We start from the raw sequence: 72,089 nt of genomic DNA, 5'->3' as shown, positions 1-72,089 counted from the left end.
AAGAAAAGATAAGCAAAAAAAAATTTACAATTTTTAAATAATAGGTGAACACTTTAAGCGAGATTGAGTATTTTCAGGTCCAGCTGAGAGCAGGCTAAATACGGTGAAGGAACAATGTGTTAAATGGTGTTGATCAGTCAGGATGTCACTACCTTCACTTTCACAGCTGAAGGCAAAATGGAATAAAATAGAAGACACCACAGGGGTCCTCAATGAATGTAGTATCACACTGAGATCCACGTGATGCCCTATTTGTACAATCTAAAAACTGGAAATTATCAGGCCTCTCATTGTGCTAAAGCTTTCTATCCTGTTAAGAAAGTTATTTAAAATAAGTGGCTTATTTACAGGGTAAAGACAGAGCACACCCTTCAGAATTTGGTGATGGGGCCTAATGTGTGGCTGTTGCTATGGACATGTTTCTATGGTTCAATAGACCTGACCCCTACTTCCATTGTATGCCACCTGTATTAGGTAATGGGGCCTTTTGGCAAGTGTGAAAGGCCCACTAAAAATTTATAATAAGAGTTTCAGGTATGAGTAGAGACACCTTGACCATTGTCTACAGTGGCCTTCTCATTTTTTTGTCCCAGGGAATCTTAAAGGTGGCTTGTAGATTTTTTTTCCTTTTTGCTCTTCAGTCTCTAGATCGCCACCCTGAGAAAAGCAGCTGAGAACCTATTGCTGTATCATACAGTCGATGTGTAAGAGTGATTGGGGGTGGATAGTTGTGGACGGTGGGGGAATGGGATAATACTTTCTCTTCCTTTGTATCCGAAAGTTCTTGACCTGTGCTGTCATTCATGGTGCAGGAATTATGGTTGTATTTAGTGTGTCATGTACCTTTAAGAATAATACATGATAGGAAGGATCACATGATCTGTAGTAACCAATAGGAGAGTAGTGTGGGCTAGCTCAGCAGTCAGTGTAGAGATAGAGTTGGAGTTGAAAGCACACATGTAGTTGCTGCTGAGTATCCTGTAAATAAACTTAATGTCTCCATTCAAGAAGTGTCTGCAGATCAACTCTATTACTAATAGCATAACTCAGCCACCCTACAACAAACTGGTGATGAGGATAAAACAGGATTGAACAGAAGAAATCAAGTTAAAAAGAATTCAGCACTATACCTCACCCAGTGATTGTAAGTAGCAAGCTCCGTTAGAATTGAAGAAGCTATCCTCTCTCAAAATGCCACAATTTGGGAGAATTGATCTTTTTGAACCAGCCACAGACGATTGATCTCAATTCAGAGAACACCTCACGTACTTGTTTCAAGCAAACGAGATTACCAGGGAAAAGAGGCAAGCGATCCTCTTAAGTACTTGTGGGAGCAAAATCTACGGTTTTATTTGAAGTTTGAGGGCACCCAGTGCCCCAGATTCAAAGAATTGCAATGAATTGGTGGACCTCATGAAGGATCACTTTCAACCTAAGCCCTCAGTCACGATGCAGGGGTTCAGGTTTAATTTGCGAAATAGAGCCCCGGGTGAGACAATTGCATGCTACATGGCAAATTTGAAGCAGCTAATGTAACATTATGAGTTCGATATGACTCTGAACGACATGCTCAGAGATCGTTTAGTGTGTGGTGTGAATGAGGACACTATTCAGAGAAGATTATTGTCCAAAGTGAATCTGGATTTCAAGAAGGTGCTGAAGATAACACTGGTATGGAAATCGCAGTAAGAGATTCACACGCAATACAGGGCACTCAAAATGGCACCGTCCTCCACATTGGGCGGGAAACTTCAGCCAAAAAGGGTGTGAAAAAGTGAGACTCTGCCGAGAAGCGGGGAACAGCCCCCGCTAACCGAAGCATAAAGAAAAATAACTTAGCAGAGAAATGGAAGGATAATTTTAATAGATGTGAAAACAATCAGTCTTCTAACGATTGGCAGTTTAAAAAAATCGAATGGTATTGACACGGAAATGGACATATGATGAGGCAATGCAAGGAAAGATTTAAGCAGGCTTGTAAACAAAAGAAGAAGCCCAATGAAATCTTCAATGTAGAAGAGCCTGAAACAACAAATGCAGACATTTACTCATTGTCTAATCTGAAAGTTGGAAAGACAGAACCAATCTTTGTCACAGTGAAAGTAAATGACTGTTAGAATGGAAGTGGACACGAGAGCTTCCACTACAGTAACTGGGGAACATACCTTCGGGTATTTGAATAATGGTGAACATCAATTAAGTTTAGAAGAAACAGCCGCCAAGCTAAAAACATATACAGGTGCAGACCTTCAACTAAAAGGCATAAGCAGAGTAACTGTCCATTATGGAAGCTAATTGGCAAAGCTACCCTTGATGGTGGTAGCAGGTGAAGTGCCAAGCCTCCTGGGGCGAAATTGGTTAAAGGAGATTAAGTTAGAATGGGCTGAAACTTTCCAGTTGAGAGTAATTGGGCTACCAGAGCTACTTAGAAAGTACGCCATCATCTTCAAGGACGAACTGGGGAAAATCCAGGGCCTGCAGGCCAAGATTCATGTGGATCCAGATACAACTCCTCGCTCCATGAAGGTGAGACCGGTGCCACATGCCCTGTGAAAAAAAGTCAATACTGAACTGAACAGACTAGAGAAACTGGGTGTTATACAACCTGTTCAGTTCTCAGGATGGGCAGCACCCATAGTCCCCGTTCTTAAACCCAACCAAAGCGTCTGAATTTGTGGAGACTACAAACTGGCGGTTAATAAAGTAGCTAAGTTAGATAGGCACCCCATTCCAAAAATTGAAGACCTGTATGCCAAGCTGGCAGGAGGGACAATGTACACAGAGCTTGACATGAGTCATGCTTATCAACAGTTAGAGTTGGATAATGCCTCCCAGGAATTTGTCACAATTAATACCCACAAAGGGTTGTACCAACATACACGATCGCCCTTCGGTGTCTCCTCAGCTTGTGCCATCTCTCAGAGAACAATGGAAAGCTTATTGTAGGGAGTGCCCCAGGTTGTAGTCTATATAAATGATGTAATGGTGACAGGATTCACTGAAAAAGAGCAATTGGCAAACATAGAAGAAGTCTTAAATTGTTTCTTGCAAACTGGAGTGCATTTAAAAAAAGAGAAGTGCACATTCCAAGTGAGGGAGGTAATCTATTTGGGTCACTGGGTAGATTCAAAGGGCCTCCACCCAGTTGAGGAGAAAGTGAGAGCCATAAGAGAGGCACCTGCGCTAAAAAACACCTCAGAGCTCAAATCATTCCTAGGAATCATCAACTATTATGGGCAGTTCTTACCCAATTTCTCTACAGTGCTGGCCTCCCCTGCATTCTCTACTCAAAAAGAACCAACGCTGGTCTTGGAAGGCTCCCCAGAAAGAAGTTTTCATAAAGGTGAAACAATTGTTGCACTTGTCCAATCTATTAGTGCAATATGTCCAGATGAGAAAATTGGTGCTGACATGTGACACATCTCCCTAAGGAGTGGGAGCAGTGCTCTCTCATTGGATGGACAATGGCATGGAGCGGCCAATACGTTATGTATCAAGAATGCTCACCATAGCAGAAAAGGGATACTCGCAGATAGAAAAAGAAGGCCTGACCATCATCTTTGGTGTCAAGAAATTTCACCAGTATGTACACGGCTGCCATTTTACAATTGTTTCAGGCCACAAACCATTGCTAGGATTGTTTAGTAAGGGCAAGGCTGTACCACCCATAGCCTCAGCAAGAATATAACAATGGGCTTTAATTCTGGCAACATACAAATACACTTTCATACATAGGCCTGGCAATCAAATCACAAACACTGATGCCCTTAGCCGTTTGCCTTTACAAGAAAATGATGAGCACATCCTAGTTCCACAGGAACTTGTTTTACTGTTAAATTTCTTAGATTCCTCGCTGGTATGTGCTCAACAGATCAGAGACTGGACAAATCAGGACCCAGTCCTATCCCAAGTACGAGAACAAGTGCTACATGGTTGGTCACAGGTGCCCATATCTGATGAAATGAAACCGTACTTCAACAGAAGACATGAAATAACCAGCCAGGATGGCATCTTATTGTGGGGAGCACGAGTGATAGTTCCTCCAAAGGGAAGGGAGCCACTTTTCATTGAACTGCACAGTGCCTATCCAGGAATTTCCTGAATGAAGACCATAGCACGCAGCTACCTATGATGGCCTGGGATGGATGGCGGAATAGAGAGGTTAGTAAAGCACTGTGTGCAATGTCAGCAACTGCAAAAGTTGCCAGTGACAGCTCCATTACACCCATGGGAGGGGCCAGGTAGACCCTGGGTGCGGTTACACATTGACTACATTGGACCATTCCTGGGAACAATGTTTCTGCTCATTGTTGATGCCCATTCAAAATGATTGGACACATATAAGGTGAAGTCACCAATGTCGGCCACTGCAATTAAGAAACTACATCAGAGTTTTGCAATTCAAGGACTACCAGAAGTAATCATTTCCGATAACGGCACGGCATTTACGAGTGCTGAGTTTCAAAGGTTTATCAGCCTCAACAGCATCACTCATGTGAAAACTTCACCGTACCACCCTTCCTCAAACAGACTGGCCAAAAGGGCAGTTCAAACGTTCAAGACAGGCATGAAAAAGTTAACTGGTGATTCCTTAGCAACAAAGCTAGCACGCTTTCTTCTTCATTACAGGACTACCCCTCATACAACAACAGGTGTTGACACACCATCTCAGTACGAGCTTAATAATGCCGAATTTAGAGGGGAGGGTGCAAAGAGGTCAGGGAAGCCATAAAACTAGACATGGCTGGCATAGCTGTGAGAGGAAATTCACCGTGGGAGAGTCGGGATCCATGAAGAACTTCAGGGAAGGACCAAAGTGGTTTGGTGGGTGAAATAAGTGCAGTGACTGGACCTTTATCTTACCAAGTGGAGGTGAAAGGCCGGATCATCCTTAAACACGTAGACTATTTAAGGAAGAGAGAGAGAAGTCATCAAGAAGTATGGTTCCACCGGTGATCATGACCGGGTCTGTGTTTCCTGTTGAGGATACTCAACCCAGGACAGACATGTCTGATGTTCCTGTAAGAGTTGAGGATATAGAACTGCAAGTGCCCACCGAGGCACCTAATGTTCAGGCAACTCTGGAAAAGAAGGTTCCTGGCAAATAATCTGAAGTTGTGGAGCTGAGATGTTCCGCACGTACCAAGAAACCACCTGAGAGACTGAACTTGTAAATTCCTTACCCAGTGTAAATATTATGTTGTCTTGAAAAATATGTGTTTGTAAATATAATGTGTATAGCCGAGTTAAAGGCAAGGAATGTAGTAATTATGGTTTTATTTAGTGTCTAATGTATCTTTAAGAATAATACTTGTTAGGAAAGATCACATGATCTGTAGTAACCAATAGGAGAGTAGCATGGCTCCCTCAGCAGTCAGTGTAGAGCTAGAGTTGGAGTTGAAAGCACAGGTGTAGCTGCTGCTGAGTATATTGTAAATAAACTAAATGTTTCCACTCGAGAAATGTCTGCAGATCAACTCAATCATTAATAGCACAACTCAGCCACCCTACAACACATGGTCACAAAGTACTGTCTTCCCCTCTGACCCAATCCATTGCCTCTCAACAATCTTTCTTCAATGATTTATTACAATAATGCTTCAACACACTTATGGCCATGATTGTCCAGTTCTTCAGTAGTTTTATCTTGAGTACCCCACACTGAATCTTTTTGTTTGATGGGTGAAGAGTCTTCTGGATTTCCTGTCTCTTCATGATGTGACTCAGATCTGTTTGTCATCGTATGGTTAGAAAGGTTTTACCGAATCTTCAAAAGCTTAACCAAGGGTACAGTTGGCACTTAGGCACTGGCCAGTCATTGAACCATCATGCAGATCAGGAACAAATTTCACATTGCCCATGTGGGTGCCTGGAACTCCTGACATCATGTTAACTAGTGCGTGATGACGTTGGGAGGGGCTTCTGACTTCATTGTGCCACACCGCGATATTACCTAAGATGGGCGTGCCCGGATGTCGGAAGCCCACCTGATGCCAATTTAAGGGCCTATTGAGGCAATTAAAGGGCCTCTCGGCTGCAATTTTGAGAGGTCCGTTCATTTTTACAGTCGGCACACATTAAAATGGGCAGGCGGGGACTGCACATTTTGAACTTTCTACATCCAGGGCTGGATATAAGGCTCAGGAGGAATGGAGAAGTGAGGAGGTAGGAGTTCAAAAGTTATTTGAAAGCCTGGGCAGTACTGATTCAATTAGTGAAGAATCCTGATCATTTCCTATGTAGGTTAGGAGGCTTAGATCCTTTCAGAGGCTTTTACAGGCAGACCTCATCATAAAAAAGTTTAAACTTCCACTAAGGAGAAGGTTAAAAAATAGGCCTTGTTTACTCAGCTGGAGGCACTTCCTCAGATGAGGGGGAGAGGGCAAGAAGGGAGAGGAGGCCAGCCGGCCACAGACATTGTCATGGAATCTACCCACAAGGCCAAGCAGTGCAACGTGAAAGGGTTGAAGACCAACATGCCTTGCAAGGGAGAAGGGGCAGGAGAAGGCGCCAATACCCTGCCAGAAGACTCTACAGGGTTAGATCCAGCTACCTTGAGATGATCGAGGTGCAGTGCCAAAGAAAGATCCACCTCTCAAGGGAGACGGTAACCTCAATCTGTGAGATGATAGGCCCTGAGATGGCTTCCAACTGTGTAGGTGGGCACCCAATGCCAGTGGCACTAAAAGTAACTGTTGCCCTCAATTTTAATGCTTTGGGTTCCTTCCAGGGTTCTGTTGGTGATCTGTGTGGAGTGTCACAATCCACAGTACACAGCTGCATAAAGCTTGTGACAGATGCGCTGTTCAGAAGGGTCAACACCTTTTATATATTTCAAGACAGACAGAGGACAGCCAGGCAGAGCATTCCAGAGGATTTGCAGCTATTGCAGATTTCCCCAAGGATTGAAGGAGCTATTGATTGCCCCCATGTGCCCCGCAAAGCACCAAGCTGCAGGCCTTTGTGAATCACAAGGGCTCCTATTCTCTGAATGTCCAGCTGGTGTGTGATCACCAACAGCAGATCCTATTTGTGCCAGATATCCTGGGAGTTGCCATGATTCATATATTCTTCATCACTCCCAAGTTCCAAGGCTGTTCACTGCTCCTGCACGCTCGTATGGCTGGCTGCTGGGGGACAAAGGATATGCTGTGAAAAGGTGGCTAATGACACCTCTCAGACATCCAAAAACACCCGCAGAGGAGACGAGTAACAGGAGCCATGCCTCCATGAGGGCCATAATTGAGAGGACAATAGGCTCTTGAAAATGAGGTTTTGATGTCTGGACTGCTCCAGAGAATCTCTCCAATATCCTCCAGAACATGTGTCACTCATTGTGGTTGTGTGCTGTGCCCTTCACAAGCTGGCTCTTTCACGGGGAGATCAGATGGAGGGTGAAGAATGCAATGTGCTTCCACAATCCGCTAAGGAAGATTCCAGCACTGACTCGGAGGAAGAATCTGTTCAGTCACAGAGTCATGATGATGACCCAGCAATAAGGCAGCTTTTGGGAGCCAGGGAGACCCAGGAGGCTTTGATTGAAAGGAGCTTCCAGTAGGCCTCCAAAGTCAAGACTCCAAATCATTGCAAAGAACTAGTCACTTCATTGCTCGGAGCTCATGAAGCCCTCCTAGCACACTCTTTCTCTTGCGCCTTCTTCTGAAATAAACTCTCCTGCCTAATCAATGTCTTGCTCTGAGCTGCAGGCCTCCTATCTTACTATCACAGAAAGCACAATAGGGGGATTTGACATGAGGTTACATTTTAATACAGTCATGTGCAACTGCAAGATACAACGTGAGACAAGTGACAATGATAAAGATTACATCCGTGTTAGCCCTTCTGTGATTCTCTAGATTTAATGATCCGCTTACGAGTGCCACGTCTTGGTGCTCCCGCGTGGCTGGCAGCTGCTTTGGAGGCAGGCTGCTGACTCTGATGCCCCTTTGGCCTGGATGACTTTGGCGGCCGTCCTCTAGTTGCCAGTGGGTCCACTGAGCAGGAGAGTCCTGCACAATGGCTGGACACTGCTCAATCGTCGTGGTTTCCTCAGATGTAATGGTCACTGGCAGAGGAACAGAGGAGCTGCTGTTATCATCAGGAATACCCTGAGAGGAGCCCCCAGATGCATGGAGCTACAGGTCATCTGCCAACATGAGGTTTGCTTCGATTTCCCTGCTCACCATCAATGGACGAGCAGCTAGCAGAATCACAAAGTGTCTCATCCATCTCTCGCGTTGGCAGTGCCCTGCCGAGGTCACTGCCAGTGTGTGGGCTTTCAGGTCTGAACGCAACTCCAAAAACCCTTGATTGAACTCCTGGAGCTGCCTCTCCATGAGGATTGCCAATCTCTCAATGGAGGATGCTGTGTGTTCAGAGCTGAGGGCCATTGCAGTGCTCATACCTCGCATGCACTCTTCCATTATACAGACCATGGCACACAAACCCTCTGGAATCTCCTCCAGATCACCACGTGCATTCAGCGGCTCATCATCTGCCTGGGGCTCAGCATTGTCCTAGTCTCCAACACTCCACCGATTGTCAGAGGCCTTGGACTTTCTGTCTCCGGCAGCTCCTCAAGCGAGTGTGACTTGCCTTCCCCAGTGTGTTCAACCATCTGTGCCAGAGCGACCAAACCCACCAAAGTGCCTGACCTGAGGTGGGTGCAAGGTGCAGTGCAAGATGCAGAGCGAGGAAGTGACACAAGTCCATCTGGCTGGTGGGTGCAGCCAAATCCCGTCAAGGGATTTCCCACCCAATCCTCCCACCCACTGTGGCGGCCTGGTGGCTATATCTGTTTTTTATTTAACCTTTCAAAAAGTTGGTGAGAGGGCAGCTCCATGTTGAAGCACCTTATCCTGTACTGCAGGCTGCTCCTCTCGACCTGGAAGGACTCTGATTGGCCCTCCATCTTTGAGAGCTGGCCCACTGCCCTTAATTGGGCAGAGAACCTGTCACAATGAGTGACTGTTTCCCTGGTGGTGGTGGGGGGTTGGGGGGGGAGGGGGGAATATCATGACCTGGAAACAGTCCCGACTCCTGCTTCCTGCCCCAACACGAAAGTCCAAACAACAGTAACCGACCATTTATCTCATTGACGTTTGTGGGATTCTCCTCTGTGTTTAGTGGCTCCTGCATCACGTAACACAAGTTACTGCTTTTCAAAGTGATCCATTTCGTGCAAACTGCTTAGAGATATTTGTCAGAGTCATGTTAACTTTTGTGTAAAATGCATTCTCTCAAAAAGCCCAGTGTTGTGATCGGTTACTTTTCGTATCTGTTTCTCCATCGTTCAGGGTTTGTGATCTGATTTGCTCCTTTTGGTTCTGAACTACACCCCTCAAATTTCCATAATGTTGACGCTTTTAATTTTCAAATTCTGAAGTTTGCTTTGCTGCTGATAAAAAAGTCACTGAAGACTTTAACTTCCATGCCACGAATCAAAGAAGTGAAAAAATTGGACTTTAAAATCTATGTTTTCCTGCCCTGTATGGTTATATATTTTTAAAAACTTTCTGTGAACCTCACTCAAACCTCAGGCCCAGATTTTTGGGATGACGGAGAGGCTCTCCATCATGGTGAAAATCCTGGAAATGGCTGAAATTTTTAAGTCTCGCCCCGAACCCAGCATTTCCCATCTTCGCGGGGACAGGACAGGAGTCGAGCAGGGGTTCACTGTCACAACAGCGGATATTTACGGGCATATTGAACTTTTTAAGGAAGGTGTGTTTTTTTTTAAAAAAGACATACAAGTAAAGACACTGAGCAAAAGATGGCTGAGAATGTAAAGTAACCACTTTCTGGAAAATTCCTACGTGGATTATACTTGATCGACTAGTCCCAAGAGAACATGGAATGTCGCACCTAAAAAGGTGTCAAGGCCTACTTCAGAGAGAGAAAGAGGCACTTGAAAGGAAGAGATGGAATACAAAAGACTGAACTTTAATCTCCCGTGGTTGTGAAGACAATGGAGACTGATTGCCAGATCCCAGCAGACATCCAAAACCATCTCCTGTTGAGTTATATCTCAGAATGCGGAAATGGTCTGACTTGAAAGAAAATGGACTCTGGGCAACAGACATGTTTTTCCCTTCCGGGGCTACACAAGGAAATGGGTTATAAAGCTAGCTGCAGACCTGATCTGTGTGTGCTGATGTGCTGTGAGAGTGACAGCAGAAGAAGATTAGCTAGGCACCCCTGCAGCTTGCAGGTAGTCTCTCCTTCTCTCTGTTGCTGGAAGCAAGTCAGCAAAGCCACAATCAAAAAGGAAATAGGACAGCTTCTTCATCCAACCTGCAGAACCAAGTGTCTCCAAACCAACTGCTAAACTGCCAAATTCAGCTATACTGGAATCACCCAACTTAACGGCTACAACATTTTGCTATCTACTCCTCACAGACAAGCCAAAGGCTGATTTGTAGATATTTTTAAAACTTTTATTTGTACTCAACTTTTCATTTCTGATCTGTGTGTATGTATGTTGTGTTTTTATTATTTCTTCTTGGGTTTTTAGTAACTAATAAACTTATTGGGCTAAATCTTCTGGCTGACGTGAGGGTGGCAGAGCCCACACATCAGCGCTTAAAATGTTGCGCGCTGATATCACGTGAGCGTCCCGACACCAGCGCGCGACATCGCGATGTTTAGGTTGGCGGGCGCGCTATGCAGCGCGATGTGCGCCCGCCATTAATTAAAGGCCTTGTTAAAGCCATTAAGTCAGCAATTTTGAGGAGCCTGTGCGAACTTCGGCTTGGCGCATGGGCCCAACGGGCAGGCGGGTAAGTGATTTTTTAACAAACCTCATCCAGTGGCGGGATGAGGTTTGAGGTCGGATTTTAAAAAGTTTAATAAAGTTTTTGTGCAGTTTATTAACACGTCCCATCTCGTGTGACATTTTCACACAAGAGTACATGGTGTTAGCATGGATAAAGGATTGGTTAACTAACAGGAAGCTGAGAGTAGGGATTAATGGGTCTTTTTCAGATTGACAAGCTGTAACTGGTGGAGTATCACAGGGATCAGTGTTGGATCATTAACTATTTACAATCTACATCAATGACTTGGATTAAGAGACCGAATATATTGTATTTGCTGATGACACCAAGATAGGTAGGAAAGTAAGTTGTCAAGAGGAGGTAAAGAATCTGCAAAGAGATATAGACAGGTTAAGTGAGTGGACAAAAAATTAGTAGGGTATAATGTGGGTAAATGTGAACGTGTCCATTTTGGCAGGAAGAATAGAAAAGCAGTATACTATTTAAATGGAGAGAGATTGTAGAGCCCTGTGATACAGAGGGATCTGGGTGTCCTGGTACATGAATTGCATAAAGTTAGTATACGGCAAATGATAAGGAAGGAAAATAGAATTTTGGTATTTATGGCAAGGGGAATGGAATCTAAAAGTAGGCAAGTTTTACAGCAGCTATACAGGGCCTTGGTGAAACCACATCTGGAATGTGTGCACAGTTTTGGTCTACTTATTTTTTAAAAATATATAGTTGCTCTAGAAGCAGTTCAGAGGAGGTTCACTTGGCTCATTCCTGGGATGAGGGGCTTATCGTATGAGGGAAGGTTGAGCAGGTTAGGCCTACACCCACTGGAGTTTCAAAGAATGAGAGGCGATCTTAATGAAACATATAAGACCCTGAGAGGGCTTGGTAGGCTGGATATCAGGTGGATGTTACCTCTTGTGGGGGAGACTAGAACTCGGGGGCATAGTTTAAGAATAAGAAGTCTCCCTTTTAAGACAGAGATGAGGAGAATTTTTTTCTGTCAGAGGGTCTTTAGAGTGTGGAATTCTCTTTCCAGAAAGTAGTGGAGGCTGGGTCATTGAATTTATTCAAGGATGAGTTAGACAGATTTTTGACAGACAAGGGAGTCAAGAGTCATGGGGCGCAGATAGGAAAGTGGAGCTGAGACCACAACCAGCTCAGCTTTGATTTTATTGAATGGTGGAGCAGTCTCAAAGGGCTGAAAGGCCTGCTCCTGCTTCTAAGTCCTATGTTTCTATGTAAGGCACCCTTTGGTATTGTTAGAATTAAACATGATTATATAGTTTTTATGCACGAACTCATTGGAGTTGTTCAGTTGTCAAGGAACTGTCAATCTGTCAACTGTTAAGGCACTATCCAGCTGTTCAGAAAGTGTGGAAGCTTTCCAGGAAGTGTCCAAGGTTACTAGGTGAGTTGGTATGGAGGGGTTAAGGGCAAAGGGTGGCGTGTTAGGGTGACATGAGTTGGTACTAAATTGGCATAGTGTATTGAGGGGCCATGGGTTGGCAGAGGTTGGCATGGATGGTGCATAGCGAGTGTGTGGGGGGTGAGGGGTTGAGGGGTGAGGGCTGGAGAGATGTTTTTTGTTGTAGTATTATTATTTTTTATTTGTTTAAACGCAGTGCCGGAGCACAGAGCGAGGCCATGCGCCCAGCCCACCTCTGCATCCGTATTCATTCCAGGGTCACCTGCCTTGACTCCGATTTCAACCCGCAACCCCCCACCCCGCCCCCCGACCAAATATCCGAGCTGCAGGCGGACATTTCTAAAGGTCGGGTTCGCTGAGCTGGGAAATCTCCCGACTCTGAGCATCTGACCCGGGGACGAAAATCTGAGCAACTTTAACCAGTTAGCTTCAACCTCCAAGCCATGGCAGTCTGTGTTTATCTATAAGGTACAAATCTTTTAATGATCCAAAATTAATGAAACTAGCATTGACTACATGTAAGAAAGCTATGAAAATCAATTTAATTTAATTGACAGAGAGACTCCTGTTTGGGTTTTGTCAAGTAAATTGATTTACAGGGAATCACTGCTGCTGAGAGCTGGTTTCAGTTCAAACAGCACCCTCTGGTGATAAACTTCCATATCTACAGCAACAGACAAAGACTTGTTGACTTGGGTTGCTAAGAGGAACCAAGTTTTAAACCTTTTCCTCCAAGCTGCAGTAGGCCTCTTGCGACATTGGTATAGAACCAGGTAATGCCTCCGAAGAAGAAAAGTTTTGTAAAGAAAAAGAAGAAAAAGGTCACCAAAACAGAACCTCAAAAAACTTCAGAGAGTAACAAGAATCCTCCAGACCCTCTTAAAGCTGATTTTGTACCCCCACCCTCTATGCTGAGGGAGAAGGTAAGGCTGCACTTTATCCTCGTTATGTTAAATCAAGACTTGTTGTCAAGAGTTGATCAGAAAATTATCAGGGCTGCTCAATGAAGTTTGTCATGGAAGTTTCTATTTTCCAAGTGCTCTTCCAATCTTCTCTATTGTGTATGTTGCTTGGAGACTAAAAGGCATCGCTTGCAATTGTGTGGCTGAAAACCTGCTGAGTTTTTCCAGGTGTTTTTGTTTTGGATTTCCAGCATCCGCAGTTTTTTGCTTTTATTTAAGCCTTTATATGTTTATCATCTTTCAATTCCTCAACATTTTCCCTTAAAGCTATTGGATTATTTTATTTTCCTGTCTAAATAATTTCCCTCCCTCTCCAAACGAAGTTACTTCCTTAAGATAAAAGCAAAATACTGCGGATGCTGGAAATCTGAAGTTGCTTCCTAACTGGGTTACGGATCTATAGATACCAATCTCCCCACTACCGTTCAACCTGCACCACCACGGGCACCCCACCGAGTGACTATTGTTCAGATGTAAACCTGATCCTCAGGGGAAGGTGAAAAGAAAGAAAATTATATAAGGATTAATATTGAAAGTTGAAAACAAAAATAAAAATACCTGGGAAAAACTCAGCAGATCTGACAGCATCTGCGGAGAGGAAGACAGTTAACGTTTCGAGTCCGTATGACTCTTCATCAGAACATATTGAAAGTTGGTTGTGTTAATTTGATTGTTTTTAAAGATAAATATCTGTGTGTGTGTGTCTCTCTCTCTGAGTGTTTGAATGAGTGTGAATGTATGTGTGTGCATGACATTAATGACTGGTGGAGCTTGCTACTAATCATTCAAAATGGCGATAATTTGTCCATCAAGCTGCATCATGCTTTGAGTTATTTGAGAGATTTCAGTGCAACACTTTATTACATTTTGAGCAGAACTCCTGCAAGCAGAGGACAAGGTGGAATTGTCCTGAACTCTTGTTTATCAAATGTTGCAGGGGGTTGGGTGGACTGAAGAGTGTCTACTGGTTTCAGAAGCAACCAAGTTTTGTTTTAAAACATCAGTTTGGCACTCCCTTTTTGGTACTATTAAGATATTTAGAGGTTAGCACATTGTAATTTCACAATTAACTCTTGGCATTCATGTAAGATACACAGTACAATTTCTTTTCTTACTTGATGTTGGAAGCAGGCTTTACAGGTGAGCCTTGGAGTGAGAATTTAACTTATTAACTGCAATGGTTACGGCTGTAAGTTTCTCTGTCCTGTATGTACACTTGTGTCAGGCATAGGACATTGGAGAGGTATTTCTGAGCACAGAATGAATGGCCTGTCACTTCCTGTGTACAGGTAGATTAACACATGTAGAGTTAAAAAATATCTTCTACGCATACCCGCTGGGCGTATTTAGGTTCTTTCAATGTATGCATGTAGTTTCTGTGTACATTTCTACATGCTAGTAAATATGTTAGCAATGAATTTCTTGTGAACATTTTTCTTTCAAAAGTTGTGCTTAAATACTGAATATATTGGAAATTCAATTTCTTCCTCATATTCCAAAAGCAACGAGTTCCTATAGTTTGAGTTCAGGCCGGATGGTAAAAGTTGACTGGAATGTCCGAAGCTTGCAGTGTGCCTGTGAATCCAGAGCCTGGGGAGGTTAAGAGGGAAAGCTGGGCCCAAGGTCCCTGGCCTCACACTGCTGCTGCTGAATGTCACTGAGTCAATGTACAGCAGCAGCAACAATAGTAACCCTCCTGTATAGCTCCCTTACTGTAAAAAAAATACAGACCTTACAACTTCCTGCACACAGCTTTCTCATAAACAGGCATTTCAGAGTCTTTGAAGCCCAATGTTTCCTAGATCTAAAGCAACATCAATATCCCTAAACACCCTGCTGTGTTTGCCTACAGAACATTAATTCCTTGGCCGTGATGGCCTGAGGATGTGAGGCGCAGTATAGTGCTTGTATTCCCTGCTGGCAGTTTTACATGGAATTTACAGCACAGAAACAGGCCATGTGGCCCACCTCATCTATGTTGGTGCTTATGTTCCACACAAGCCTCCTCCCACCCTTCTTGATCACACTATCAGGGTAACCTTCAGCTTCTTTCTTCCTCATGTGTTTATCAAGTTCCTTGAATGTATCTATACTAGAATCATAAAATGGTTACAGCACAAAAGAAAGCAATTCATCACAATGCCTCTGTGCCAGTTCTCTGCAACAGCAACTCAGCTAGTCCCACTCCTCCACCTTTTCCTTGCAGCTCTGTAAAATCTTTTCTCTTCAGATAATTATCAAGTTCCCTTCTGAAAACTGCAATTGAATCTGTCTCACACTTCTCTACATTAAATTTCATCTGCCCAAAATCACAGAGAATCACAGTGCAGAAGAGGCCCTTTGGCCCATTGAGTCTGCACCGACACATGAGAAACACCTGACCTACCTACCTAATCCCATTTACCAGCACTTGGCCCATAGCCTTGAATGTTATGATGTGCCAAGTGCTCATCCAGGTACTTTTTAAAGGATGTGAGGCAACCCACCTCCACCACCCTCCCAGGCAGTGCATTCCAGACCGTCACCACCCTCTGGGTAAAAAAATTTTTCCTCACATCCCCCCCTAAACCTCCTGCCCCTCACCTTGAACTTATGCCCCCTTGTGACTGACCCTTCAACTAAGAGAAACAACTGTTCCCTATCCACCCTGTCCATGCCCCTCATAATCTTGTACACCTCAATCAGGTCGCCCCTCAGTCTTTTCTATTCCAATGAAAACAACCCAAGTCTATCCAACCTCTCTTCATAACTTCATCGCAGGCAACATCCTGGTGAATCTTCTCTGCACCCCCTCCAGTGCAATCACATCCTTGCTATAATGTGGCGATCAGAACTGCACACAGTGCTCCAGCTGTGGTCTCACTAAGGTTCTATACAACTCCAACATGACCTCCCTACTTTTGTAATCTATGCCTCGATTGATAAAGGCAAGTGTCCCATATGCCTTTTTCACCACCCCACTAACATGCCCCTCCGCCTTCAGAGATCTATGGACACACACGCCAAGGTCCTCAGAACTTCCGAGTGCCATGCCGTTCATTGAATACTTCCTTGTCAAATTACTCCTTCCAAAGTGTATCACCTCACACTTTTCAGGGTTAAATTCCATCTGCCACTTATCTGCCCATTTGACCATCCCATCTATATCTTCCTGTAGATAAAAGCAAAAAACTGCGGATGCTGGAAATCCAAAACAAAAATAGAAATACCTGGAAAAACTCAGCAGGTCTGGCAGCATCTGCGGAGAGGAACACAGTTAACGTTTCAAGTCCGTCTGACTCTTCAACAGAACTAAGTAAAAATAGAAAAGAGGTGAAATATTAACTGGTTTAAAGGGGGGGGGGTGGGACAAGTAGAGCTGGATAGAGGGCCAGTGATAGGTGGAGATAGCCAAAAGATGTCATAGACAAAAGAACAATGGGGAGTTGAAGGTGGTGATATTATCTAAGGAATGTGCTAATTAAGGGTAGAAAACAGGACAAACAAGGTACAGATAGCCTAGAGGGGGGGGGTGGGGTCAAGGGAAAGGATCGAGGCTTCACCATGGACGTCCAATCCCTCTACACCTCCATCCCCCACCGGGATGGTCTGAGGGCTCTCCGCTTCTTCCTTGAACAGAGGCCCGAACAATCCCCATCCACCACTACTCTCTTCCATCTGGCTGAACTTGTTCTCTCACTGAACAATTTCTCCTTAAACTCCTCTCACTTCCTCCAAATAAAAGGTGTGGCTATGGGTAACCGCATGGGCCCCAGTTATGCCGGTCTCTTTAAGGGGTATGTGGAACATTCCTTGTTCCAGTCCTACTCAGGCCCCCTCCCACAACTCTTTCTCCGGTACATCGATGACTGCTTCGGTGCGGCTTCATGCTCTCGTCTGGGCCTGGAAAAATTTATTAATTTTGCTTCCAATTTCCACCCCTCCACCATGTTCACATGGTCCATCTCTGACACTTCCCTTCCCTTCCTTGACCTCTCTGTCTCAATTTCTGGTGATAGACTGTCCACCAATATTCATTACAAGCTTAGCGACTCCCACAGCTACCTCGACAACAGCTCCTCACACCCTGCTTCCTGTAAGGACTCCATCCCATTCTCTCAGTTCCTTCGCCTCCGTCGCATCTGTTCCGATGATGCCACTTTCCAAAACAGTTCCTCTGACATGTCTTCCTTCTTCCTGAACCAAGGTTTTCCACCCACGGTGGTTGACAGGGTCCTCAACCGTGTCCGGCCCATCTCCCGCGTATCCGCCCTCACACCTTCCTCTCCCTCCCAGAACCATGATAGGGTCCCCCTTGTCCTCACTTATCACCCCACCAGCCTCCGCATTCAAAGGATCATCCTCCACCATTTCCGCCAACTTCAGCATGATGCCACCACCAAACACATCTTCCCTTCACCACCCCCCGGCGGCATTTCACAGGGATCGTTCCCTCCGGGACTCCCTGGTCCGCTCCTCTATCACCCCCTACACCTCAACCCCCTCCCACGGAACCTTCCCATGCAACCGAAGGTGCAACACCTGCCCCTTTACTTCCCCTCTCCTCACCGTCCAAGGGCCCAAACATTCCTTTCAAGTGAAGCAGCATTTCACTTGCATGTCCCTCAATTTAGTCTACTGCATTCGTTGCTCCCAATGCGGTTTCCTCTACATTGGAGAGACTAAACGCAGACTGGGTGACCGCTTTGCAGAACACCTTCGGTCTGTCTGCAAGCATGACCCAGACCTCCCTGTTGCTTGCCATTTCAACACTCCACCCTGCTCTCATGCCCACGTGTCCATCCTTGGCCTGCTGCAATGTTCCAGTGAAGCTCAACGCAAACTGGAGGAACAGCACCTCATCTTCTGACTAGGCACTTTACAGCCTTCCGGACTGAATATTGAGTTCAACAATTTTAGATCATGTACTCTCTCCTCCACCCCCACCCCCTTTCCGATCCCCCTTTTTTTCCCCAATAATTTATATAGATTTTTCTTTTCCTACCTATTTCCATTGTTTTTAAATGTATTTCCATCCATTGTTTTATCTCTACCTTTTAGCCTATTTCGATCCCTTCCCTTCACCCCACCCCCACTAGGGCTATCTGTACCTGTATCCGGCTAGGCACTTTACAGCCTTCCGGGCTGAATATTGAATTCAACAACTTTAGATCTTAAACTCCCCCTCCCCCCATCCCCACCCCGTTTCACCCCCTCCCTTTTTTTTCAATAATTTATATAGATTCTTCTTTTCCCACCTATTTCCATTATTTTTAAATCTAAAACTAAAACTTTTTTAGTCTTTCCACCCCACTCCCACTAGAGCTGTACCTTGAGTATCCTGTCTTCCATTCTTAATTAGCACTTTTCTCAGACAATATCACCACCTTCAACACCTCTTTGATCCTTTTGTCTGTGACATCTTTTGATTATCTGCTCCTATCACTGCTTATCTCCACAATCACCACACCCTCAACTTCTCTCTCCCCCCGCCCCCCCACCTTAGACCAGCTTATATTTCACTTTTCTCCTAACTATACTCAGTTCTGCCAAAGGGTCATGAAGACCCGAAACGTTAACTGATTTCTTCTCCACCGATGCTGCCAGACCTGCTGAGTTTTTCCAGGTAATTCTGTTTTTGTTTTGGATTTCCAGCATCCGCAGTAGCTTTTAGCTTTTTGTTTTTATCCATCTGTACCTTGCTTGTCCTGATTTCTACCCTTAATTAGCACATTCCTTAGATAATATCACCACCTTCAACACCTGTTTGTCCTTTTGTCTATGACATCTTTTGGCAATCTCCACCTATCACTGGTCCTCTATCCAGCTCTACTTGTCCCACCCCCCCACCTTAAACCAGCTTATATTTCACCTCTTTTCTATTTTTACTTAGTTCTGTTGAAGAGTCATACGGACTCAAAACGTTAACTGTGTTCCTCTCAGCAGATGCTGCCAGACCTGCTGAGTTTTTCCAGGTATTTCTATTTTTGTTTTATACCTTCCTGTAGCCCAAGAATCTCAACCTCACTGTTAACCACCCAGCCAATCTTTGTATCATCCGCAAATTTACTAATCCTACCCCCAACATAGTCATCTATGTCGTTTATATAAATGACAAATAATAGGGGACCGAGCACAGATCCCTGTGGTACGCCACTGGACACTGGCTTCCAGTCACTAAAGCATCCTTCTGTCATCACCCTCTGCCTCCTACAGCTAAGCCAATTTTGAATCCACTTTATCAAATTACCCTGTATCCCATGTGCATTTGCCTTCTTTATAAGTCTCCCATGTGGGACCTTGTCAAAGGCTTTGGTGTACATTTCACCAGCCTGTCTATACCCTCTTGAAGTCTATCACTATCCTCCTCACAGTTCACAGTACTTCCAAGTCTTGCTTCATCTTCAAATTTTGAAATTGTGCCCTGTATACTCAAGTCTATGTTATTAATATAAATCAAGAAAAGCAGTGGTCCCTCTATATGCCATTCCCCAGTCAGAAGTAAGTAAAGTTTTCTGTAATTCATGTTTTTAATAGGCTTGAAATAAATAATTGAACTGTTGCATAATGAAATTCTAGCTATGCTAAGACTAATGATTCAATATGATTCGAAATAAAAAGCCTACTTGCACTGATATTTTTCACTTCAAAAGCATAGTTTTACTGATGTTTGGGGACTCAAATGATTAACACATAGCAAAACAACATAATAGTAGATTTTAAAATGATACAGCCAATATATTTTCTTAGAGTTCCGGCACCTCAAAATTTGGCACTACACCCCTGAATGTGTGCATGCATCTGTGTGGATGCGACCTTGCCCCTTTCTATCTCTGTAACCTCCTCCAATCCTTAAAGAACTCTGCGTTCCTCCAATTCTGATCTCCTGTGTATCCTTGGCTTTCTTCACCCTATTATTTGCTGTTTTACCTCCAGCCGTGCAGGTCCTAATCTCTGGAATTTCATCCTCAAACTGACTCTTTTGGATCAGGTTTTGGCTAACGAGACAGATAGCTGGAGTTGGCAAATTTCTCAACTCGCTGGACCCAATTCTGTAAAAACTGCCCCATTACACATAATTTCTGCTCTGGAGGGGATGGGTGTGGGATGGAATCGGGCCCACCAACCCCAGAAGCAAAGCATCGGAGGCCACGAGGGTGGCAAATGCCTAGGCGGGCTGGTTAGAAAGCCTGTGTCGGTTCTCTGGGAGTTTCTTTCAGTTGTGTTAGAATATTTTAGGCTCTCTAGCCCTCACCCCTCACACCCCTCACTCCCCACCCACCCACCATGACCCTGATATCTTCCATGCCAACTCAATCCCAACCACCCCATGGCCCTGTGCACCCTCCATGCCAAGCATGCATAATGAGGCTTGGCTGTGAGCCCAGCACAGTAAAAACATTAGCTGAGTGGGGCGGTTCTGTTTTGACAAATGAAGTGAATTGTTGGCTTTGCTTGATTAAGTGGTTCATAATATGGTTCTTTCTGTGATCTCTTTTGTCAATGTTTCAATGTTTATTTGGACAAGGTGAAGAGGGATGAAGTACTTGAAGCACCTGTTATTGGTACTTTAATGATCTGACTGATTGACACTTTTATAGAGTTGTAGGAACAGCAGGCTTTTTTTCAAATGAAGATTTGTGAATGAGTGTTTTTTTTCTCTCAACAGTTCCAACTTGCCATTCTTAGTATATGGCTCATTGGTTATCTATATAGTGCATAATGGGTGAATGTGCATGGAAGGGGCATGAGTTGGCATAAAAGTATGAGGGGTCATGGGGAGTGGCACATGAGTTGGCATGGAGGACATGGGGACCTTTTGAACTTACCTTTTAAAAATTTTGTGAATTCAGATTATGGTTCACGACATCTCTGAGGGGTCATGAACCATGAGTTATGGAGAAGCTGGCCTGGCTCCACAAAAATGGTTGGGTGGCTAAGAAATGCTTACATCTGCAATAGAGCCGGCCAAGTTGGGAGTGCAGGATCTGGGCTCGCTTACCCGCACCCTTATCCTGCACCAGTGAAAATTGAGGATGCCGGGAATGGGGGCAAGAATCCCGAAATCAGGTCCCGTCTGCCATTTTTAAATAGCTCCCAAGTCATTCCGACTCCACGAAAATCTGAGCCTTGACCCATCTCTTCTGCTTTAAGTCGTTCTTTAAAACCTACGTCTTTGACCAAGCTTTTGGTCACCTGTTTCTTTTGCCTCCCTCTGGATTCTTACCTTCTCTTGATCTTTTCATTGAGAACTGTCGGCGTGACATTAGCCGTCTCAATTTCTCTGCTCCTCTCACCCATTCTAATCTGTCTCTCTCTGAACTTACTGCACTCCATTCTCTCAGGTCCAACCCCAACATTGTCATCAAACCCGCTGACAAGGGTGGTGCTGTTGTTGTCTGGCGCACTGACCTCTATCTCGCGGAGGCTGAGTGTCAACTCGCAGACACTTCCTCCTACCTCTCCCTGGACCATGACCCCACCACAGAACATCAAGCCATTGTTTCCAGGACTGTCACTGACCTCATTTCCTCTGGAGATCTTCCTCCCACAGCTTCCAACCTGATAGTCGCCCAACCTCGGACGGCCCGCTTCTACCTCCTACCCAAAATCCACAAACAGAACTGTCCTGGCAGACCGATCGTGTCAGCCTGTTCCTGCCCCACGGAACTCATTTCTTGTTATCTTGACTCCCTTCTCTCTCCCCTTGTCCAGTCCCTTCCCACTTACATCCGTGATTCCTCTGACACCTTACGTCACATCAACAATTTCAAGTTCCCTGGCCCCAACCGCTTCCTCTTCACCATGGATGTCCAATCCCTCTACACCTCCATCCCCCACCAGGATGGTCTGAGGGCCCTTAGCTTCTTCCTTGAACAGAGGCCCGAACAATCCCCATCCACCACTACTCTCCTCCGTCTGGCTGAACTTGTTCTCACACTGAACAACTTCTCCTTTAATTCCTCTCACTTCCTCCAAATAAAAGGTGTGGCTATGGGTACCCGCATGGGCCCCAGCTATGCCTGTCTCTTTATGGGGTATGTGGAACATTCCTTGTTCCAGTCCTACTCCGGCCCCCTCCCACAACTCTTTCTCCGGTACATCGATGATTACTTCGGTGCTGCTTCATGCTCTCGTCGGGACCTGGAAAAATTTATTAATTTTGCTTCCAATCTCCACCCCTCCATCATCTTCACATGGTCCATCTCTGACACTTCTCTTCCCTTCCTTGACCTCTCTGTCTCAATTTCTGATGATAGACTGTCCACCAATATCCATTACAAGCCTACCGACTCCCACAGCTACCTCGACTACAGCTCCTCACACCCCGCTTCCTGTAAGGACTCCATCCCATTCTCTCAGTTCCTTCGCCTCCGTCGCATCTGTTCTGATGACGCTACCTTCAAAAACAGCTCCTCTGACAAGTCCTCCTTCTTCCTTAACTGAGGTTTTCCACCCACGGTCGTTGACAGGGCCCTCAACCGTGTCCGGCCCATCTCCCGTGCATCTGCCCTCACGCCTTCTCCTCCCTCCCAGAAACATGACAGGGTCCCCCTTGTCCTCACTTATCACCCCACCAGCCCCCGCATTCAAAGGATTATCCTCCGCCATTTCCGCCAACTCCAGCATGATGCCACCACCAAACACATCTTCCCTTCACCCCCCCTGGCGGCATTCCATAGGGATCGTTCCCTCCGGAACACCCTGGTCCACTCCTCCATCACCCCCTACTCCTCAACCCCCACCTATGGCACCTCCCCATGCCCACGCAGAAGATGCAACACCTGCCCCTTCACTTCTTCTCTCCTCATCGTCCAAGGGCCCAAACACTCCTTTCAAGTGAAGCAGCATTTCACTTGCATTTCCCCTAACTTAGTCACTGCATTCGTTGCTCCCAATGCGGTCTCCTGTACATTGGAGAAACCAAACGCAAACTGGGTGACCGCTTTGCAGAACACCTGCGGTCTGTCCACAAGAAAAACCCAAACCTCCCTGTCGCTTGCCATTTTAACACTCCACCCTGCTCTCTTGCGCACATGTCTGTCCTTGGCTTGCTGCATTGTTCCAGTGAAGCCCAACGCAAACTGGAGGAACAGCACCTCATCTTCCGACTAGGCACTTTACGGCCTTCCGGGCTGAATGTTGAATTCAACAACTTTAGATCTTAAACTCCCCCTCCCCCCATCCCCACCCCGTTTCTTGCCCCTCCCTTTTGTTTTTTTTTTCAATAATTTATATAGATTCTTCTTTTCCCACCTATTTCCATTATTTTTAAATCTACAACTAATACCTTGTCAGTCTTTCCACCCCACCCCCACTAGAGCTGTACCTTGAGTGTCCTGCCATCCATTCTTAATTAGCACTTTTCTTAGATAATATCACCACCTTTAACACGTCTTTGTTCCTTTGTCTGTGACATCTTTTAATTCTCTGCTCCTATCACTGCTTGCTTGTCCCCACAACCACCCCACCCTCAACTTCTCTCCCCCTGCCCCCCACCTTAAACCAGCTTATATTTCACCCCTTTCCTAACTATACTTCAGTTCTGTTGAAGGGTCATGTTGGCCTCGAAACGTCAACTCTTTTCTTCTCCACCGATGCTGCCAGACCTGCTGAGTTTTTCCAGGTAATTCCGTTTTTGTTTTGTTTCTTTTGTTGGATCGGTGTCATTTTTGTTTCTGACCGCACCACTGTTAAGGGCCTTGGGACATTTTAATATGTTAAAGGTGCTATATAAATGCAAGTTGTTGTTGGTGCCTTTAGCTGTTGGGTCATTGGGGAAATTTGGAGACCTGTGATCTCATCAATGTTCTTTCTTCTACAGATATTGGCTTTCCTCCAGGACTGGAAAGCTGAACAGCAGGAAATGGTTAGGGGAAAGCTGTCTGATAAAATCCACCAGGAACTGACAACCAAGGACATCAGGGACCTCAGGCTCGTGTTTGACACCACGGACACAAGTAACACAGGGTGAGTGTGAAAGGAAACTGTTAATATACCACAGGACTCACAGAGAAAACAAAGCACTGCAAGACTGAAACAAGAACAGCAACATATCTCTGGGTCCTGTTGTTTTGTTTTTAACATATCACAGGGTTTTTGTGTCAGAATTAACTGGATATGCAATATTTAGAACAGAGCAAATACATCAGAGTATTTTTTTTGTGTTACAAGAAACAAAAGCTTGAGTTAACATAGCCATGCTTGCGAATGCTTAGTAAAATAGAGTGAATGGACCGAAGTCTTGGTCATGATCGCTTCCTGGTTTCAGCTACATTGAACGTGGAGGTGCAGTGGAGGGGTTGGTCTTGGACCGGGGGGAGAGGCGGAATCAGAGGGGAATGCTCTGCCACTGAGCAAACCCTTAACGTCACCCCTGTCCTGTTAATCTACACGAGAACCCAGTCCAGACTGTTACCCAGACTGTGGGCTGCAATAGTGTCAAGCCAGGAGGATGAAAAAGGGGATAAAGTTCATGAAGCAACAGGTGGAAAAACTCTTTCAGTTAGAAAATTGAACAAAATGAATCTCAGTCACCACACCCCTGGATTCATGTTGAGGCCAAGGTTCAAGGGGACAATAACACCAGGGTAACTAGCAGGAATTGTATCCTTAAGTAGATAAACTATATCCCAAGTGTTCATTTAATAGCACTACTGACCTCTCACCCCTCTGCATTTTTGCAAATAATGGAGTCTTCATGTTTGTATTCTAACTTACAATAAGTTTTATTCACCCATCACCCCTGCGCTCACCGACATACATTAACTTTGAGTTGAGATTCTCAGATCCCTTCTCAAATTATCCCTCCCAATCTCTCTGACTTCTTCCGGCTGTAAAACCCTCTGAGATATCTGTGCTCCTCCAATGATCCAATTCTTACCGCACCACCATTGGTGGCCATGCCTTCAGCTTTCTGGGCCCAAAGCTTTGGAATTCACTCCTTAAACCCGTCCTCCTCTCCACCCCTCTTTTTGCCTTTGAGATGCTCCTCAAACCCTACCTCCTTGACCAAGTTTTTGGTCAGCTACTCCAACATCTTCTTATGTGGCTTAGTGTCAAATGTTGTTCGATAAAGCTCCTATGGAGCACCTATGGATATTTTACAATGATAAAGGTGCTATATAAATGCAGGTTGCTAATGTTGCTAATGTAGAACAACTTTAGATTAGTTCTAATCAGGCAGTACATATTGAAAACTTACCCTGTGGCCAAGTACAGTCAGAAACTCATGGGATTTAATTTATTTAACATAAGAAAATGCTTTACGTATATTAATTACCTCTTTTACTCAGGTATCTTAGTACAAATGAAGTTTATGCAGCTCTGCGGACCCTAGGATTTAGTGTCAGCCATCAGGAACTGAGAGAAACGCTGAGGAATTTGTGGGAGTCGAAAGAAGAGTAAGTGTAGATAATAATGGCCATATTTCACTGTGACAATCAATTTTTTTTTGGTTTCATTTTTTGGTGAATTCTTGTGGCAAAATTGAGGGTATGAGAGTACTTCTATCCCAACATATTACATTTGTAGCTCACAATAAACATTGTTTGTCAGCACTCTTCATATTACACAATCCCTTCAATCCAGCCAGGTTGAACTCACTTGCTTTCTTTTCCTCTTTACTTTGTTCCCGAAAGTGTTAACCTCTGCTGGGGGAATGGGCACCATACCCTTGTCCACAATTCCGATCTTCACCTGGGAATCTCAGACAGTGAGAATTCGTAGGTTGCTTGGCTGTAGGGATAATCATTGTCTTTCTAAGATGTCTATTGCATGTGCATGTTCTAGCAGATGCCATTGCATACCACTTCTTCCTTTCGTTTTTTCGGTTTTCCTTATGTTACATTGGGTCACCAGAAAGCTGGTTGATCACCTAGATATTAACCATAATTTTTTTGGATTTGGTGGGTGGTTTTACAGCTGGACACCCTTCCTGCTGCTAATCTTCCCCATTTTATCCGGGGTTGTGAACCGGAGCATGACTGACCATGAGTCTCTCCCACTCATAATGCCTGCCATAGGTATGTTGGAAGGATTTACAGGTTGGCAATCAACCTGTTTGGCCAAGTTTGAATGCATCTTCCTTATACCATTGCATAGCATCCAGGAGTGGAAATGTAGCTAACTTTTCCCCTTCATAATCCAGAGGTACTGGGGCCAACTATAGTGCCCGACATCATTTTGGCTGTTTGAGTATAGACCAGGGAAACCCAAAGCTTCCATTTCCCTTGTCTTCAGTTGCCTTAGTCTTATATTAATCGCAATTTTTTTTTGGTTTCATTTTTTTTGGTGAATTCTTGTGGCAAAATTGAGGGTATGAGTATTGGAAAACTTCTCCACTTCTTAATTTTGTGTTTTCTGCAGGAAAGTAAATTTCTCTGACTTCCTTCAGATTGTAGTGGAACGCCAGGGAGAGTCCAGAGACACCTACGAGGAGATTAAACAGGGATTCAGTCTATTTGACTGTGGTAAGTAATATTACTCCAACTTTCAAAATCGAGACAAAATATTCACTCAATCAACATATTTAAGGGTACAACAAGACATCGTATTACAGAATGAGAGGGTGGCAGATTTCCATCCCTCAAGATCATCTGTCTTTCGAATGAGACATTAAAATGAGGTTCCATTTGCCTGCTTGAGTGAATGTAAAAGAATCCAAAGGCAAAATTTAAAGAAGAGCAAAGAAGTTATCACCAGTGTCCTGACCAATGTATATCCCTCAATCAACAACCCAAAAACAGATAATCTCGTCATTATCACATTGCTGTTTGTAGGATCTTTGCTGGCTGCAAATGCCCTGTTTCCTACATTTTGTTAGAAAACCTATACTTACCTTCTTTCGTTCGGAGATTGGGAACTCTGGTTCCCGACAAACCTTGGGTCTCCTGCACATGCGCAGTTCAGCGGTTTTGTGTTCTTCAGGCCGGTGACTTGCCCTGCGCAGCTGTGCAGGAGAAAAGAAACAGAACGGAGCAAAAAGGCAATTCAGGTGACCTGGAATGGAGCGCCATGATCTTGTAGGTATCCCAGGGGGCAGGACACAGGAGGGGGACGGGGTGAGGTCCCAAAAGGCAGTCCCAGTCAAGGGATAAAAGCCATAGGACAGAAGTTGGCCCCTTAACTAAAGTTAAAGAAAGAAGCAGAGTAATGGGCTCTGAATTCAAGAAAGAGCTGCAGGGAGCAGACTTTAAGCAAAGTGGGCACAAGAGGAGCCCTGAACGTCTGTGAAGGCAACAGAAGGTTGGTGACTCCATGCTGCAGGCCACTGGGGCGAAGGTTCTCCTTTCAAGCAGTGGTGTTTGGCACAACCGAAGACCTGAAATTGTGTTTGAAGGTGAAGCTTGAGTGTACTCGGAGATCCAGGAGAACGGACCCTCGGAAAGCGAGATTGAAACCCCGCAAGGTGGGTCATGGGGGAAGCCACCCGGGTGGGAGTGAATTTTGAAGAGAATTCCAAGGATATATCTTCAAATGTGGCGATTGGAAACTCTCGTGAGAAAGACGAAGTTTCATTGAGATTGGTTGGCTCACAATGTGACAGAAGTCTGGGTGGGTTGTTGAGAAATCCATGGCATCTGTTTTGGTTGCATCTGTCATTTATTGTGTAGTGTGAAGTATCCGATTACAGTTCGCCTGTTAATGAGGTATGTGTACCTCATACTTACCCTGAATGTTAAAGTATAAGATAGATATTGTAAATTGTTTTATCTTTCTGACCTTGTAAAGTTTATTTTTATTTGTTCCAAACCCATGGAATCTTGTGGCTTTATTCACTTGGTAAACATTTTGACTCTCAAGTTTCATCTACTTTAAACAAAACGTTATTGGTCATTAACCAGATCGCCCACCATGTCCTGGGATCTGACCAAGGATAATAATAATTTCAAATGGCAAAATACTTCATTGGCTGTAAAGCGCTTTGAGAAATACGCTATATAAATGAAAGCCTTTCTTTTGTTATGGACCGTTTGGTGTTTTACAGCCATCCAGTAGTTTTATGATCACCATTACTGACACTAGTGATTTTCCCAAGATTTATTTAATTAATTGATTTTGAATTTCAGTTGCCATTCATGTCTCTGGATCATTAGCCCCGACATCTGGATCCAGTAACATAACTGCTTTGATAACGTACCTCCCTACAGTACACATTGTGAGATTTTGTTTTATATGAGGGCTATAGGAACGTGTGGTTCAATTGAAGTTTGCTCTGTTCTGCCAGCTCTTTATATATGATAACCTTGTACTACCAGTTTTCATGTTGTCCTCAAGGTGGCACCCAGCAACTTAGTAGTTTTAGGAATGACTTTACGAAAAGAAAAAGAAACTGCTGTCAACTACCTAAAGGTAATTCAATCTAACAAATTTAACCATCAATAGATACCTAGTCAAAGATTCCTTTTTTTGATGAACTAAATTCAGGTCAGCATTTTGCAGTTTCTCTTTTTCTCTAATTTCTAAAGCTGCTGACGACTCTTAGTGAGCATTTCACATGGAGACGTCTTTTTCCAATCCCTCATCCAAGCTCCTGTCCAGGCAATGAGATCACGGCCAATTCCAATTCTGTCCAGTGCACCTTACCTTATCGAGGAAAAGAGAACAGAAGTGCTTCCTGCAGCTTTGGGTAAATATTAATGATTAGGTCCAGTGATTTGGTGCAGTGTTACATCCAAGTAATCTCGAACTTTGATGTTTGTGGTGGTGGTTTGCTGCCAAAACACCTCAATTTTTGCCTAAAGGGTCCTGCTGGCAGTTTCTGAGTAGATCCAGAGCTACAAATTATCTGCTACAATAAATATCATGTCCTCCCCTGTAAACAAGATTGCAAAAATAAGAAAAGAACAAGTCAAAAAAAAAATCAGCTCATTATGTAAGTGTGTAAATGTGATTATTTGCAGACGGTGATGGAAAGATAACCTTTGACAACCTCAAAGACGCTTGCAAATCTGCAGGTGTCCACTTCTCACACCAAGATTTGTGGGAAATGATCAAAGAAGTGGACACTAATGGTGATGGTACAGTGGACATGGAAGAGTTCATCAATCTCATGCTTCAGACAAACCTGTTTTGACTGACCAACCACCTCAGGGCATTTTCACTCTGTTAGCAGCTTCATTCCTATTTGAATGTTGACTATTTCTCTTTGTACCTGGACAAATCTACCTTCTCATTCTCAATCAAACCAAGGAAAGACCAGAAAGAACGTAATTGTTTTTAAGGTATAGATAAAAACCTTACGCCGTCATCTGTTTGTTGGTTGACATTTTAAAATGTAAAAAGGTAATTCCCCTTTTCATCCAAAATGACTTTCCTGGATGGAAGAAGGGCAATGCAATTCATTGTGGTTTCCGTAATCTTGGAACGTGCACAAAATAAAGTTTCAGAAATTTAAGTTTACTGGGGAGATCATTCCAGAGCCTTCTCTGGAAGACAGGTTATGGAAATGAATTTCACTGGGGTTTCAATCTCTTCCACTGCCACAACTCTGATAGAAATTCTGTTTGTGTAATGGTTTCAGCCAAACTTCCACTGAAGTTACAAGGGCCAAGCAGCAGGGGCCCCAAGGAAATTCTGACTTTTGTCTTTTCACTATTTATATTTCTGCTTCAAGTTTTCATCTAGAAATAGTTTTCCTCCCTCCAATATTTGGAAAGGAATAGTTTATGTTACAATCCCATGGAACTACTTTTATTTCATGTCGTAGGATTATCATCAGGACACTATCTGAGCTGATTGCTCTTTTTGGAGGTTTGTTAGGTTTATCCTGTCATTTAGCTTGGGTATATATGAGGTAACTAGTTTTTAACTTCTTGTCCCCTGGTGTTTGAATACTTCTCTACAGTGAATTGTTTGCTTGGGTCAACTTTCTCAATTCCTTCCATTTCAGAAGAGGATTTCAACAATGCTAGTCAGGGTTCTGATGAGTTAGAAGTAGAGAGATGGGAAAAAGGAAAACTTACATCACAGTTGCCAAATATTTGGCAGTGGGAAAAAGAGGAAGAAGCAAAAAGGAGACAGATAAAGGATTACACCATCGCATAATCAATGTATTTTTATTCTTGAGGTTGTGATTCTTGTATTTTCCTGTGTTAGGGGAACTGTTGATTTGAGATTTAAAAACAAGTTATACATACACCATTGAAAGAACCAAGCCATTCTGCTTCACACCGATACTGCAGCTGCAGGCTGTATCTGGAGTCAGAGCCCAGCACCTTACCACAGCAAACTGGAGTGAAACTCTTTTCAAGAAGGAATCTCATTCCACTTCATGTTGGAGTAATTCAGGTCTTTACCCCTGTTTTAAATGTAAAGTTGAGCATTCTTGTAAAATTAAAACTGCTTTGTATCTATGCTTTGTAATGTAAATTCACACTTGGACTCGGATACAAGTCCGGCACTGTTTTGTCACTTCACTAGACTGCCCTTCCCCAGAGGTGGGCAGGCTTTGGGGAATCAGGTGAGCTACTCACCACAGAATTCCCTGGCTGCTTTTGTAGCCACAGTATTTATATGGATGGTCCAGTTAAGATTCTGGTGAATTGTAATCTCTAGCATATTGATGGTGGGAGGTTCAGCAATGGTAATTCCAATGAACATCATGGGCAGATGGTTAGATTCTGTTTTTTGGAGATGGTAATTGCCTGGCACTTGTATGACATGGAGGTTACTTGCTCCTTATCAGCCAATGCTTGAATGCTGTCCAGGTCTTACTTCATGTGGGCACAGACTGTTTCAGTATCTGAAGAGTTGTGAATGGTACTGAACAATTATCATTTTAAAATGCCCACTTCTGACCTTGTATGAAGGGAAGGTCATTGAACCAGCTGACATTGGTTTTGCATAGGACACTGCCCTGGGGAACTTGTGCAGTGATGTCCTGGGGCTGAGATGATTGGCTTTGAACAACCACAACCGTCTTCCTTTGTGATGGGTGTGGCTTCAGCCAGTGCAGGGTGTTCCCCTGATTCCCATTGGCTTCAGTTTTGCTAGGTCTCCTTGATGCCACGTTCAGTCAAATGCTGTCTTAATGTCAAGGGCAGCCACTCTCACCTCACCTCTGGAATTCATTCTTTGGTCCATGCTTGATCAATGGCTGTAATAAGGTCTGGAGCCAAGTAGATCCAGCAGAACTCAAATTGAGCATCGGCGAGCGTGTTACTGCTAAGCGCCGCTTGATACCCCCTTCAATGACGTCTTCCATCACTTTGCTGATGATTGAGTAGACTGAAGGGGTGGTAATTGGACAGATTGGATCTTTCCTGCATTTTGTGGACAGGACGTACCTGGGCATTTCCACATTAGCGGGTAGATGTCAGTGTTGTACCTGCACTACAACAGCTTGGCCAGGACCGCAACTTGTTCTGCAGCACAAGTTTTCAGTGTCCAAAGTATTCCTTTGCTGTGTCCAGAGTGTTCATCCTTTTCTTGACATCATGTGGAGTGAACTGAATTGAAAACTGGCATCTGAGATGCTGAGGGCCTGTGGAGGAGGCTAAGATGGACCATTTGGCCTTTATTTCAAAGGGAATGGAGTATAAAAATAGGGAAGTCTTGCTAAAACTATACAAGGCACCAGTTAGACCACACTTAGACAAGGGGACCAAAATTGTTCACAGCACTCTAAGGAAAGATATACTGGCATTGGAGGCAGTCCAGAGGTTCACTAAGTTGATCATGGATATGGAGGGAATTTTCTTATGAGGAGAGGTTGAGTAGGTTGGGCCTGTACTCATTGGAATTTAGAAGAATGAGAGGCGACTTTATTGAAACATATACGAACGATTCTTAGGGGGCTAACAGGATACATGCTCAGAGGTTGCTTCCCCTTGTGGGAGAGTCTAGGACCAGAGGGCATAATCTCAGAATAAGGAGGCACCCATTTAAAACAGAGGAGGAATTTCCTCTCTCAAAGGGTAGTCAATCTGTGGAATTCTTTACCGCAAAGGGCTGTTGAGACTGGGTCGTTAAGTATATTCAAGGCTGAGATGGACAGATTTTTAATCAGTAAAGGAATCAAGGGATATGGGGAAAAGGCAGGAAAGTGGAATTGAGGATTATCAGATTAGCCATGATCTCATTGAATGACGGAGCAGACTCAATGGGCTGAATGGCCTACTTCTGCTCCTACGTCTTATGGTCTTATCCATGTGGCACTTCTGGCTGAGGATGATTGCAAATGCTTCAGCCTTGCTTTTTTGCACTAACATGCTGGCTCCCCCATCATTGAGGAGCCTCTGGTTGGTTGTTTAATTATCCACCGCCTGGGACGAGAGGGTTGTCCAATGATGAAAGGTTGAGTAAATTGGATCTATACTCTCTTGAGTTTAGACAAATGAGAGGTGATCGAGAATGAGAGAGTGATTGAAACATATAAGATTCTAAAGGCACTTGTCAGAATAGACACAGGAATTGTTTCCCTTGACTGGAGAATCTATAACATAGTCTCAGGATAAGGGGTCAATCACTTAGGATGAAGGTGAAGAAAAATTTCTTCACTCAAATGGTTGTGAATCTTTGGAATTCTCTATCCTAGAGGATTATCAATGCTCTAGCGTTGAATATATTTAAGGTTGAGATTTTTGGCCTCTCATGGTATCAAAGGATATGAAGAGTGGGTGGGAAAGTGGAGTTAAGGCTAGTGATCAATCATGATCACATTGAACGGTGGAGCAGGCACAAGAGGACCATAGAGCTTACTCCTGCTCCTGTTTCTTATGTTCTTATTCAAGACCAGGTGTAGCAGAACTGATCCATGAAATCACTTAGGACTATGTGCATGCTAAAGAATGGATACAACATGCTTTATACAGAGCTGAGTTGTAGCTTCACCAGTTTGGCAGGTATGTTCCTGCTAAATGTAAGTAGATTGGAAGCTCACTGAAACTTGTCTCCGTTGGTTCAAATGGACACATACAGAATAGAAATAGGTCATGATTCTGTATGAAATGAAATGTTTTGTGCTGACTTAAATCACCAGAACACAAGCAGGATCCTGATAATGGAAAATAGGGGTTATTACATTCCCTATAGTTAAGTACATTACAAGTGAGTCCCAGGAGAATGGCTAATAAATTATTTCAAACTGATCCCATTGATCTAACACCATTCCACCCGTTAGACATATAGTTAGGTAACAGGGACCTGTTCACAATGGGGATTGGGCATCATTGTTTGATAATGCAGTTGTATGACACATGAAGATGTCCTGGGAATTGGTATTGAGCTGCTTATGTTTGTGCTTGAGCTTGCAGTACTTAGCTTGTATTATGGCACGCCAATGTACTGAACCAAATCAACACATTTAGGGGTCAGAAAAAAAAAAGACAGAGCTCAATATTCACATATGTTTAGGTCTATGTTGCTGTCAAGGCTTGGGTTATTTATGTTCAAGACTGCCAATGGTGGAAGTGCAGGTCTACAGCCAATGGTACTTGAGTAACTAGGGCTCGAACTGAAAAATGACACTCCCACTGAGTTGGGCAACAGAAGAGAGCTGTTGGAGCAGAAAGACATGGTTGACTTGTGAAAGCTACAGGAGGTGGAGGAAGATGAGAAGGGATACCACAGCATGGTCAAAGGCATAGACAATGTAATTCATGACGTCAGGTTACAGTGCTGCAGGAGGGGCAGAAATCTAATTGGATTTAAGTGGGAGTCATGGCAGAGGTAAGAATCGATCTGGAAGGCCACAACATATTCAAGGGTAGCAGCACGGCATGCATACGTACAAAACTGTTGCCAGAAATCTTAATGGGCATCATCATAGCAAACCCTTCCCAAACACCCTAGCTACAAGATACACATTGAGTTACTGACATAAAGGATGGGCTATAGAATTTCTACATGGATGCGACCAATGACCACTGCACTTTGCAAAATGCGGTAGAATTGAATAGCTGTACTATGCTGCAGTATTTCAAAGGAAAAAGATGAAAGTGCTTGTTCTGGTGTATACCTGCGTCAGCCACTTAAGTGGGAGGAGATAATCGCATGTTGGAGGTTAGCTATAGGTGCCATCACAGCAGATGGCACAGCACTGCATCAGCCTGTGTTGATCAGGAGCCTGCATAGCAACGGCTGAGAGGTTGCTGATGTAAAGGCGGGTATGGGCAGCTCAGTTTTCATGTCAGCCGCTATACCCTATTTGATCTTTGGCTTCAAGCACGTAATATGAGTGCTTTGAAAATACAATGCTACAAAAGGACTGAAAAAAGCTGTTTAAAAGGAAAATTGTGGTGTTTCTTTTAAGCATTCCTTTCCCCATGCGGCAATATTGCTGCCCTTTATCATTTACTGTTAATAGACAGACAAGGCAGGACTTATACGGTGCAGTCTTGGCTGAGATGTGAAAGAGGCCCCATCTGCTCTTTTGACCCCCAAAAAAGTACACAATTTACCCCATACCCATTCCTTCCAGACAGCACAAACTTCATGCTGCTTGTGCATTACCATGATTATAGTATGCAGCCAGCACTAAGTCTGCTCCAGAGTGACTGCACACCCAGGCACAGGGCACAAAATTGAGAAGGGCTAGCACCACTTAAAGCTAGTTAAACATGAGTTTCCAGCATAAGCCTGTTACATTTTTGGGTCTTTCCATAAACATTACTTGCATCACTGCGCCCATTTCTTCACAGTGCTGAGTGTATCTCCACTGGCAAAATTTAAGATGTTTTTGGTAACATTTCTAGCACAATGAACAGGAAACCTCTCTATAAAGTACTTCATCCTCTGAAGCTACCCTGTACCTTGTAATGAAGATTCTCCCGTTTTTGAAAAGCAATGGAAAAATTACAGATCTCGTTTTAATTTTAATAAATGACTACAATATCTAGAGTAATATAATATGCATTTACATTAAATATTGTTCCCAAAAATAGCAATAATTGCATTTTAGACATCAGGTTATTCCTTTGTCGTGAGCTTTAATATACATAGCACTCTTTTCAACTCACGGTCTTTTCACTTATGGGAAATAAATGAAGTAACCTATTTTTCCTCAGGTGTACCAACTCCACTCAATGATTTCAACAGTTCAGGCTATTTGAATGCCCCTCAAACACTGGACAGCACTCAGTGGATTTAAATAACAATCGGGTCAAAACAAAAAAGGAACTGCCAGTTATGCACATAATGGGACAATTCATACAGAATGCTTTTGTTTGATTATGGCTTGGGTCATTTCTGAAGTCCACAGTTCTTTTGAGATAATTGCCAGTCAATATTTGAATTGAGTTGAGCTGGGGACATGAAGTTTGACTGCAGTCTGCTTGTAAATTCCTTGGGCCGGATTTTCATATCTCCGTCCATGTCAGAAAGGAGGCAAGTAGGCTTTAAAATTAACGGGTGGGACCCGATTCGGGGATTCCTGCTCCTGGCTATTTTTAAATGCACAAGATAAAGCTGTGGGTAAAAAGCCGACAGTCGGCAAGGTCAGGTGTGCTATCACCATTGTGTGGGTTGGCATTTTTGGCCCTCCACTATTCTTATGGAGTCGGTCCAGCTTTGGTAGGCTGTGTGGTTTACCACATCTTAAAGGCTTCACGAACCATGGGGAAAGCCTAAGCAGTTACACATTAAAACATTTAACTTCAAAAAGGTATTGCTGACTTAATGTCATGATGCAATGGTTAAATATATTTGTGATTTTTGATAGAGCTTTGTTTAGAAAAGGTAAATGCCCATTAAATTGACCAGTACTGTGAAAGTGGAAACGTCTTAGATGCGTTCGAATATATTATCCACCTGATAAAGTGCTCTTCTGCATTCAGAGATTCAGATTTTTCTCTGTCAGTTGGACCTTGTGCTTTCATCTTTTAATTGGTTGACAACTCAGACATCTGCTTAGCCTTTGAAGCAGTGGAACAGATAACCATCTCTTCCACTACTTCAAAGGTTCTAATATATTCAGCTCTGGGGGCTTTGTTGACATAGTTGTGCAATGGAATCTCATTATGAATGCTTGGCTAAGCTCCATACTCCACTAATTGATTCAATTCAAGAGGTTGTTAATACAGTTGTCAAGGAGATTGTGAGTTTTGTTTTGGTTAGTTGATAATCTTCTAAGGACCTCATGAAATTATGTTTTTAAGAGGTTTTTGAATGCCAGTTTGTTCATTTTCAGTTTTATGACTACTTAATAAGATGGCGGTGTTTAAGAGTTTTATGAGCACCTTAAGAGGTTATGTTTTTTTCAAGTAGTTTGAATGAGTATTTGTTTAGTTAGTTGGTGCATAGTATATGCTATTAAGTGTATACTATTATAATTAAGCACCAACATTTATACAGCAGCTTGTCAGTATACAGCACATAATCAAGCTGCAAATCATAATTTACCATCCAAATCATCCATGGTGTAATGGACAGATTTGTCAACTGCAATGCTAAGAGACTGGTTCAGTAATCATTGCTTGGTATGGATACATGAGCATGACTGCAATGCTGTAGTGTTGCATTACAACAGTGACTGCGCCTCAAAAGTAATTCATTGGTTTTTGGCTGTAAAGCACTTGAGGATTCCCTGAAGTCAAAAAATGTGCTATTTCATAGAAATACAAGTCTTTCTTCATTAAAAAATTATACGTTTCACAATTTTGGCTTGTATCAACTTTGATCAGAGATGTTAATCTGGTTATTTGTGCATGGTTGCAATAAATTAGATTGTTTTTCATATTTTGATGGTTAATTCAAAGTATCACTGCAAAGCAGAAGAATAAACAAAAGAGCCTAGTCTTCATTAAAATAAAAAAGGGAACCAACACCTACAATTTCTGGCCACAACTTTGCTGAAAGTCAACCAAGTCTTCAAAATGCACCCATATTCCAGGACTTCTGGAATTCTGTATTTGTATTTGTATTCTGTATTTGTTAAATGCATTATTTCTGTTGCTGTTTCTAACCTAATTTTTTTTTTAATTTCTGCACATTAGCATTTTTTTTTGGATACATATTATCTTTAGTGATTTAAAACAGTGAAGTCCCAGAAAGCTCTTGCGGGGAGCCCCTGGGAGTGCGTCAATACTGTTAGGAACCAACCCCCCACTGCCTCATGAAAAGTTTGCAAGCCACCTAAGAAACCAGTAATCCAAGCAAAGTTGGAATAGAGGTAGTTTAGGGAATAGCAAATCTAAGTTGCACATGAACAAAGTTATTCTAAGTTAGAAAAAGCTGAGTATTTAAAGTTTTATTTTTCCATGAACATTAGTATTAATGTCTGCAGCATTAAAAAATGTCCAGATTTATACATTGCAAATCAATATGAATAAATAATGAAACACTATATTATGATACAACATAAAATCTCAAATTAGATGAAAACCTGACAATCACTGGCTAGTTGCTGCTTAAGAAAGGATTCAAAGGTTTCTCAGCATATTTTCAAATGGAATCCAGAAATACGGAGGGGAAATATCTGGTCATGTTTTGTACAAATCCTATAAAGCTTCTAAAACTATTTTTGGATGCCCACATCTTTCCATGTCAATTTAATGCCATGGTGATGGAAGTCATTACAATGTTAGTGAAAATTATATATGTGTGATGTGCAATGACATTGTAAATCCATCCTTTGTAAAAGGGTTTCTGATTTTGTTATTCAAGCACAACAGGAGGAAATCTTTCTTTCCCATAGCTTTGAACTCATTGGCAATGTCGAGTCATTGCTCATGACTGAACAAAGAGGGACCTAAGGCTTTGTTCCTACCTCACTCACACAAGGAACACAAACCAGATAACAGTAAATCATTTAAATTGAAAATCTAAGATGACAAATGTCAGCTGCAGATTTTAAAAATCCAAACCTTGATAAAAGTCACTTACGCAAATAATGAGCAAGTACCATAAAATCCCACATAGAAGTCAGTCTACATGCAGGATTTTACACCCTGTATGGAGTAGCTACTTTTGATTCTGTGATATAACCAGAATAAGTTGTAGGACCACTGAAGCCATAAGTGACTAGAAATAGGGAAGCATATTAGAATCCAGACTTTGCAGGAATTGTTCAAGAGGAACAGTCCCCATCAATAGTATTAAAAATACATACAACATGCTGTACAGCAAAAAGACAAAACTAACCCTTCATTCAGACAGTATCCTCCATCAGTATTCTGAAACATTAGCCTGTCTTTTTCCTCTACAGATGTTGACAGACCTGTGCTGTATTTTCAGCATTTACAGCTCCTGCTCCCCACCACCACCCTCGAGCCCTGACAGAAATTGGCAAGCTACCAAACCATTTCAAATTTATATGCTTAAGCTTACAAACTAATTCTGAAGAACTAATTCATTTATTGGGTAGGAGAACAAAAAAGCACAGAAATTAAAACCAAACTATAGCAGTAATAAGAGAGACCTTTAAAACTGTTGGGCCGTAACTAAAACAGAGTCCTTTGGTAAGTACCAAAAAGTACTTAAAATGTGATATCACCTCAACTAAAGGAAGAGAACGCGTGAACAGCATTTGGTGATTGTAGTGTAGGTTGTATTCTAGTTTTATATTACAAACAGCAAAGTCAGCAAAAACTTTTCTTCAGAAATACTCTACCTTTTCATTATGCATTTTCTATTTCCAATAAGTTCATTTACAATTTTAATACCTTAAAAAAAGTACATGCCAAGCCCAGGATACACTTCTTCTGCTTGTGATCGCTGCATATGTTGTGGCCATAGTTCAAGCTTTATAAAATTGCCCCAAAACCAATTACAAGCAGGATCTCTCTTAAGGTGAATTGTGTTCAAGGTGAAGAGAGTGTGCTCAGGGGCAGGAGTACTTGTCTTATTCCAGGCACCTTGTGTCAGAATCAAGCATTTCCCAGATCAGATGCTTTTGACTGGACGTAGAAAAGCTCCTTTCATTTCGCCCAATTTATTGCAGTTTCTTCTTTACAACCACCCTATCATGTTTTCCATCTCCCACACCCAGAGCAAGGCAGCTATTTCAGTGCCAAATTATATGCAGGATTTGCAGTGAAGGTTGAGACTGCCAAAACTAGTTTCAGAGGGGATTTGCAGGCATTAGAGAATGGTTTGTGGTACAGGAGAATTTCAGACTTGGTTGGATTTGAACCCAGGTTCCAGAGGTGAAGCAGTAGCCTTACTACAGTCCTAGGAATGTGCTGGCAAATGCTACAAGCCAGAGAGAGTCCACAGAATGCCCAATTCTACTTTGAAACCAAAGCCACCCCTCTTGCCCTCTCCCCACACCCCCAAATATTTCTTGAAATTGCATATAATGACAATTATACCCTGTGCAGATAAAGAAATTTCTTGAATAATCAATTTCCATCATACACTGCCCACTGATTTTTTGATACTAACCCTGCAAGTACTGTAATTCTAGAATGCAATAATTTAAATCATAGGTTTACATAATTTAATTGTCCATTTTTAATTGCAAGTTACTTTCTGAATCCCAAACAAGTAGAAAATTCCTACATGACAGGTCCTTGGTTGTAAATTCAGTTCACCTTATTTCAAAATAGCAATAATTTCCTTGTCTAAGCTATTGCTTTTGAAATAATATAGATTATTGAAATCTGTAGGGTGTATCAGGTTCTTAGATTGGGCTTTAATGGAAATATTTGTGAAATTGTATCATGTTGTTACTTTCACTTAGCAATTTTAGACCGACAACACCATGTATTCTATTATTCAAAATAGCCCTTTGAAAGGTTTATTGTAGACTAATTTGGTTCTGCAAAACTTACAACTGCTGAACATCTTGGACCAGTATCACTGTTAATTGTGCAAATGTAAACAATGTTAAAAGTATGGATTTGTGTTTCAAAACATTAGCTTAGATAACAGACACCCTACATAATCAGGTTAACAAACAAGTCTAGCTGTTATCATTTTGGACAGCATACTTGTGTCCTGGGCTCACTAATTTACTTAGTAAGCTAAATTTCCCTTTTATTACATACAATTGAGATATTTAATCTTACCCTTTTGACAACATCTGCTTTTTCATGAAATCGGAAAACTAATGACCATAACTAAAGAATATACAAGGTGGCTGCTATTACTTTACTGTAAACTAATGGTCCATTTTTATTACACAAAATTCCTATTGGTGTATTGAATCATATTCTAATTTTTCATGAAACGAGTGGTCTTCATTTGAGCTTCTATTGGATTATTACACAAAAACTGCAAATATCACAACATACAGGGGCCAACTCAATCTTTAAAAGTAAAAGGGAAGATTAGCAGTGAGGGGTGTGTAAATCATTACTTAAAGACAAATCTCAACCTGAAGACTCAAGGAAATCAGTCACCTTCCTCACTCCACGACACAGAGAACAAGTAGCTCTATTGAAAGCAATGGGGGTAATAATCATTAATGAAAGCTGACCAATGGCTGACAGACCTTAGGGAAGCAAGTCACTTATTTGGGTAATAATTTTAAAAAAACACTCTGTGGGACATTCCGCCCCTCAGGAGGATGTGCAATTGACAGGGATCAAGATTTTAATCTTCAAGAAACTTAAAGTCCTCTTAAATACAAGTTGAGAATTGAACCATTTTAAGGTTATGATTTAAAAGACCAAATGCTGGAATTCACTTGACTTTACTGGACAGGTTTTAACAATTGTCCAGAATGCAATCGTCTAGTGCCATGGGATCTTTTCAGGATTGCCATCTATTAGCTCCCTTCCACCACTGTCCCTTTCCACCTCAATATTTCATCTACCAAGTTTTCATAAATATGCCCATAGCACCCCAGCATTTGATATATTTTGTGCCTTCACTTTTTCCAGTTAAATTCACTCATCCCTTTTCAGTATGGAATACTGGGTTATGACGATGGAAGAGTCAGAGCAAAGTTTCACCAGGAAAAGATGATCTATTTGCTCGCAGTTACAAAGAACATATGAACATAAAAAAGGTGGTGCGGACCATACAGTCCCTTGAGCCTGTTCCACCATCCAATTTAATCATGGTTGATCTTCTGATTTTCCTGCCTGCTCCCCAAATCCCTAGATTCCCTGAGTGACCAAACATCTGTCTAACCCAGCCTTGAAGAAAGTCAATGATGGTGCATACACAGCCTTCTGGGGCAGAGAATTCCAAAGATTCATAATCGTTTGAGTGGAGAAATCTCTCATCTCAGTCCTAAATGATCATCCCCTTATCCTGAGACTATGCCCCCATGTTCTAGATTCCCCAGCCAGGGGAAGCAACCTCTCAGTGGCTATCCTGTCAAGGCCCTTCAGAATCTTCAGCTTTTCAATATATTACTAACAAGGCAAATATTAAAATTGAAAACCACTCTTCATTTAGCTGGTTTGCAATGATTGGAACAGATACAAGACTGGAGGGGGAAAGAGAGAAATATACAACTGGACAGGCACACATACAGACAAAGAAAAAGGGGCAAAAACAAAGTGACAGGGAGAAGGAAAAGGCGGTGCGTAGGGAAGAGGAACAGGCGGTGCATAGGGAAGAGGAACAATGAAAAGCAAGTGCTCATGCATGAAGGGGAAAGAAAATGTGAGCATATGGGAGATGGAAAGGGAAAGAGTGCAATACAATCCACTACACATTGAACTAACTGAGCTGCTACTTCAACACAATTGTAATGAATCCTACTGAGAGCATCATACTTGAAAGATTAAGCATGCTGTTTGAACATAAATCAATTGGGGTTTGTGTGTTCCTTATTGCCTCAGTTTGAAAGTACTTGATGTCGAAAGTTTTCACACAAGTTCAAGTTCCAAACATGATCTGGTTGCATTTTTATTAGTATTTTCTTTAAAATTCTTAACCCTTTCCAGTCTGGGACCATCATGGATTAAGGCCTCAGCGGTCCACGCTGTCAGCCACGTGCAGTGTCTATAAATCGAGGTTATTGTTAGTCAGCTGACCTTACAAGGTCTAGAGGTCCGCTGCACACCTGACCAACTCCACAAGAATCAGCGATCACCGAACAATCCAGGAGGAAATCACAAGGCCGTGACTTTCTTTAAAAGTTAAAGAAATGTGGTCTTTTATTCACACCAAGAGCTGCTATTTCCTGACCTCCTGAGGCGTCGAATGGCAAGTTTCCTCTTTGAAGACAAGAAAGGGTTAATTTGCAGTATGGTACATTACAGGTCCATTATAAACCGATGACAGAATTTGTAAAAACTTCTTCCAGCATTGAAGGCAGCGAACAGAGCAATGGAATTGGTTTTATGCATCATTAAGTGCCTGCAAGATAAGAAGGGGGAAAAAAAATTGTTTCTACTGCAAGAACTCACATTTTCAGAAAACAGTAAAGTCAAAGTCAAAGAAGGATTAGGCTTGCAGAATGTGACCCTGAAACTACAGTAAAATTTCAGGAATTTCATGCAAGAAAAGTCGTTACACAAATGACATAGTTGATTATAACAGATAGCAGTTTCTTTGCAAAGATATTTCCATTTTGATCACATTCTGTTTGAAAAACTGATGGAATCACAATTTCCAAAATGAGTAGATATTTGTAACGGAATTGGTTGAGTCATTGTTAAATAGTGACCTGACAATATTTTCATATGTTGAAATGCCATTGCAATTCACACACGAGTGGCAGAACTTGTTGTGGTAAAACACCACAATATTCGGCAAACGTCAAGACAGACAAGTGACCAATCAGAAAGTCTGCTTGGTCTTCAGTCATGGGATTTTTTACTCCCACCTGAACCAAAGAACAGGCTACAATCTCAATTTAAATCACCATCTCAGCAAGGGAGGGCTGGGGTGAAAGAACAGCAGGCACAAGCTAGAATAGAGAGTTTAATATTGCAGACAGAAGAACTTGCTGAGCATTGATAAGGGTTTCAGCAGCAGTAGGGGGTGAGGCAAGCACCTATACCATGGAAGGAAAAAGAAAATATGTTAAAACCAAATCATTCTAAACGTCCAAGCTTGGCAGAATTAAGCTGATCATATCAGAATACCTTTCGGGCAAACTCTGGCAGAACAAATGCTGCCCGATGCATATCGGCATTGTAGTATTTCAGTTGCATTCTGTCCACTTCTTCTGCTGACAGTTGTCTCACAGGCTCACGAAAACTAGTTTCCTATAAAGATAATCCAACCAGTAAGTTTTCACTAACAATAAACCCGTCAAAGATTTTACAACAAGAAGGGTGACTGCATAAAGTGCATGTGCATTGCTTCCAGGAAATAATTGCTCAAAACTGAATGCATTCAATGCCACTTTGCATGGTGATCTATCCAAGCACCAATGTGCACGTAAATTATTTTGAATGTCTGTAAAGTGCAACTTTACACAGTTAACAACCTTCACTGTGAAACATGCAGTTGACTGGCTGCATGTTGACTTGTCAAACAAACATTCTGTTTCATTTCCAAGGTTGCAGGTTTTCTTAATGCCAAATTCATCCATTTACACTGGAGGACTGAACATGTAGTCTGCACAGGCCAACAATGTCAAAAACCAGAGAGATAATAAAATGTAAAACCTACTGATGAGCAGTCCCAATGGAAATCTGGACCCTCACTGAAACTGTGCCCTGAAAATACTTTTTGAGACAATTTGTGAAGGTGCAGTGGCCAGCTCGATCTGTTTTTATTCTCAGTAAGACAAGCTAGTGCCAGCTCTTTAATACCAATAGCGTTTAGAGATAGCGGAACACCTGCATGTCAGGAATAACTGGCCATTCTTAGCTCACATTTAACGAACACAGAATCTCTGAACTTATCAACTGCACTAAAACAAAGTGTTGCGAATGCTGGAAATCCAGGAATAAAAGCAAAAATATTGGAAGATAGGCCACATCTGTGAAGCAAGAAACCATGTTACAGTTTCAGATTGAGGACCTTTTATCTGAACTAGCAAAAATTAGAGGTATAACAGGATTTATGTAAGCAGAGGCTGTTGGGGGGGAGATGACAAAAATCAAACGGAAAGTCTGTGATAGGATGGAAGGCAGGAGAGATTAACGATGCCTGGGGTCATGCTTGCAGATTGGAGGTGTTCCCCAATCTAGGTTGTTTGTCATTTCAATTCTTCATCCCACTCTGATCTGTCCTTGGCCTCCTACACCTGTTCCAATGAAGCTCAGGTGAAAGCTCAAGGAAATCACTACATCTTTCAAAATAGGAACTTTACAGCCTTCCGGATTCAATTCACCAATTTCAAACGGGCAGTTCCTAAAAATGATTCAATTGTTGTCATTTGCAGCTCCTCTAGACCCATCTTTTGTTTCTTTCCTTGTCCCATTACCTTGTACTTTTGCCTTGCAACATCATCCTTTGTTATTTAATCTCTCCTATCTTCCACCCTTTCCCTGTCACTTACTTTCATCTCTAACTTTTTCCAATTCTGATGCAAGGTCATTGGCCTGGAACATTTACTTGATTTCTTTCCACAGAATCTGCATGACCTGCGAGTTATTTCAGCATTTTCTGTTTTTATTATTCACTTCACACACTGCCTGCTTGCTGACAGCAGATAGAACAACCTAGAATTTAACACAGTGAACCCAAACTTAACAGAAGGGCACTTGACTCACAGGATTTTTACTGCACAACATAAAGCCGATCTGTCCACTGGGGTACGTGGGGATTGTGCTGTACGCATATTCAACTACAGGAAACAAGGATTTACAGAACCTCCGCATCTCCTTTATGAGTTCGAGGTGCAGCCACTGACATTCACCTGCAGAAATCACAGTTAGATCAGCAAGAAAAGTCCAGGTTTCTGGCTTTTAAAAAAATATGGTCTCAACTTGTAAAACCTTTTTCTGCTCCAACTTTATCCCTTCAATTTTTAGCTGGGATATGTCAGACGTCTGGCTATACTTCAAATAAGCATGAAGCAGATTAAAAGCAGTAATCCAGTTTGGCATTTTCCCCCTTATTAGTTCTGGATCACTGAGGCCTCAACCAAAGATTAGCGATCAGATCAAACTTGGAACTTTCCCAATTTGAATGGCTCATTAACTCACTGAATAGTAGGTTACCCTAAACTTCACTTCTAAAGCAAACGCTAAAAATTACAAATGCCTAACATCTTTGAGGCTTATAACAAAATTTGAATTGCTTTTTTCCAGACCCATGTAAGAGTCCAGATAGTGCCTTTGCTCAAGAGATCGATTTGGCTCATTTCCTTGATTTAAATAGGCAGCATTCTTTCTTTGATGGAAGAAACCAGTTTGTTTCATGGTGAGGACTATAAGAAACAGACATGCAAAGTTTTCTTATCTTGTAGCACATGCACCACTGCAGTTGTAACATTTTATTAATTGTATTACAGATGTATGGCATTTGTCTGAAAACCTCAACATTAGAGTTTAAAAAAGTGTTGGCAGGATACCCAAGAGATGTCAAAATTGGGAATTGGAAATGACACTGGTGTTTTCAAAACATTGAAAAGTGATCAGACAGGTGGTTCAGTTTACACTCTGCATAAGGGACAGACATGTAGAAAAGGTTGAGGAGATTATGAAATAGGGTGAATATATTATGAAAAAACTAGTACTTTATTGCTAGTGGAGAAACTCTATCTTGAAGCTGTTAAAGGGGTAATTAGTCTATTAAAAATTTCTCCATTGATTGTGTTTTTTTAATGTGTAGACATGTGGCAAATGCAAATGTAATGCAGAGAAGTGTGAAGTGAAACATTTTGATAGGAAGAACCAGGAGAGGCAATACAAATCAGAGGATAAAATTCTAAAAGGGGTGAAGGAGAAGGGGAACTGGGAGTATGTGTACACTAATTTTTGAAGGTAGCAGAGCAAATTGAGAAAGTGTTAATAAAGCATATATGAGATCCTAGACATTATAAATAGCAGAATCTTCTCAGTGTACAAATATTTTTGGGGGTAGAAGAGAAAACACTGCCTACCTTGTGCACCAAGGATCCCATCATCACGCAGAGCATTCTTCATCAGCTGGTAGTAAGACTCTTGAAATAGGCTCTCAGCGGGTCCTTGGTATCAGACAGAAGGAGGGCAGCAGAAACAAGGAGGAGAACAGCAGTGAGGTACCAAAGAGTGGTAAAGGGTGCAAACAAGAGGGAATAATATTAAATTATTAGCAGGATGGATTGTACAAATGTAGAAGTAGTGAAAAAAACTCATCCACTTCACATTTATACAGTTGATGTTTTGGATTTCTTCCCTTTGGTTACAATTCTGGTAATCAATTTGCTGGATGGTCAAATTAACAGGCCGTGTGTGTAAGTTATGGAAAATAAATTATGGCCACAAACGCAATTCACTCGTCCTGATAACATGTGAAGTTATAGCAGCTGCGACACAAGCAGTTTTCCACATAGAATCACCACCTGTGTTTTTTATATTTACATGATCCACCAGTCAAAGATCAGTAACCCCAAGTGTTTTACCCTTGTCTTAAGCAGCTTTTACATGACTCACATGTGAGTACTACCAGTCCCTGAAGACCAGGTCTTGCAGAATAGCTATAAGGCAAATGCAGAACAGTTAGGAATTGGCAAGGCCAATCAGCCTGAAAGACCTGCTAAAAAAAAGCCAACAGTCTCAGGAACTGTTGCATAAGTGCATTAGTGCAATATAAAACCAGCTTCATTTAGTTCAGAATATTGATTTACAAATGCTCTGGTACAATAAGTTAACAAAATGTTGATTATGCCCAAAGGGTTAAAAGCAGGAATTTGCAAAATACTGTTCAGTTTGAAAATGCTGTTGGTCGATCAGAACCAGAGACTTGCCTGGCACTACATTCACTAAATTCAGCAAAGGCCATTTGACCCATCTTAGCTCAACCTGTAGGAGGATCCAACAGTCTCCCCATCATAGCAACAACTGTTTTTGAATGATGAGGCTTTCAGCACTCCACAACCCAGAAATCTATTTCATATACTGATCACTTCTGAACAACAGCCTGGCATCAGTCCAAATTTAATTTTACTACTTCTCATGTTTTAGTTCTTATAGTTTTGTTTGAAGTAACTTCTGAATCTACCTTTCCAAATTGTTTACTATCCAAATATGCAAGGTTTGTAATCGGGTGCTATATAAAATTGTAGCTTTCTTTCAATCAACAAGTCAATGAGGCACAGCTTTAGGAGCATATGAGATTGACAGTACAATAAATATCTTATAAGAGGAACATTTCATGACCAACTATTCTTGTCATTAAGAAATGTTCATTTATCCTTTAGATCTAGCACTTAAGACTACAGTAGATGACTAGGTGGAGATGTTTTCAAAAGACAGTTGTAAGAGTCCAGTAGCCAGTTACCATCACTCATTACCAACTGAACTCTTCAGCAGAATTCGTACCTACTGGATCTGAGGAATCAGTGATAATTACATCAAATGCATCCTGGTTCTCTTTCATGAACTCAAAGCCATCACCAACATGGAGTTTCAGCTTGGGGCTCGAGAAACCCACTGCCATACCAGGAAGGTACTGTTTAGAAACCTTTATTACATCCTAAAGAGTAAAAAAAAAATGCAAATTACTCAGGTGTGCACCACTGTGTTAATGTGTTCACGTAATGATCTATACGGCTTGCACCATTATGTCACAACGGGGAAATAAAGAGCAAGACAGGGTGAAGAACTGGATTGGTCAGGCACTGGCCTGTCACCTCTGGGATCAGGTTTGATGGGATGAATATCCTCTGTTTATGAAAAGGTCTAATGTGAAGCACAACTGAGGCTGGTATCACTTTAACCAATCTGGGAATACCTGATGTCAACACTAGATGCTTGAAATGGGAAAAATTTAAATTTACCCTCACCTTGATGACCACAAAAATAATTTAAATATAGAATCTACAGTAAGTTAGGAACTGAATATTAAAGAACAGCTTGGCATATTAGAAAATGAACTGTCAAATTAAAATGTCAGATCTAAAGTAGGGACTTCCATTCAAAGCAGTTCATCCTTCACAGAAATTAATTAGAAAATAAAAAGGAGGATTCATAGGATAGGCCCTGTAAAACTATATTCTGTGCAACATGCATTTGTCACATCCTGTTCTGATAAACCTCCTCAGTTCACGTGACAGAACTGACCAAGTTGATGAAATGTGCAATTCCAGCCTGAGATAATTTATACCCTATGTACAATATCTATGTTGCTATCGTCTTCTTTATTCTACCAAATATAATGAATGTAGCACCTTCCCTATTCAGTCTTCACACAAATAAATTAGACTAACATAGCAGTGGAGAAAAAATAATGTTAAGTATTAAAATACAAAAAATGCTTTCTTACATCATAAAAATGAATTCAAACAATGTTCAACAAATGTTGTGTTCCATCAATCTGTCTCCTTAAGATTTAAATCCAAAAGCAGGTGGACCAGATGTCATGAGTAGCAAGTGGATCATGGTCATTTCATGAGGAATATAAGTCATACACTTTTTGTTTATAAGTCTGCTGAAAAATTACAATTTAAGCTATGCAGCCATGAATGTTAATTTTAAATACAAACTAGAGTGCTTTGCTCTTGTAATCATCCTTTCAAATTCATTAAAATGTCCCCGGATAACTAGGGGCTAAATTCCACTTGAACTGTTCCATCACAGGGAACGCGTTGCTTGGGCCAGTGTGATGCTAAGTTGAATTACAAATCTACTTGGGGGTCCACTGAATCTCCTGGGTATTTTATACAATGAAACAGAAGTACATTAAGGTTTTGACAAAGCAGACAATGCACATTTCTCAACCTGGCACAGTCTGCAATTTGAAACTGATATTACTGGCAGTGAACTCTGCCCTACAGTCACCCGACTCAGACTAGTAGCAGATTTTAAACCCCAACCGAGAGTCACAGGGCAAGAAGGAATCAAGTAGAATAATTGTAGTTTCAACATCATTTTTTTTTTTACTACTCCCATCCTACCAATGCGACCATTATATTATGATAAGATGGACAAAGAAGCTATTTCCACTTTTTGGGAGACCAAAGCTAGGGGCCATAAAGACAAGAGTCACCAAATAAAAAAAGTGCGAGGAGAGATACAGTAGGTCTTGATTTTAAGTCGTTCCACTTTAAAGTCGGTCAGTTAATAGGGCCCATATTCGCGTTTAGCATCGTGAGTTTCATTCTGATGTCGTTTCGCGCCATGTCTGACATGGGGTCACGTGACATCATTTTGGAGCAGCTTCTCCTGCTACTGACCTTCCCAGTCACTACCAACCTTCCCCCTCCCCAACCCTCCCAGTCGCTGCCAACCCTCCCTCTCACTGAAGCTGCTCTTTCTGTTCTCGCAAGCCCTCGGGAGCAGGAAGCAGCTTACATGCTCAGTGGAGAACGGAGGATAGGGGAGCAGGAGGGGTGGCAAGCTGCAGTAACATAGAAAGAGGCGATATATTTCTTTCATATTTTTAAATTCATTTCATTTTAAAAGCTATTACATTTGCAAATATAGAAACTTAGCAAAGTATTTTAACTTACAAGTTATGTTTTGATTTTTTTTCTGATGAGAAAGGCGCTACAGAACCTAACTACAGCTTTTACATAACCAATGGGAAAATCTAATTCACTTATGTTATTTCATTTAAAGTTGCACTTTTTAGGAACGCAATTGCAATGTTAAGAAAGGCTTAGGGCAGAATTTTGCCCTCGTCAGGCGAGTGTGGTGGGCGGGCCTGAGAGCAGTCACAAAGCCGACTGCGATTGGGCCCCAACATGGATTTTACGCTGGCTGGCCAATTAACAGCCAGTCAGCGTAAAATGCACGCTGCAGCACTGCCAAGGTGGGGGCAGGAGGAGTGCGAGCACGAAAGTGTTCACATGCACGGGAGTGCGCGCAGTAAAAACTCCAAGGCATAGAGCTGCCTCAGGGAGCTGAAGAATTTTGAAAATAAAAAGTAAAGAATTTAAAAATGTTAATAACATGTCCCCTCACGTGACTATCTCACGCACCCACCAACCGAAATACCACAAGAATGGGCGATGACGTCGGGCCATTCGCCGGACATCATCGCATGTCATTTTACGCTCGTTCAGGTCAGGCGTTCACCCGCCCAACGAGCACAATATTCTTCCCTTAATGTACATGTTTACTCAGTGATAAGAATTTGCAATTTGCTACCACAGGAAGTAGTTGAGGTAAACAGCATAGATACATTCAAGGGGAAAATTATATCAGCACACAAAAGAGAAAGGAGTAGGAGGATATGCTGATTGGTTTAGAAGAGAGATGGGAGGAAGATTTTATACAGCACAAACACCAGCATGGATCAACTAGGCCAAATATTCTACAGCACAAAACCAGGCCATGTAATTCCTAGGTCTCTGCAGAGTAAACAGACCCAAAACTTGTAAAGCAGAAGAATGCAAGTTCCTTGTTTAATCAACTTGTATTTTCATACCTCATCGATTTCACACTGTGCTACAGACTCCACAGCAGAATGTTTGACCACTTCTCGGAGAACACCACCATCACCACCTCCAATGATAAGTACCTAAAATTGAGACAGAAAAAAAAATCAGAAGTTATATTTTAATTCAGCACACATTTCCACAACAAATTCCCTTTGCTGTCAAGAATTTATACTCAACAGCAATTTCAGTAAATTGCTATGTCAGAAATTGGCTGCTCTGTTGCCTACATAACATCTTGGCTTAGTGGTTGCAACCTCAACTGAGTCAAAGTCATAGGTTCAAGCCCCATTCAAGGATTTGAGAACATAATCCATGCTGTACAAAACAGTGAGGGAGTGCTGCACTAATTGGGGTGCCCTCTTTTGGATAAAACATCAAATGGAGGGCCTGCTTGACCTCCAAGGTGGATACCATCTCAGCCTCCTCCGAAGATCCCCAGCATCACAGATGCCAGCCTTCAGCCAATTTGATTCACTCCACATGATATCAAGTAACAGCTGAAGACACTGGATACTGCAAAAGCTATGGGTCCTGACAACATTCTGGCAATAGTACTGAAGACTTGTGCTCCAGAGCTTGTCGCACTCCTAGCCAAGCTGTTCAAATGCAGCTATAACACTGGCATCTACCCAACAACGTAGAAAATTGCCCTGGTATGTCCTGTACACAAAAATCAGGACAAATGCATTCCAGCCAATTACCACCCCATCAGTCAAGTGATGGAAGGGTTACCAACAATGCCATCAAACAGCACTTACTTGGCAATAACCTGCACAATGATGCTCAGTTAGGGTTCCACGAGGGCCGCTCAGCTCCTGACCTCATTAAGGCTTTGGCTCAAACGAGGAGAGAGCGACTGCCCTTGTCATCAAGGCAGCATTTGACCATGTGGTATCAAGGTGCCTGAGCAAAACTGGAGTCAATGGGAATCTGGGGGAAAACTCTCTACTAGCTGGAGCCATACCTAGTACAAAGGAAGTTGATTGTGATTGTTGAAAGTCAATCATCTTAGTTCCAGGGTATCACTGCAGGGGTTCCTCAACCCAACCATCTTCAGCTGCTACATCAATGACCTTCCTTCCATCATAAAGGTTAGAAACGGGGATGTTCACTGATGATTGCACAATGTTCAGCAACTTATGCAACTTCTCAGATACTGAGGCAGTCCATGTCCAAATGCAACAAGACCTGGACAATATCCAGGCTTGGGCTGACAAGTGGCAAGTAACATTCTTGCCACACATTCTTGACAGGCGATGGCCATCTCCAACAAGAGAGAATCCAACCATCACCCCTTGACAATTCAATGGTATTACCATCACTGAATCACCCACCATCAACATCGTGGGGGTTACTACTGACCAGAAACTGGACTGGACTAGCCATATAAATACTGTGGCTACAATAGCAGGTCACAGGCTAGGAATCCTGCAGCGAGTAACTCACCTCCTGACTCCCCAAAGCCTGCCTGCCATCTACAAGACACAAATCTGGAGTGTGATGGAATACTCTCCACTTGCCTGGATGAGTGCAGCTCCCACAACACAAGCTGCTTGACACCATCCAGGACTAAGCAAGCCAGCTTGATTGGCACCCACCCACAAACATTCACTCCCTCCACCACCAACACACAGTGCATACTATCTACAAGATGCACTGCAGGAACTCACCAAGGCTCTGAGGCAGCACCTTTCAAACCCACAACCATCTAGAAGGACAAGGACAGACACACGGGAACACCACCACCTGGAAGTTCCCCTCCAAGCGACTCACCATCCTGACTTGGAGATATATCACCGATTTTCACTGTCACTGGGTGAAAATCCTGGAACTCCCTCCCTAAGGTGCTATACCTACACCATATGGACTACAATGGTTGAAGAAGGCAGCTCAACACAACCTTCAAGGGCAATTAGGGATGGGCAATAAATGCTGGCCTAGCCAGTGATGCCCACATCCCATGAATGAATTTCTTTTAAAAATGCAGAAGATCCCATGATATGAAGGGTGTTGTGTGTCCCCGGTCCAAAATTTAACCCTCAACCAACAACACTAAAGTAATTTATTAGGTCATTTATCTCATTGCGGTTTGTGGGTTTTTTTTTACTGTGTAGAGACAGGCTATAGCATTTCCCTACAGTGTAAGATTTTTGGATTTGGGGCCACAGATACCCAAGGCGGTCAACTATTTGTAAGTAATTTTAAGGTAGCTTATTAAGTAGCAACAGTTTAGATACAATGCATTAAACAAACAGAGAAAGGTACTCCTTCATAGGGTCAGGGTAAGGATTAATACACTCGGACTTCAGTGGATAGATAAGGGGGTGCACAACACGCCATCCTACCAGCTTACGATTGTCAACAAGGCAGACTGAACGAAGAGACCTTGCCATTTCCAAAGACTGTTTAGAAACTGCTGCCTTTTTAAAAAGCTTTTTAGTTTGGTATTTTCTACATAGTATAAAACCTGTTTATACCTTCCTTACAACAGAATTTGTTACAGCATAGGAGGAATAAAATGGGGGTCGACTTATATCCAAAGTATAAAAAGTGAACCACTGGGTGTTGAAGCTGGTCACTGTTTTGAAACGTGAAACAAAAACACTGGAAATTCAAATTAAATCAACGGAACACATTTTATTGAATTACAGTAAAGTCTCGTCCTTCGCAAGGGTTACATTCCCACAGAATCTCGAAGGGTGAAATAGCGAATGGTGAACACACTTTACTGAATTAGATAAATTTGACATTCTTAAAGGAAAAAAGGCAAATAAACTATGTTTTTTTAGTAAATTCAAGACAATGTTGCTGCAGGAATTTTTAGGCAATGTAGGAACAAAGAACAGTGCAAAACTTGTCAATTACAGAATATTACAAATAATATTTACCTTACAGTACAGGTAATGGACTTAAGAGTGGAGTTAGAGGGAATGGGTGAGGTGGCTGATGCAGACGTTGATGTGGATGGGAAAAAAAAATGTTATTGACTGCCTCACCTTTTGTTTTACAATTTTGTAAAGTTTTCAGCAAGGAGCAATAGCAGTGTCAATCGCTCGATGAAAGAATGCTTCTTTCCATGCTTGTATCATAGTCTGTTATCTGTATTTACAAATTTTCAGCCGATCTTGAGATCTGCCATCATCTTGGTTGTGAACAGAGCCTTCTTAGGCTCCTTTTCCTGCTCATTTAGTTTAATTTCATTTAATCAATTCAACCAATTCTTCCATAGAAAGTTCCTCTTGATGAGATCGAAGCAGCTCATCCACTTCATCTGTGGTCAGGCCTTCAAATCCCTCCCCTCCAATTTGTTATGCCAGGTCAACAATCCTGGCCACTTCAACGTCCACATTGGGGAACCCTGTGAAATCATTCACAACCTCAGGTCAAAACTTTTTTTCCAGCAGGCACTTATGGTTGAAGCTCTAACTTCATCCCTTGAGCCCTTAACTATGCCTACTGCTATGAGGATGTTGAATTCCTTCCAATAATCACAGGCTGTGTTTGAAGGGTTTGCTTCCAGAAGATGAAGGATGTGGCTGAAACTTCATCAGGTGTAGTGAGCCTTGAATGAGACAATGACCCCTGGTCCATTGGTTGGATAAGTGAAGTTGTATTTAGGGGTTAAAAAGAAAATGCCAACATCTGGATGGTTCTCGGCGAGTGTGTGGACGCCCAGGTGCATTAATCGAGGATTAGTCGGGCCTTGAAAGACAGGTTCTTTTCCCTCAGATAAGTCCTGATCTCTGGCAGAAAGCAATTGGCAAACCAGTCTTCAAATACTACTGCTGTAACCCAGGCATTGCTGTTAGCCTTCCAAAGATTGACAGATGAGATTTACTTCTCTCTTTAAAAGCTCAAGGGTTTTGACCTATAAACCAGCATTGGTTTACATTTAAAGCCAATGTGCCAGTCTGTCCTTTGCTACTTTGAAATCAGGGGCTGTCTTTTCTTCTTTTGAAATGTAGGTCCTACTTGACATCTTCTTCCAGAAGAGACTAGTTTCATCTGTATTGAAGACCTGCTCTGCCTGGTAGCCTCTGTGTATTCCTGCAGTGCTTGAGACACTCTCCTGGAGCTGCAGGGTCAGCTGAAGCAGCTTCCCCACCAACTTCACATTATGCAGCCCAAAACGCTTTTTAATGCGATCGAACCATCCTGTGCTGGCTGAGAATCCTTTGGAAGTTGAAGGAGAGGCATCTTCTGCACCACCATCATCACTGGTGACACCAGCACTACCCTTTTTACTACTTTATGTGCTGGTGCAATTCAAGTGCTTGATTTTGAAGGATTGGACCATTAATTGGAGTCCTCCTTTGATGTTAGTGCTCTATCCACATGTTGATTAACTTCTCTGTTTCCTCCAAGTGTGGATCTCTCCTGCTCCCAAAAGTTAACCTGACAGTATGACCACCAGAAACACTAACACTGTCCCTTATTTTTTCTACAGACTGCCTAATGTACCCAATTGTGGATTCAAAGACCTGGCCAACATGGTAGCACTTGCACTATTTCTCAGTCTAAAGTTGTGACCTTTTGTCCAAGTGTCATCACTTCCCTGGGATGTTTTCTGCTTGTCTCTAACTCACTCACTTTTAGCAAAGTGCTGTACTGTACCTGGACTGCAAAATACTGGTCGGGAATTACTGTATCCTGTAAGTCACAACATACCACGTGCAGTTAGAGATGGCACATGTGCAGTGTGCACTTTCTACATGGCTGTAGTAATTATAGTTTTGATAAACATAGGACTGTAGCTTTAAGAATAATCCTGTGTTGTAAGATCACGATCTGTGTAAACCAATGAGTTAGCAGCACAGGGAACCTCTAGGAAAGAGTTCTTCTTTAGTTAGAGTTTGATGCAAACACGGAGCGGCTGCTGTCTTGTAAGTAAAGTTCAATGTTTCCACCAAGAAAAGTTGCCCTGAAAACCAACTCTAACAAACTGGCAATGAGGATGGGATCAGATTTTGTCACAATTGCTGGGCGAGGGACCGTACTATCTAAGATAATTAAAAAGGAAGGAGGGAAGATGTACTCATCGAGATGCCATAGTTTGGCAGAATCGATCCCTTTGAACCAGCCACAGATGACTGGTCTCAATATATAGAATGTCTTGCATTCTACTTTCAAGCCAGTGAAATCATGGGGAAGAAAAAAAGGAGAGCGATTCTCCCGAGTATTTGTGGGAGCAAAACCTACAGTTTAATTTGAAGCTTGACAGCCCCCAGTGCCCCTGATTGAAAGACCTTCAATGAATTGGTAGACCTCATTAAGCAACATTTTCAACCCAAGCCCTCAGTCACAATGCAGCGGTTTAGGTTCAATTCACAGAATAGAGCCCTGGAGGAAACCATTGCTTCCTACGTGGTGAAATTAAAACAACTAACGGAATATTGTGATTTCAATAAAGCCCTGAATGATATGCTCAGGGATTGTTTGATCTGTGGCATGCAAGAGGATGCTATTCAGCGAAGATTGCTGGCTGAAGTGGATCTTGAGTTTAAAAAAGCGTTAGAAATAGTGCTTGTGATGGAAAGCACTAAGGGATGCACAGGTGATGCAAGTTGCACAAAATGACGCTGTTTTCCTAGTTGGGTGGGAACGGTCAGCCGAAAGTGGCACAAAAAGCCAGGACTCCGCCACGAAGCGGGAAACAGCCCCCACTAACTGAAAATTTTGAGGAAACAGCTTAGCAGCAAATTCGAAAACTTATTTTTATCGACATGGAAACAATCGTACTCCTAACAACTGACAATTTAAAAGAAATGGAGTGTTATTTTTGTCACAAAAGTGGGCACATATTGAAACATTGCAAAGCGAGATTAAAACTGGACTTCGTTTGTTGCCTGGAAGCTTATGAAGTATATAGTGTGGAACAGCCAGAAACAACCAACTCTGACATTTATTCCTTATTCAATGTGAAAGTTGGCAAGACAGAGCCAATTACTGTCACATTGCAAGTGAATGGTAAACCCTTAAAATGGAAGTAGACACTGGTGCTTCTACCACTGTAGTAGGAGAACACTCAGATATTTGAATAAAGGTGCTCAACAATTAAATTTGGAACAAACCTCTGCCAAGGTGAAAATGTACACAAGTAAAGAAATCCAGGCAAAGGTATCACCCGGGTACATGTTTACTATAGACACCAAACAGCACAACTACCAGTGATGCTATTAGAAGGCAGAGGACTAAGCCTTCTAGGTCGAAATTGGCTGAGGGAAATTAACCTTGATTGGCCAGTGAGATTTCAAAAGGAAGCAGGAAGAGTTCCTGAGTTGAAAAAGGAACAAGGAACTTCAGAAAATAAAATCCAACGTTTCCACAAGAAAGGTTGCCTAACAGTGGGGAAGACAACATGGAAGGATCGTTTTTTTATGGCCTCTAAGTTCAGTCTTTTATTTATTTCGAGACCATTGTATGTTTAAGTGAGAAGTTTTAAATGTTAAATCACAGGTGAAGATTTAGGGCTGCAAACCACAATTGGGTGTATGAACACCTCCGCACAGGTAAACAAATTTGCAATGGGGGCGCTGTGAATGGCAGGACTTGACTGTAATTAATTCTACAAACATACCACAATCAAGGAGGTTTGAAAACCATCAAATTCAGAGTCTTCACCACCTGATGCAAAGAGAGTTAATCAAATTCATTCCGAGACACTCTTTGGTCTCATCGTAAAGATTGCACTCTGGGTCAGACGCGGCATTCAGTTTCAGAATCATTCCTCGACAACAAATCATCTTCCTCTCTATTTATTAAAAAAAAACCAGAATATCTAATTCAAAGGTCCAATGCAGTTTGCGTATGAATAGCATCCTATAATTTGATGATGAAAGCACACACTATCAAACGGGGCAGCATGCACATTTCCAGTCATTGAAGGTTTTTTTCTCCAACTATCCACACAAACGTGATCCTTGAACAGCTTGTTGGGGGCACACATCCAAGATGGAACTATGGACATTAAATCCTTTGATACAACTACAAATTGGATATATTTCTTTGCAGGTGCCTCTTGATCTCATTGGGGCATTTCAGATCCCACATCACCACATTAACAAGCTGCATTCTTTGTCTATTTCCACACATTATCAATTTACAACTTCACTCCATCCTCATTCATCCAACCACTGTCATGGACATGCACAAAAACTCCTGCAAGGAACTTGACTTTTGGCATGGTTTTGCTTTTGAAAATTACCACAGGCTTTAATTTCATTCCGCTAGTGAATCTAGTCTTCTCACATCCTGATGTTTTCGCTAGAACTGTTCGAATCTTCCCACTCCACAATTCAGCTGCTGAGCATATCAAAATTCATGGGCATTTCATCTATGTTGCCAATGTGATATAATGGGCACTCATGTTTTTGCTGCTGTCTGATAATTGCCGAAAACTGGCCATTTTGGCATCAAAGTCTTTTGGTAGTCTGAGCAATCTCCCACAACACTAAATATGTTTGTTCCATAAAGCAGCTACACCAACTAACTGTGCTCAGAAATCTTTGCTGGACTCAGCATTTGATCTGGCCCACCTAAGTGCATTATATACGCACTGCATTTCTGGTAACGAAAAGCATTCTGATGATTTCAGGACCCATTCCGATACATGCTTCAAGATTAGGCAGAGGCTGGTCCCTGTTCGCATGGCACATTTGGTCTTGGTATCTTCTTCAGGGTAGATTCTGTCTTCATGTATTCTCACACCAGGTTTTTCAATAACACCTAACTCCCTCATTGCACAGTTATTTGACAAGTTAGCAAATGTTACAACTTTTAGCTTGAAATCAGTTTTGTACTTCATTCTATTTGTCAGGGGACCTATTTCCATTCATTGTTCATCATGAGTAGTCTGTTCTGGGTGCGTGTGTGTCTTCTGCGTACCTTCTTTGCAACATGGCATGCATTGTCTACTTGATCCTTGAAACTACTCAAAACATATTTTGGAGGTGAAAAATTGAGGCCGACTACTCAGGAAAGTATAATTTCTTAGCAGAAAAGGGAGGGTAGGGGTCGACTTATATGCTGACTAAAGGCCTAAGCATATCGTAGTTAAGGATCCTCTAGGGGTAGCGATCACAACATGGCAGAATTTCAAATTCAGTTTGAGGGCGAGCAACTCAGGTCTCAGTGTCCTCAACTTAAATAAGGGTGATTACAGAGGTGCAAGAGTTGCCTAAAGCAGGCTGGGAAAATAGACTAAGGGGAAGGTCAATGGATGAGCAGTGGCAGACATTTAAGCAGATATTTCATAACACTCAACAAAAATTTATCCCAGTCAAAAAGAAGGACTCGATGAGAAGGATGAACTACCCATGGTTAACAAATATGGTCAAGGAGAGTATCCAATCAAAAACTAAGGCATACAAAGTGGCGAAAACTAGTGGTAAGCCAGAGGATTGGGAATTTTTTTTTTAAAGGAACCAACAGCAAATGACTAAAAAGCTAATAAAGAGGGAGAAACTGATCATGAAGGTAAATTGGCAAGAAATATTAAAAAGACAAACAGCAAGAGCTTCTACAGGTATATAAAAAAGAGAGTAGCTAAAGTGTGTGGGACCCTTGGAGGATGTGACTGGAGAATTGATAACAGGGAACAGGGAAATGCCAGATAATTTAAACCAATATTTTGCATCAGTCTTCATGGTAGAGGACACTATAAACATCCCAAAGATATCAGATAAGCAAAGAGCTAATGGGAGGAAAGATCTTGTAACAGTTTCTATCATGAGGGACAAAGTATTTGACAAACTAATGGGACTAAATGCAGACAAGTCACCAGGACCTGATGGCCTGCATACAAGAGTTTTAAAGGAAGTGGCTGCAGAGACAGTGGAGCCATTGGTCAAAACATTCCAGAACTCACTGGGTTCAAGGAGGGTGCCAACAGATTGGGAAACCGCTGTGATGCACCTGTTCAAGGGAAGGAGACAAAAAGCAGGAAACTATAGGCCAGTCAGCCTAACATCTGTTGTTGGGAAAATGCTAGAGTCCATTATTAATGAAGAAATAGCAGGACAGTTTTAGAAAAGGCTAACACAATCAAACAGGGCCAACATGGTTTTGTGAAATGGAAATCACATTTGACAAATTTGCTAGAGTTCTTTGAGGATATAACAAGCAGGGTTGATAAAGGGGAACCGGTAGATGTAGTGTATTTGGATTTCTAGAAGGCATTGATAAGGTCCCACATAAAAGGTTACTGCACAAGATAAGAGTTCACGGTATTGGGGGTAATGTATTAACATGGATTGAGGATTGGTTAACACAGACGGCAGAGTCGGATTAATGGGTCTTTTTCAGGTTGGAAAGACCTAACTAGTGGAGTGCCACAAGGATTAGTCCTAAGGTCTCAATTATTCACTATCTATATTAATGACTTGGAGGAGGGGCCAGAGTGTAATGCATCCAAATTTTCTGAAATTTGGTGGGAGGGCATGATGTGATGAGGGCATAAGGAATCTGCAAGGGGATATAGACAGGCTGAGTAAGTGGGCAAAAACTTGGCAGATGGAGTTTAATGTAGGCAAGTGTGAGGTCATGCACTTCAGTAGGAAGAATCAAAAGGCAGACTATTATTTAAATGGAGAGAGACTCCAAAAAAAGTGCAGCACAGAGGGATCTGGATGTTCTTATGCATGTATCACAAATGGTTTGCATGCAGGTGCAACAAGTAATTAAGAAAGCAAATGGAATTTTGGCCTGTATTGCTAGGGGGTTGGAGTTTAAAAATAGGGAAATCTTTTGTTACAACTATACAGGGTGTTGGTGAGGCCACACCTGGAGTGTACAGTTTTGGTTTCCATATTTAAGAAAGGATATACTGGCATTGGAGGCAGTTCAAAAGAGAGTCACTATGCTGATTCCTGGGATGAAGGCGTTGACTTATCAAGAACAGCTAAACAGGTTAGGCCTTTATTCATTAGAGTTTAGAAGAATGAGGGGGCTTGACAGGGTAGATGTTGAGAAGATGTTTCCACTAGTGGGGGAATCTCGAACTAGTTACAGAATAAGGGGACACTTATTTAAAACTGAGAGGTGAAGGAATTTCTTCTCTCATAGGGTAGTGAATGTCTGGAATTCTCTATCTCAGGAGTTGTAGAGGCTAGATAACAGAAAGTATTTAAAGAGGAGGTAGATTTTGAAATATCGGGGAGTTCAGGGTTATGAGGAGCTGAGGCCTGGGGCAGATCAGCCATCATCTTATTGAATGGTGGGACAGGCTTGAGGGGCTGAATGGCCTACTCCTGCTCCTATTTCTTATGTTTCTTGATAACCCGTACTTACATAGCACCTTTAAGACAGAAAAATGTCACACTGCAGCTCAAGGTGTAATCAGTCAAAAAATGATTTACTGTACACTATAATATTAAAATCAACATCTGGACAGAGAGACACTGGACCAAAGATTACTTGAACCAGGGAATGTACTATTAGAAAAGAGCACTGCAGTTAGAGAAAGGGGTTGCTCCCCAAACAGAAGGTACCATGTACCAAAAAAGTAAACTGTTACCCATTTTCTTTTGAAATGGAAGCATTTCATTACTCTACATAAATGCCAGCTCTTTCATTGCATCATCTTGCCCATCTTTAACATCAATTGATTGAAGCTCTAAAGTGCATGCAGTCACTTCTGGTATGTAGGTAAACAGTTTGCATGCACCAAAAAAAAATCAAACAGCAATGAGATAAATAACTGGTTAATTGGTTTTGTAGTGATGTTGAGAGTTGGCTAGTAACAACATTCCTTGATTCCAAATGACATGGGTTAGATGCAAGGCAGAATTCCAACAACACATTTAAATTTCTAATCAAACAATGACGTTTTTGTTCCCAAAGATTCTTAAAAAGTAAAATGAATTAAATTGTACCTTTTTAGGGTTAGGATGGCTGCAAAGAGTTAGATTTGCGATCATCTCTTGGTATGCAAATTCATCCCTTTCAGTGCACTGTATCACACCATCCAGCACCAAGACATTACCATAGGTTTTGCTGCACCAAAAAATTGAACAAGTTTATTTCAAACAGTGCACCTCAAACTCTAATCTAAACCTGTACAGTAATGTCACACTGTAGTTGAGATTCCATTAAGACATTTTATTTTATTTTCAAACTAGCCAGGTTTACCAAAACAAAAGGACAGACCTCCCCAAAAGCCTAATGGGTAAAAGCACCAGTTTGGTACCAAAGAGAACATGGCAAGTCTGTGTTGGATCTCAATCAAGGCAGCAGTTGGAGTGCCACTATTTGTCACAGTGCCCCTGGGTGAAGGTGGTGGTTGGTTATAGGAATTAAGTCAGGGTTCCTACTCAACATCAGCTAAGTTCGGGATCAGCTACAACCACTTCCACTCACTACTACTCAGACATTTCAGCATAGTACCACAGACTTCAGAAACCAGCTAGAGTTGGTTCAGAAGGGCGGAGGAGAAAATCAGAAATACCATGGAATAATGTGGCATTATTCACTATCAAGGCAACAAAAATAAGTTGTTGCTTAAAATGATAATTTATCTAACTGCAAGTCTTTATGCTGGTGCAGCTATGCTTCCTCCTGAGCAAACCCTAAACTTTGGCCTCGAGCACTGAATATTTCTTTGTTTTATTTTTAAAAGGACCAAGAGAGAGCATTTGAAAGAAGCACTGATCAGAGACATTACCCATCTAGTTACAAAATTGGGTAATTTATTTGTTAGGCTCACGTCCACAAGAAGTGAAGATGAGGCAAGACAAACCAAATTTCAGACTGTTAACAGAGCAAGTGGATCCAATCCAATGTGGGTTGGATTCATAGAGCTGAACATGATCTAACTCATTGCAAAGCTCAGTCCCTGGAACCTTGGACAGTCCCTGGAACCTTGGAATTTACCAATGATCTAAATTTGTGATGCATTATTATTAACACCCTGGTACTTTAATGATAGACAGTCAGAAAAGTATCAGCAAGTACTTTTCTGGAAGGTGATAAGATTTCTTTCCAGGTACATCCTAAAATAAATTTTAACCATTGTAATAAATGGGGCACTACAACTTGCCTTAGCATTCCTGGATGAAATAAATTACTCCTTAACTCTTCTCTAATCCTTTTACCAATTACTTTAAATCTATGATTATTGACCTCTCTGCTAAGGGAAGTGGGTTTTACATAGGATATATGGCACGGAAATAGGCCATTCAGCCTAACCTGTCCATACTGGTGTTTATGCTCCACTTGAGCCTCCTCCTATATTTTGACATCTAAATTGATAATCATAACCTTCTATTCCCTTCTCCATCTGGTTTCCCTTAAATGCATCTCTGCTAGTCACTTCAAGCATTCCCTGTGGTAGCGAGTTCCACATTCTTACCACTTTTTGGGTGAAGATGTTTTTTTATGAATTTCCTATTGGATTTCTTGGTGACTATCTGATATTGATAAGCTCTAGTTTATGCTCTTATCCATTCTATTTAAGCCCCTCAATTTTATACATCTCAATTAAATATCCCCTAGCCTCCTCTGTTCCAAAGAAAACAACCACAGCCAATTCAATCTTACCTCATAACTAAAATTCTCCACTCCTGGCAACATCCTCAAAGCATTTTGTAAATAAATATGAAGTTAGCTGAGCAAGAGTAGTTGTGAATGGTTGTTTTTCAGACCAGAGGAAGGTATAAGTGGGGTGCTCCAGGGGTTGATCCTGAACCACTGCTTTTCTTGATCTAATAATGACCTAGACTTAGGTGTACAGGTCACGACTTCAAAATTTATGGTGACGCATAACTTGGAAATATTGAGCTGTGAGGAGGACAGTGATTGACTTCAAGAGGACAACTAAAAATTCTAACCCGAGGAAACACCAAAGGCCTCCAGTGAGTTTTGGGAGCTTTCAAAATGGACTTTGTATGCAACTGAGAATTTGTGATGCCAAACGTTAGCTTGTGCATTTTCGGAGAGGTGCCTTATCTGCTTATCAGGAGGTGAGACAAGTGGCTTTAGAAATGGACAAGGAGGAGCAATGTGATGTAAAAAGATATTCTGATAAAGCTACTCTCTGGTGACTCCTTTATAAACTAAGCATTGTATACCACGGATCCCATCTTTGTAGTGAAGAATGGTCACCTTCAAGATGAAGACTAGATTATTATTGTGCTTTGCTTAGATAAAGCTTTTATTTAAAACAAAACACTGGGATAACTCTCACCCCAAGAGGAAAACCGCCAGATAATGCTGGCATTCAGTTTTCAGGGTTGGGCCTCCTTAGTATTTGACCTGAGTGCGTAGGCATAAAATGAGCACCCTCTGGTAGTCCAAAACAAAAACAGAATTACCTGGAAAAACTCAGCAGGTCTGGCAGCATCGGCGGAGAAGAAAAGAGTTGAAGTTTCGAGTCCTCATGACCCTTCAGCAGAACTGAGTAAAGTTAGGAGAGGGGTGAAATATAAGCTGGTTTAAGGTGGGGGGTGGGGTGGGGGGAGAGAAGTTGGTGGGGGCGGGGTGGTAGTAGGGACAAGCAAGCAGTGATAGGAGCAGATAATCAAAAGATGTCACAAAGGAACAAAGACGTGTTAAAGGTGGTGATATTATCTAAGAGAATGTGCTAATTAAGAATGGATGGCAGGACACTCAAGGTACAGCTCTAGTGGGGGTGGGGTGGAAAGACTGACAGGGCATTGTAATGTAACTCATTGTAATGCCCTGTTAGTCTTTCCACCCCACCCCCACTAGAGCTGTACCTTGAGTGTCCTGCCATCCATTCTTAATTAGCACATTCTCTTAGATAATATCACCACCTTTAACACATCTTTGTTCCTTTGTCTGTGACATCTTTTGATTATCTGCTCCTATCACTGCTTGCTTGTCCCTACTACCACCACCCCTCCCAACTTCTCTCTCCCCACCCCACCCCCCACCTTAAACCAGCTTATATTTCACCCCTCTCCTAACTTTACTCAGTTCTGCTGAAGGGTCACGAGGACTCGAAACGTCAACTCTTTTCTTCTCCGCCGATGCTGCCAGACCTGCTGAGTTTTTCCAGGTAATTCTGTTTTTGTTTTGGATTTCCAGCATCCGCAGTAGTTTTTTGTTTTTAACCCTCTGGTAGTCTGTTGATACCAGCCAATACTGGGTGAAGGAAGCACTGCACCTGTCTGTCCAGTGCTCCCCTTAAATGGCAAATAGGATCCTATACATAGGACCCAGACTTGCATTTTCAATGAGTCCAACTCAGACATACATCAATAGGCCTGGGTGAAGGTCGCAGCTGCCACAGCAATGAAGGGCACAGGACTCTCCCACATCTTAAACCAGCTTTTGTACCTCCCCATTGATAACCCAGAAACCAATTTACCTGCTGTGATCAGGCCTCTGGCTGAGAGAGATAGGGAGTAACCATTATTTTTGTGCAAAGGCCATTTATTGTTGAAAGCAAAATGGCTTTGATGTGCAGGAGTAGTGATAGCAGCAATTTACATTCCAATGCTTTGCCTCCTGACAGAGGGTATGTAAACAATGCCTTGTATTTATATGGCTCCTTTCAATTTAGAAAGGCATCATAAGACTCATCATAATTATGACTCATCATAATTCTCTTGACATGGGGGTGGGGAAACTAAAAAGCTGACATCGAATGACCATTAGAAAATGGAGTGTAGCAACTGAACATCTGGTCAAAGGTGTTTGGACGAGAGTGGACGAGGGGCTTAGGGAAGGAGTTGTAGGGAGTATGGCTGGTTCTGCCACCAATGTAGGGTTGAATGAGTTTGTGCAGAAGGGAAGAGCTTGAGGATCAAATAATCTAAGAGGGCTCACAAGGCTTGCTGGTGCTAATGTTAAGATGGGATAAAATATGCACAAACTTGAAGATAAAGACTTAAAAGTGTAAACCCAACTGTTGCTTTATTTTAATTAGGACTGTTTAATTTAAATAGGACTGCAATCAGTGCCACTCTGACACAAGTCTCACTCACTTCCTCTACATTGACAGCTTGATTAACTGCATATTAAAAAGACATATTTAATGACCCAGGTCTGGATATAAAGGGGTCAATTTCAAAAAGTTTGACAACAAAATTCAGAAATGTAGTAAACAGTGTGAAGAATACTGACAAACTTCAGGAGGACGGAAACTTGTGAAATGGGCATTCACAGGCAGATGAAATTTAGCACAGAAATGATTGTGATTCATTTTGGTAGGAGGTCAGAGGTGAGGCAATAAATAAATAAACTAAACTACTTTTTTTTTTAAAGGAATGCAGGAACAAAATGACCTGGGGGTTTATGTACACCAAGCCTTTGAAGGTGGGAGGAAAAGTTAAGACTGTTAAAAAGGAATACAGGATCCTTGGCTTTATAAATAGAAGAATACAACGGCAGGAAGTTATGGTAGATCTTTATAAAATCAATGGGCAGGTCCCAGCTTCAGCACTGTGATTAATTCTGGGCATCACACTTTAGGACTAATATCAAAGACTTGAAGGTGGTACAAAGGAGATGTACTAGAATGAGGCGCAATGCAGGTGTACTAGCATGGTTATGAAAAACTTTAGTTTAAGTGGAGACAGAAGAGAAACTGGGGTTGTTGCTCTTCAAGATTTGATGGAGGTGTTCAAAATCATGAATGGCTTTGATACCATAAATAAGGAGATACTATTTCCAGTGGCAGATGGGTCAGTAACCAGGAGTACCAGAGAATAGCACAGAGAAGCAGGCCATCTATAATTCTAGTTAGTTAGAAAAAGAACCAAGATGCAACAGGAAGGAAAAATAAATTTACACAGCAATTTGTTATGTTCTGGAATACATCTCCTGAAAGAGTGGTGTAAGCAAATTGGATAAATACCTGAAAAGGAAAAAAAATGCAGGGCTATAGGAAATCAGAAGGGATTGGGACCAATTGGACAGCAAAGACACAGGGCCAAATGACTGCTGTTGACTCCGCTTGATTGTATTATGATTTTCTAAATGTCCTGCTACTACATCTTTAATAATGGATCCCAGCATTTCCCCAATGACAGATATTCGGCCAACTGGCCTATAATTTCCTGTTCTCCATAAATTGGGACGTTACATTTGCAGTTTTCCAATCCACTTGGGAATTGAATTTTGGAAGGACACAACCAATGTATCCACAGTCTCAGTCACTTCTTTCAAGATTGTAGGGTGCAGTCCACCTAGTTCAGGGAATTTGTCAGCATTTAGTCCCATATAGTTTTTCTTAAGTGATATTGGTTGTTTTACATTACTTTCTTGTGCCTCCTAACCTTCTGCAATAAGATGACAGGTACAAAATGCTTGTTCAAAGGTTCTACCGCTTCCTTGCTTTCCATTGTTAATTCCCCAGTCTCATCCTCCAAGAGATGAATGTTGGCTTTAACTCTTCTGGCCCACCAGATAACTTCATAATATGTATGCCATTTTTTTCCGATTTGATACCATCTTAACTTCCTTTCTTAGCTATGGATGGTTCATCATTGTTAGAGTCTTGAAGATTTTGTTTGCCGAGAATCGTGAAATATTTTCTTAAATGTCTGCCACTACTTATCTACAGTCTTACCTTTTAACCTATTTTCCCAGTCCACTTTAGCCAACTTTGCCTTCATGCCTTTATTCAAGTTTACGACCCTAGTTTCAGACTCAAGTTTCTCAAAGTAAATGAGAATTTTTCATGTTATGATCATTCTTCTCTAGAGGATATTTTAATATAGAATCATCAACTAATCCTGTCTCATTACATGTTGCCAGATTTAAAACAGCGTGTTCCCTGCTTGGCTCCACAGCACATAATCTCGAATATTCCGAAGGCTACTTTTGCCAATCAGATCTGTTCAATCTATTTTTTATTATTCTTTCATGGGATGGGGCATCGCAGGCAAGGCCAGTATTTGTTGCCTATCCTGAACTGCCCTCGAGAAAGTGGTTCGCAAATGAATTAGAAGTGGACAATAAATACTGGCCTTGCCTGCGATGCCCACTTCCCATGAAGCAATAAAAACATGAAAAATTTTTGCCACTTAGAATTATTGCAGTATCTTTCTTACAAACCCCATTATTTCTTTATTTATACTCTGATCTGCAGCATAGCCACAGTTAGCAAGCCTATAAACCACTCCCACCTATGACTTCATACCCTTGCTATATCTTATTTCCACCCAAACTGATTCCACATCTTGATCTTCCAATTAAAGTTCATTTCTCACAACTGCATTGATCTCATCTTTTAATACCAAAGCCACACCACCTCCTTTTCTTTTCTGCCCATCTTTCCAAATGTCAAGTATACCTGACTATTCACTTTCCAGCCTTGCAAGGTCACCTTGCAAGCACATCGTTGTAATATCTATCAGATCATACCCACTTATTTCTATTTGCATCATTAATTAATTTACCTTATGAATTCTGCATGCATTCAGATAAATAGCCTGTAATTTTGTCTTGCCATTTTTCCCTATTCTGACCCCATTTGCTGGACATCTCATGTTTTGACTCTCATACACACTCTGGTTACGATTACCATGTCTCTACCTCATACTTTTGCCTTGTCCATCCTCTTCAAATTCCTAAATTTCAAAACCACTTGAACCTATCCCCATTCAGTTTAAAACCCCATCTACAGCACTAGTTATTCGATTCACCAGGGCACTGTTCATTCAGGTGAAGTCCATCCCAACTGAACAGTTCCCTCTTTCTCCAGTAGTGGTGCCAGTGCCCCATTAATTAAAACCCATTTCTCTCACACTTATCTATGAGCCACACATTCAACTCTCAGACCTTATTGACCTATGCCAACTTGCTTGTGGGTCTGGTAGTAATCCAGTGATTGACAAAATTGTGATTCTGCTTTTTAATTCAACCTCTAGCTGTTTGGGCTCCCTCAGCAGAACCTCTTTCCTAGTTCTACCTCTTCCATCTGTTATTCATACTTAGGTGGACCATGACAACTGGATCCTTCCCCTCCTACTCCATGTTCCTCTCCTGTCCCAAGGAGACGTCCTTAACCCTGTCGCTGAACAGGCAACACACTCTTGGGGTCTCATGTTCTCAGCTGCAGAATACAATCTATCCCCCTGAACATAGTGTCCCCCACCACCTCTTTATTCCCTTCTACTCCCCCAACTTGACTGGTCCCCTATACGATTGCGCTGTGGTCAATGCGCTCACCCAGACAAGTGAGGGGTTGATGCCCAAAGCAGGACCACCAAGTGACTTTCAAGTGAAGGTGGTGGCAAAGAAAATTCATTGAGTAATACAGAAAATGGTAGAGGAGTGGGAGAGTTAGATTGAGCAAAATCAAACACATTTCAAGAATAAAGATTAAAAAGCAAATTAAAGAGAGGGGGGGGGGGGGCAGAAATGAGCAAATTGCTACGAAAATAAATCTTACACTTTAAACAGCAAGGGGTAAAAAAAGACTACATTTGATCTGGATATCAGGCCTGGCCTGACCCGACCCGACCCCAGGCAAATGGGGGCTGCACATCCACCCCAGTTATAACGGCCTCCACCAATAGGTTCATTTTTACTCACAAACTTTAGTTATTTTTGATGAATTTTCCAGAAGCTGCTGGAAATTTCTGACCTTTTGAAGACAACCACATCTTGGAAGGGGGATTTCTGGTTGTAAAGGACCTCATCCACCTCCAGGGACATGGCTTGGCCCGGCCACAGGGTGGAGGTTTCCGTGAACCAGCCGCTCTTGATAGTGTCCATGTCCGCTGGCCGGTGTTTGCGAGCCAGGTTCTCCGTCTCACTCTCTCTCTCCCACCCTAGGCGGCCAGATGAGGAATGAAGGGGCCTAGCGGACCGCGCCGCCCAGCTTTATCAGCCGGCCGCCGGCTGAGTGACAGCCCGCTCCGCCAATTACCCGCCGCTCCACGGCCGCGCGGGGAGGCGTCAGCCAATCAGCAAAGTGTAGCGGGTGGGGCTGGATTAGTACCTGAGTTCAATGAGGACAGGGGGGGGAAGGGAAGGGCAGGGAAGGGGGGGCGGGGTGGCAAGAGGGGAAAGGGGGGGGGTGGCAAGAGGGGAAAGGGGGGGGGTGGCAAGAGGGGAAAGGGGGGGGGTGGCAAGAGGGGAAAGGGGGGGGGTGGCAAGAGGGGAAAGGGGGGGGTGGCAAGAGGGGAAAGGGGGGGGTGGCAAGAGGGGAAAGGGGGGGTGGCAAGAGGGGAAAGGGGGGGTGGCAAGAGGGGAAAGGGGGGGTGGCAAGAGGGGAAAGGGGGGGGTGGCAAGAGGGGAAAGGGGGGGGTGGCAAGAGGGGAAAGGGGGGGGGGTGGCAAGAGGGGAAAGGGGGGGTGGCAAGAGGGGAAAGGGGGGGGTGGCAAGAGGGGAAAGGGGGGGGTGGCAAGAGGGGAAAGGAGGGGGGTGGCAAGAGGGGAAAGGAGGGGGGTGGCAAGAGGGGAAAGGAGGGGGGTGGCAAGAGGGGAAAGGGGGGGGTGGAAAGAGGGGAAAGGGGGGGGTGGAAAGAGGGGAAAGGGGGGGGGTGGAAAGAGGGGAAAGGGGGGGGGTGGAAAGAGGGGAAAGGGGGGGGTGGAAAGAGGGGAAAGGGGGGGGTGGAAAGAGGGGAAAGGGGGGGTGGAAAGAGGGGAAAGGGGGGTGGCAAGAGGGAAAGGGGGGTGGCAAGAGGGGAAAGGGGGGGTGGCAAGAGGGGAAAGGGGGGGTGGCAAGAGGGGAAAGGGGGGTGGCAAGAGGGGAAGGGGGGGTGGCAAGAGGGGAAGGGGGGTGGCAAGAGGGGAAGGGGGTGGCAAGAGGGGGAAGGGGGGTGGCAAGAGGGGAAGGGGGGTGGCAAGAGGGGAAGGGGGGTGGCAAGAGATGAAGGGGGGGTGGCAAGAGGGGAAGGGGGGTGGCAAGAGGGGAAGGGGGTGGCAAGAGGGGAAGGGGGGGGTGGCAAGAGGGGAAGGGGGGGTGGCAAGAGGGGGGTGGCAAGAGGGGAAGGGGGGTGGCAAGAGGGGAAGGGGGGTGGCAAGAGGGGAAGGGGGGGTGGCAAGAGGGGAAGGGGGGGTGGCAAGAGGGGAAGGGGGGGTGGCAAGAGGGGAAGGGGGGTGGCAAGAGGGGAAGGGGGGTGGCAAGAGGGGAAGGGGGGGTGGCAAGAGGGGAAGGGGGGGTGGCAAGAGGGGAAGGGAGGGTGGCAAGAGGGGAAGGGGGGTGGCAAGAGGGGAAGGGGGGTGGCAAGAGGGGGAGGGGGGGTGGCAAGAGGGGGAGGGGGGGTGGCAAGAGGGGGAGGGGAAGGGGGGTGGCAAGAGGGGGAGGGGAAGGGGGTGGCAAGAGGGGGAGGGGAAGGGGGTGGCAAGAGGGGAGGGGGGTGGCAAGAGGGAGGGGGGGGTGGCAAGAGGGGGAGGGGGGGGTGGCAAGAGGGGAAGGGGGGGTGGCAAGAGGGGAAGGGGGGGTGGCAAGAGGGGAAGGGGGTGGCAAGAGGGGAAGGGGGTGGCAAGAGGGGGAGGGGAAGGGGGGTGGCAAGAGGGGGAGGGGAAGGGGGGTGGCAAGAGGGGGAGGGGAAGAGGGGGAGGGGAAGGGGGGTGGCAAGAGGGGAGGGGAAGGGGGGTGGCAAGAGGGGGAGGGGAAGGGGGGTGGCAAGAGGGGGAGGGGAAGGGGGTGGCAAGAGGGGGAGGGGAAGGGGGTGGCAAGAGGGGGAGGGGAAGGGGGTGGCAAGAGGGGGAGGGGAAGGGGGTGGCAAGAGGGGGAGGGGAAGGGGGTGGCAAGAGGGGGAGGGGAAGGGGGTGGCAAGAGGGGGCGGGGAAGCGGGGTGGCAAGAGGGGAGGGGAAGGGGGTGGCAAGAGGGGAAGGGGGGTGGCAAGAGGGGAAGGGGGGTGGCAAGAGGGGAAGGGGGGTGGCAAGAGGGGAAGGGGGGTGGCAAGAGGGGAAGGGGGTGGCAAGAGGGGAAGGGGGGTGGCAAGAGGGGAAGGGGGGTGGCAAGAGGGGAAGGGGGTGGCAAGAGGGGAAGGGGGGTGGCAAGAGGGGAAGGGGGGTGGCAAGAGGGGAAGGGGGTGGCAAGAGGGGAAGGGGGGTGGCAAGAGGGGAAGGGGGGTGGCAAGAGGGGAAGGGAGGTGGCAAGAGGGGAAGGGGGGTGGCAAGAGGGGAAGGGGGGTGGCAAGAGGGGAAGGGGGGGTGGCAAGAGGGGAAGGGGGGGTGGCAAGAGGGGAAGGGGGGTGGCAAGAGGGGAAGGGGGGTGGCAAGAGGGGAAGGGGGGTGGCAAGAGGGGAAGGGGGGTGGCAAGAGGGGAAGGGCGGGTGGCAAGAGGGGAGGGGGGTGGCAAGAGGGGAAGGGGGGGTGGCAAGAGGGGAAGGGGGGTGGCAAGAGGGGAAGGGGGGTGGCAAGAGGGGAAGGGGGGGTGGCAAGAGGGAAGGGAGGGTGGCAAGAGGGGAAGGGGGGTGGCAAGAGGGGAAGGGGGTGGCAAGAGGGGAAGGGGGGTGGCAAGAGGGAAGGGGGGGTTAGCAAGAGGGGAAGGGGGGGTGGCAAGAGGGGAAGGGGGGGTGGCAAGAGGGGAAGGGGGGTGGCAAGAGGGGAAGGGAGGGTGGCAAGAGGGGAAGGGGGGTGGCAAGAGGGGAAGGGGGGGTGGCAAGAGGGGGAGGGGAAGGGGGGTGGCAAGAGGGGGAGGGGAAGGGGTGGCAAGAGGGGAGGGGGGGTGGCAAGAGGGGAGGGGGGGTGGCAAGAGG

The 72,089-nt window shown here is 43.2% G+C and overlaps 1 protein-coding gene across 1 annotated transcript; it reads right to left on the bottom strand.

The window, feature by feature from the left end:
* Positions 1–41,856: 41,856 nt before the first annotated feature.
* srm (spermidine synthase) lies at positions 41,857–69,261 on the bottom strand. The gene is made up of 8 exons (XM_078558209.1): positions 69,020–69,261; positions 61,338–61,458; positions 50,454–50,546; positions 47,405–47,558; positions 45,985–46,068; positions 44,651–44,796; positions 43,070–43,192; positions 41,857–42,338 (listed from the first exon to the last, which is right to left on the bottom strand). The coding sequence occupies exons 1-8, from the start codon at positions 69,148–69,150 to the stop codon at positions 42,321–42,323; spliced, it is 870 nt and encodes a 289-aa protein (XP_078414335.1). The 5' UTR covers positions 69,151–69,261; the 3' UTR covers positions 41,857–42,320.
* Positions 69,262–72,089: the final 2,828 nt, after the last annotated feature.

This window comes from Cetorhinus maximus, chromosome 15 (assembly GCF_964194155.1).
Source record: "Cetorhinus maximus chromosome 15, sCetMax3.hap1.1, whole genome shotgun sequence".
NCBI lineage: Eukaryota > Metazoa > Chordata > Chondrichthyes > Lamniformes > Cetorhinidae > Cetorhinus > Cetorhinus maximus.
Note: the sequence above shows the minus strand (reverse complement) of the source record. Positions and strands in the feature narration are given on the sequence as shown.

What these genes read in the sequence shown, in the direction of transcription:
- srm (XM_078558209.1), bottom strand. Translation starts at nt 69,150, where the DNA reads ATGGACACTATCAAGAGCGGCTGGTTCACGGAAACCTCCACCCTGTGG. An exon ending in CACAGTGTGAAATCGATGAG is followed by an intron (nt 47,559 to 50,453) that starts GTATGAAAATAC and finishes TTTACTCTTTAG; the next exon opens with GATGTAATAAAGGTTTCTAA. An exon ending in TGATTCCTCAGATCCAGTAG is followed by an intron (nt 46,069 to 47,404) that starts GTACGAATTCTG and finishes TCTGATACCAAG; the next exon opens with GACCCGCTGAGAGCCTATTT.